Source organism: Myodes glareolus, chromosome X (genome assembly GCF_982192425.1).
Source record: "Myodes glareolus chromosome X, mMyoGla1.1, whole genome shotgun sequence".
NCBI lineage: Eukaryota > Metazoa > Chordata > Mammalia > Rodentia > Cricetidae > Myodes > Myodes glareolus.
Genome location: NC_142053.1, coordinates 48281030 through 48353118, shown reverse-complemented (window position 1 = coordinate 48353118; position 72089 = coordinate 48281030). Strand labels below are relative to the sequence as shown.

The following is a 72089-nucleotide window of genomic DNA, read 5'->3' as shown; positions in this document are numbered from 1 at the left end:
CCTTTGAGTTTCTCTTCTTGCTTAAATACCAAATTGCCCATAATCGTCGTACATGGTTCCCAGGACTCTCCGGCTGTGTGCCCTTTGAGTTCTATAATTCAGGCCTGTAGTTTTCCTTGAGAATTTTCTAGCCTACAGATAAAATCATACCTAAGGCTTAGTGATTTCTGCAGCGAATGTGAGAAGGACGAGGAGACGAAAATCTGAAAAATGGCAACCCCAGAGGTAATGCTAATGCCATCGCTGAGCGGCCGTGTGAACTAATACAGATGGTTTTGTGTCAGCTTTCACAAATGATGGGCAGCGAGGCATCCATGCAGATCCTCAGATTACCCTCTGTCCTAATCCATATACTGGAATGCAACCCAGGGGAACATTCCGGTGTTGCTTCTTGTACTAGATGAATGCCTAGTGCATGCTATACTGCTCTCCTGGTCCCTCTTTTCTCCGTAGGAGTGCTAAGGAATCCGTCGTTCTTACAGTTCTGCACACTCATCAGGTGAGTGAGCCTCTGTGCCATCTGCCCTTCATCCTGCCTCCTGTCTAAGAAGAGATGACTCCATCTTGGAAAGTGGCAGCCTAGGGTGGAAAAGGGATCAGAGACCTAGGAGGGAGGAGGGATAAGAAAGTACAGCAGACCAGAGAGGCCCAGATTTCGGAGTGAATTTAAACATGCTATCTACTGTCGTATCCAGGACTGGAGATTTTGAAGAGATGTGCAGTGCTGTGCGCTGTAACTTGTCCTCTGCTTTCTCAAGTTAAATTGCCCAGCCTCAGCCTCGAGTCTGTCTCCCACCATGTTTTTGTTATGCTCCACCTGCATGTGACCATCTCCCATAGCGTTCTGCCAGGTAGTGGGTGCTTTTATTTATCCACATAAAGACTAACTGACCGGTGATGTGTGAGACCTCGCACTGTCTTTGAAGCACTTCAGAGAAAATTGCTGGGATGGCTGGGGATGATAACTCAACGATACGCTATTGTCTCGCATGCTCAGTGTCATGGGTTTGACTCCCAGGACCACACAAAGTACTAATTAATGGAAAAAGAAAGCTATACCGGTGGGCTGGCTTGCACCTTGTACCCCAAGCACTTGGAAGGCAGAGGAAGGTGGATCGCCGTGATTTCTGAGTCGCCCTAGCCCAGTTCCAAGCCAGCCAGAGTTACACAGTGAGATACAATAGGACCAGAACTTCATTTATCTCCTGATACATTCAGTAGCTGGCTGTGTAGCTTTGGGGGAGTCCCCTTTTCTAATCTGTTCCGTGATTTGTAAATTGAGGTTTGAAGCTGGACAATGTTTGCTAAAAAAAAAAAAAAATGCATTACCATAATAATCAACACAACTGCTATTAGAAGGGGCAATCTCCCGTTTCCCTCGCCTAGGCATTGGGTTTTGACAGTGTCCCTCGCTAGCATATATCCTTATAGCAATCTTAACTTAAATCGCAGGCCCGGGTGCAAGCCTTCCATGTGTAAAATTTCCAGTCCTCACTCCACCTCCAGCCCATCTGTCCTTTCCTGGTGTCATAAAACTTTCTTGCACCGTAGCTCTGACGCCCCGCCCCATTGAAGGAGACCCAACCAAAGTCGGACCTTGAGAAAGGGCAGGGTTTCACAGACACCAGACACAGACCGAGGGAAAGATTGTTCGATGAGAGGCATGTTTGTATGCAAAACCGGAAATGGAGCACAGGTGCAAGCCTAGGCTCAAAAGTCAAGAAGAATGGTTCAGAGTGATCCGGGAACCAGCTACCTTGCTCCATGGTGCCCAGTTCTTTTCAAGCTTACACATACATGTGAGCACACACATATTCACACAGGCACTTGCATATACACACATGTTCAGCACATACATATAGCACTCACACACTGACTACAACATGCACAATGCACCAGGAAAACAGGCCTTAGGTATATGCATTTATCTACCTCGGAAAAGACAAACCCTAGCCCTCTGTGGATGTTATGAATAGTCTTTTCCCACCTGATTGCTCAATGGGCAGTTGCCTGGTGAGCCGTGGACAGCCAAGCCCTACGTGCCCTGTCTTGAAAACAGCAACTACTTCTACCCTCGAAGCCTGCATTCTGTAAGGCTAGAATTTCCTATGCTGAGCCAGGCATGATAGTTCACACCTAGAATCTCAGTGCTCAGAAGGCAAAGGGAGGAGGATCAGTTGAAAGGCAATCTCAGCTATATAATGCACTCAAGGCCGGCCTGGGTTATATGAGACCCTGTGTCCACTCTCCCTGACCCACTAGGAAAAAGAATGTCACCTTTCTCACAGATGCTTTGCTTGACTACCCTTTCTAAGATAGCATCTACCCATCATTATCTCTGGATACTGCTTAATTTTTCCTCAAAGTTCAAAAACTATTTTTGTGGTGACTTTTTAATTCTTCTCTTATATATTAAACCCTAACCACACTTTCCCCTCCCTCCACTCTTCCCAGTTCCCCAACACACACATACTTCCTTTCTCCCCAGATCCACTCCTCCTCTTTTTCCCTTCAGAAAAGAGAAGCCCCACCCCTCGAGGGCTATCAACAAAACAAGGCCTAACAAGTTCCAATACGACTAGCCGACTAGCCGGGCGGTGGTGGTAGCACACGCCTTTAATCCCAGAATTTGGGAGGCAGAGGCAGGCAGATCTCTGTGAGTTCAAGGCCAGCCTATTCTACAAGAGCTAGTTCCAGGATAGGCTCCAAAGCTACTGAGAAACCCTGTCTCAAACAACAACAGCAACAACAACAACAAAAAGACTAGGCAACTCCCCTCATATTAAGGCTAGACAAGGCAACCCTGTAGGAGGAAAAGGGTCTCAAGAGCAGGCAAAAGAGTCAGAGACAACCCCCACTCCCACTGTTAAGAGTTCCACCAAAACACCAAGCTATACTCAGTCATAACATATATGCAAAGAATCTAGGTCAGTCCCCTACAGGCTCCCTGATCTCTAAGAGCACCGATGAGTCCCAGCCAGTTGATTCTGAAGGCCAGGTTCTGGTGTCCCTGACCCTTTTGGTTCCTCTGATTCTTCCTCCCTTTCCTCGCAGGACTCCCCTAGCTCTGCCTAATGTTTGGTTGTGGGTCTCCGCATCTGCTCCCATCAGTTGCTGGATGCAGTCTCTCTGATGATGATTATGCTAGGCTCATTCCAGTCTACAAGTAGAGCAGAATATCTTCAGGAATCTCATTTACTTTTCTTTCTGCTGGTCACAAACAGTTTTTTGTTGGTGATGCTTTTGCTTTGGTTTGGGTTTTTGAGACGGGATTTCTCTGTGTGTATCCCTGACGGTTCTGGAACTCAGTCTGTAGACCAGGCCAGCCTCAGACTAACAGAGATCCACTTGCTTCTGCCTTCCAAGTGCTGGGATTAAAGGTGTGTGCCACCACTGTCTGGCACAAATACTGAATTTTAAATCATTTTCTTTTGAACTAATTGTAGTCACAGAGAGTTACAAAATTAATATAGAGACATCATATGTATTATATAGCCTGTTACTAATGATTACATCTTCTATAACTATAGAACATAATACTCAAATTAGGAAATCAATGGCTTATTCCTGCAATCCCAGCACTTCAAAAGTTCAGGCGCCAGTCAGTGTTAGCGGATGCCTTTAATCCCAGCACTTGGGAGACAGAGACAGGCAGATCTCTGAGTTCGAGGCCAGCTTGGTCTGCAAGAGCTAGTTCCAGGATAGGCTCCAAAGCTACTGAGAAACCCTGTCTCAAACAACAACAGCAACAACAACAACAAAAAGACTAGGCAACTCCCCTCATATTAAGGCTAGACAAGGCAACCCTGTAGGAGGAAAAGGGTCTCAAGAGCAGGCAAAAGAGTCAGAGACAACCCCCACTCCCACTGTTAAGAGTTCCACCAAAACACCAAGCTATACTCAGTCATAACATATATGCAAAGAATCTAGGTCAGTCCCCTACAGGCTCCCTGATCTCTAAGAGCACCGATGAGTCCCAGCCAGTTGATTCTGAAGGCCAGGTTCTGGTGTCCCTGACCCTTTTGGTTCCTCTGATTCTTCCTCCCTTTCCTCGCAGGACTCCCCTAGCTCTGCCTAATGTTTGGTTGTGGGTCTCCGCATCTGCTCCCATCAGTTGCTGGATGCAGTCTCTCTGATGATGATTATGCTAGGCTCATTCCAGTCTACAAGTAGAGCAGAATATCTTCAGGAATCTCATTTACTTTTCTTTCTGCTGGTCACAAACAGTTTTTTGTTGGTGATGCTTTTGCTTTGGTTTGGGTTTTTGAGACGGGATTTCTCTGTGTGTATCCCTGACGGTTCTGGAACTCAGTCTGTAGACCAGGCCAGCCTCAGACTAACAGAGATCCACTTGCTTCTGCCTTCCAAGTGCTGGGATTAAAGGTGTGTGCCACCACTGTCTGGCACAAATACTGAATTTTAAATCATTTTCTTTTGAACTAATTGTAGTCACAGAGAGTTACAAAATTAATATAGAGACATCATATGTATTATATAGCCTGTTACTAATGATTACATCTTCTATAACTATAGAACATAATACTCAAATTAGGAAATCAATGGCTTATTCCTGCAATCCCAGCACTTCAAAAGTTCAGGCGCCAGTCAGTGTTAGCGGATGCCTTTAATCCCAGCACTTGGGAGACAGAGACAGGCAGATCTCTGAGTTCGAGGCCAGCTTGGTCTGCAAGAGCTAGTTCTAGGACAGTCAGGGCTGTTACACAGAGAAACCCTGTCTCGAAAACAAAACAAAACAAAACAAAAAAACAAAAAAAAGTTGAGGAAAGAAACTTTGTGTGACAGGAAAAGCAGCATGACGTATTAGTCAGAGTTCTCTAGAAGAACAGAACTTATAGGACAGAACTTCAGTTCAGTCCACAAGGCTGGATGTCTCAGCTGGTCTTCGGTGTCTGCCCCAATGCCAGTGAAGAGATGGACTTGCTAGCAAGGCAAGAGCAAGCAGACGAAGAGAACAAGCTTCCTTCTCCCATGTCCTTTATACAGGCTGCCCGCAGAAGGCGTGACCCAGATTTAAGGTGGGTCTTAATTTCAAAAATTCCTCACAGGTGTAATCAGCCACTGGGGTTTAACGTCATTCAAGATGTAGTCACGTTAACAGCCAATAATAGTCATCACCCATAAGCCACATAGCAAGACCCTGCTCCAAAAAGAATAAACACACGTAACTTTTTTTTCAGGGTTACAGCACCGTTCCTATACATATCCACAGTTTCATGTGAATTTATCAGTGATATTACATCCACCAATGCAATGAAAATGCTGGAAAACTCTACAACAGAAAGATCCCTAATGATGCCTTTACATAGATACACCTTCTCCTCCCACTCCATCTGAAATCCCCGTTAAACACTAATCTATTCTCCATTTCTGTATCATTTCAACAATACCATGAAAACGGAACAATATGGCATAATATCTCATGGAACCATTGGGACTTAGCTTTGTTTCACTCAGCATATTGCCCTTGAGATTCATTCAAATTGTGTGCAGCCATATTTCGTTGCCTTTATTGTAGAATAGTATCCCATGGTGTGAGCGCACCAGTTTAGTTAATCATCCACCAGTGAAGGGCCTCTGGGTTACATCTAATTTGAGGCTATTATGAATAAAGCTGCTATAAACATTTGTGTTTCTTGTGAGCATAAGAACTCATTCCTCTGGGATAAATGCTCAAGAGCATGATTGCTGGGTCATATAGTAAGTGTGTGTTTAGTTTAAATAACTACCAGATTGTTTTTCCAAAGTGGCTTTATCATCTTACACTCTTTGGAAACATTATGTTAGCACATTCGTTACCCGTGTCCTTCATTAGAACGTCACCTCGAAAGGTTGGAGACTATGTTTTCTTACTGCTGCATCCCAAACACCTGGAACAGCATCTGGCACCAAAGAGGTATTAATAAGTACTGGTTGGAGGAAGGAAGCCCAGATTCCAGCCATCTAAACAACCTAGACTTGAACTACCAGACTGCTATGCAGAATGAGAATCTAACGTTCTCCCCCATATCCATCCTAACCTTCCTTCCGTTCCACCCACATCTGATGTCACAGCTTCTCCACCTCATGGTCCCTTTGTGATGGCCAGGCTGCTTTCCTCCTCCTCCTTGAGCATCTCTTAGTTCGTACTGCCCTTCTGGGTATTCTTCTTGTGTTGCCTGACATCTCTTCTAACAGTGTTCATTTCCTTTAAAACCTGGCTTGACTATGCCTGTCTTTCAAACAGAATTGCCTGACTAACCAGGATGAGAGCTTCTAACTCATTCACTCACCCATGGGACATTAATCAAATGTCTGCTATTCTGGCCACTTACATAGACTGGGAAATAGCTGTGCACAAAACAGACATGGCTCCTGCCCTCAAGTAGCCCACATTCTAGTTCTTGGTTTTGTTCTCTCCAAATCCTGGGAGCATAGGAGTTGGTTGACACGTAGTAGGAGCATGGAAGCAGTGTAGTAGTCAAAACCTTTGGAAACCAACCAGTCTTGGAAATCTCTTAGTTGAACCAGATGTTAACCCTGTATCTGCTTTATATTTGTAAAGTTTTCTCAGGGGAAAAGTCAAGTGGCAGCCAGAAAACTTAGGGAAGCAGCTTACCAACCAGTGCGAAAGAATACCTAAATATTCAGTATATTATATTACCAGTATAGCCAAATTTGTACATCCCAACTGAATGGCAGCCTTGCACACATGCATGTCCATTCCATCCTTCTTTAAGACTTTGTCTTCCTTGAAGACAAAATTGCCCAGGTCTTGGATTTTATTTGTGACCTCACAAGTCAATATCCTTGGTGCTTTCCTGGTTACTTGTGAACATGTGCAGGACATGAAATTTTGGATTGCCTGATACATGGTTCCCAACTGAGGTCAAGTAAGGAAGTGAGCATCCTGCTTTCTTATGCCAGCCCTCATAAAGACATACTAAGAGCGGGGCATATTGGTTCATGCATCCCAAGTGCTGGGAGCCTGAAGCAGAACAATCACTGTGAGTTTGAGATTATCCTTAGCTACATAGTTCTAGGCCAGTGTGGGCTACAGAGTAAAACACCAAGGTGAGGAGAAAGACAAATTCAAGTAGAGTTGAGATTGAAAGAAAGATTCCTAAAGGATGAAGCCAGGAGGGCATGATGCAGAGTGGGAAATGCTTCTCCTCTAGGGCCAATTAGCGAGTTTGAGTCCTGAGTCTGGAACCTATAAATGAGGTGGCATCGAGTAAGACACTTAACAGTCATGATTTTCAACTTCTCCTCCTGAAATAAAGAAAATAAAGTCCTCCAGGATGAGTTCTTTTCAGGATTTAAGATTCTAATCTATGTGAACTATTCTAGCAACTCTTCACCATGCACTAATTCAGTGTTCACAGCTGTATAGAACAATATGCAACTAATTCAATATTCAAAATATAACAATATTCAACTAAGAGAGTCTTCTCTTAGTTGTGACCATTTCTTGAAGGTCCCAGTATACACTCAATATTATACACCCATATCAAGCAGGAACTTAGCATTTTAGAGGTAGAAGGAGACTACCATCTCTTAATGGAATCTTGCCATGTTAAAGTTTGATTACCAAATCTTCCAGAAGACAGCTCTCTGTTAGGTCTAGGATGGAGCAGACAACTCACTATTTATAATGACATTCCATAGGTGATTCTCGTGATCAGTGGGAGTCAGCACTGGATCAGATAATCTCTAAGGCTCCTCCCTGCTCTGGCTGAGAATGGTCTAATGTCTGCTCCTTCATTTGGTGCCTGGGAATGGTTCTTGGCCCTGACTATTCATCAAAACCGTCAGAGAAGCTCTTGAAACCATTTCCATTCAAGTTTTAGTCATGACTAATTGAATTACAAGCTCTGGGGATGGGGTCTTGGTCTTGAACTTTTGAAAAGGCTCCTCCAAATGATTCTAGTCTCTTTCATTTGACATTTTCCTCTTAACAGAATAAATTATACTACAGAAGGCCATTATGGGAAGAGAGCACCATGCCTCCACCTATCCTGCATATATATCCACGCATTAAGGTTTTCTTTAATCTTTTGATGACCAACTATCTCCCCGTAACCGTTCGTTAATTATGATATCTGTAGACTTTATCACATGATATGTCCTCAACAAATGCTAAATTTCAAATAAAGTACTAGGTTGTGACCCCGAATAGCCTTGATAAAGCAAATAAAGCTAGTTACCTCCAAAGGAGGGTCAGATAAGAACAACCCAAAGAGCCAGAAGCCCTTCTGCTTAGAGCCATCTTCCCAGAAACAGCTCAAAATAATGAAAATGACTATAGAAATGGTTTTCCATGGAGTACTTTGGGATACTTAGCAATTCTAGTCCAGTGTTTTTGAGGTATGGTTCTTGGCAGATGCTTTCTGGATTCATGAATTAATTCATTATTAATTATAGCACTCAAACCAATATCTTTTATGTTGAGTCTACCATGCACTTGGTGCTAGAAGAGACACTGTGATGTTAAATACTATCTCTTAGAACCTGACTGAGCAGATAAACTGTGGCAGTTGATAAACCAAAATATTGAAGGAAATGCAGGATAGTGAGCGGCAGACCTGAGGAAGACTCCAGAACAAAGAATTGGAGTGTTTTTATTGTTGTTGTTTCCTTTTATTTTTTTTGAGATTTGTTGTTGTTGTTGTTGTTTCTGACATTAGAGTCTTACTTTGTAGCACAGGCTGACCTAAACCTTCCCGCTCTCCTTCCTGCCTTAGCTCCTAAGCACTAGAATTACAGGTGTGTGTCATGACACGCTGCTAGAGCTAGGTTTTAATAACGGGATAGTATTTAGCAGGTCAAAAGGAATATTAGCGTTTCCAAAAGGTAGGAATGAGGAGGAGGTAGTGTGAAGCAGGCCTAGAAGTGGAAACAAGCCCATTGTGTGCAGGAATCACCAAGTACCACTAGTGATGACATTGAAGATAGGAGGAATGAGGCTGGGTAAAATGTAGGGAAGCTGGCAAGTCAGGAGAGGATATATCCATCACTAGGTAGTCCTGAGTGCTGAAAGGCAGGCAGCCTGATTCCCATCTGGCCTAACCTGGATGGCCTTCCTTTATCCTAGAAGCCCACAGTAGTTGCCATGGGAATTGATTGTAAGTAGGCTCCGGTGTCAAAGACAATGAGGCAGCAGAAAGGCCAATCAGGAAGCCAGTAAAGCTTCAGGAAAGAGCCTGAGCTCCCTCTTGCAGGAATCAAAATGTAGCCTTCACCCACTGCTCTCAATGCCTCCTGCCCCCTGAGCCTCTGGTAGCCACCATTTTCGTCTCTACCCCTGGGACAGCAACCATTTTTGGATTCTGCAGCTGCATAGAAGCAATAAGTTGTGGCATAGTATTGCATAGATGATTGGAAAGATTTTGCCATAAAGAATGACAAGAGTGAGGTTTTGGTTACTCTGATCTGATCAGTGTGCATGTATACATGCATCAAGATACCGCATTGCACTCCTATATATGTATAACTACTATGCATCAAAAGAAAAAGTTACAAAACCGGAGCCCTATCTTGTCATGAAATAGTAACATTTGGCCCCTATATACTTGACTTCGACCAAAATATGAATGATCACAACCCTGAAATCTGTACTAATAGAGCCACCAAATTAAAAAATGTTCAGAGAATCAGCAGCTGCTGAATTCAGCCCGGAGGGAGAGGCAGGCTCTCTCTTCAATTCCTTATTCCACCTAGCTTCTGGCTTCATATTTTCTTCAAGGGGCTTGCAGTGGCCCCAGAGGTACTTAGCAATTCTGGTCCCGTGTTTCAAGCCAAAATTCATCTTAGCCAGAAAGGGTGCTTGTTGCAAAATTAGACTCCCAGATGCTGGGAGGAGAAATAGGGTCAGTGAAGAGCTCAGGTGTTTCATCTTTAAGGTACTCAATTAATCTGTGCTTAATGGGTTAGGGCATCTTCAGCAGTATAGATTCTTGGGCCCCACTCTCTCGGGGATTCTGATTTCAAAGTGGTATGGGCATGGGCCTAGGTTTTTGTATTTTAATAACTATTGTCCAGTGGTTCTTATTATTGCGCAAGTTGTAGAAATAGTGGGGGTGAACATGTTTGTAAAGAACTATATAGTAAATATTTTAGTATTTGTAAAATAAACACGGTAACCCCAAAGCAGCCACAGACGATACATAAGTGAAGATTATGACTTGGCTCCAATCAAAATTTATTTATAAATTTATGTAGTGGAGATTTGACCCAGACAGGTCTATCATTCACTGGACCCTAAAGCAGTGGCTTTCACATTTTGATGTTTTAAGTCAAAGTATTGTAAACTTTAGGCCCCACAGCTAAGCAGGTGATGTGGGACAGGAAGACCTTTGAGAGCCACTTTGTATCCGTCTGGAAGTCAGACCTCACCTGTATCTGAGCATCGGGCTAGACATGACTCTGTGACATCTAACAGAGAGCAGCTGGCAATGAGTGAGTCACCATCGGCAAAGGAGACTGAAGACTCAGAATAGGACGGAATCTTCGGGACCAAGATGACAAGGGTCAATGAGGAATGAGGCATCAACAAGCTGAAAATAGCTCTGAAACAGACACAGAGAAATGATTATAACCCCTGAAAACTCTGGCAACTCTGCGTCCTTTGTGGGTCTCCTCCTGTAAATACCTGAATCTTTTCCTTGTGGTAATATAAACGTTCTTAGGACTGGATGTAATTTAGATTTTTTTTGTAGGGACGGCAAAACTGTTGGCCTCTCCATATGTGTAGATACATAAAATAACGTGGTCCTCGTGCAAATCTGTTGCATAGGACAAAGGGAGAATGCGAGTCTGTGAATGAAATGTCAGGAGTTCCAACTTGAGCCTGCTGCAGGGAGGACAGTCAGGAAATAGAGTTCCGTCTCCTTGGCTATACTGAGGCAGCCCTAGCCTCCTTTCTCTGAGACTCTGTTTCACATATAAAACCGGATGGACTGTGTGACCCAGTCTGGTCCCGAAGATGCCTTGCTCCACTCTGTACCATGGAAAAAACTGATTGCAAGTGATTTTAGAGAAGGGGGGTAAATGGACAGCTATCGATCAAAGAACAAGCCCACCAGCTTCATGTTTGCTGCTCCTTAGTGAAAAACAGGTGCCTGAAAACTGAGTCAAGCAGAGTTGTCCAAACAGAGAAAGTTACAGATTTAGCTGGCCCATTCCCTTTGCTTCTGTCTATGCCTGAAGCCCCCACCCACCCACCCAGGATTTGAGCACCCAGATGTGCAACATACAAAGGCATTGATCTCATGAACAATCACTACTATAATCGCTTTCAGCATCCGTCTCCAGTCTCAATTTTATAGTTTCTGTTATCACCAAATTGCCCCTCATCCTTGTGCCTCAGGATGAGAAGTCTGAGATTCCTTAGCTGCAGTTTGGAACCATAGGAAGCTTTTAAAAAAATATTGGACACGAGACCCTGTCTCAAAACACACACGCATGCACACACGCGCACACACACACACACACTGATTTTTCTGGCCCTGGCGCACACACACATACACACACACACACACATACACACACACACACACACACTGATGTTCTGGCCCTGGCACACACACACACACACACACACACACACACACGCTGATGTTCTGTCTTTGACAAGCACGCACACACACACACACACACACACACACACACACTGACTGATATTGATATTCTGTCCCTGACACAGGGCCTGGGGTAGGGCCTGGATCTTGGAGGCTTTTAAAACCTCTTCTGAGCATCTCTTCCATTCGGCCAGAACCAAGCCCCAGTGCTGGATTTCCTGCTGGACCTGGTAGAGGAAGTGAATTTTTATGATCTGTGCTCTGTGGGAGATGTGATTGCTGACCCCATCGAACATAGCTAGGCCCAAAGCTGGCATGATGAGGACAATTTGGTTTTGATGTGTCTTTTTCTTAGGGCCCAGCCCTCCTGCGGCTGGTCCAGTAAAAGAATCCTAGCCACAGCGTAAATGGTATATAATAGCGTAATGCACTGCCTTAATGTGCAGCCGGCGTGGACCTTTGGGGTTTAATACAAAGGAATTCCTGATTGAAGGACTCACAAGCTTTATGGCAAGACCCATGGGAGAGGTCATTTAAAGTGCTCCCAAACCTGACATAGCCCTCAGTCCTCATCTCAGTAAATGACAACCCTGCTCTTCCTATGGACTTCTCTCTTTCTCGCTCCCCATATCTAACCCATCAATGTATAATCTTGGTTCAGTCTTCAAAATGCATCCAATATGTACCCACTTTGATCATTTCATTCCCATCATCCTAGCCCATGCCAGCATTACATTTTAAGTCTCTTGCTGCAATCACAAATAACTGCATTTAACCATACCTAACTGGTCTTCCCATTAGCCTCCTACACTCCATTTTCCTCACAGCAGCCAGAGGCATACACATACATCACATCCCATCTTCTTCAAACTCACTGGTGGAATGAAATCCAGAGTTCCCAGCATGACTTACAAGGTCCTGCATGACTCAGCTTTCAGCTGCCTCTTGGGGCACACCCCTCTGGTCCCCATTCCAGCACTGTAATCCTGTCCACCTCAATCCTATGCCTGCCTCAGGGCCCTTACCATTGCTTTCGCTCAGAAGCCTCTCTCTCCGAATAACCTCATAGCAATCTCTGCCTTGTTTCCCTTAGGTCTCTGATACATGTCACCTTCCCAGATAATGTCTTCCCTAACCAGAATATGTAAAATGCTTCCCCTCCCCTTGAATGTGTTTGTGTATGTGTACATGTGTGTTTGTATTCAATACATGTGTCCCCAAAGGAATAGAAAGCAATGTCTTGAGGAGATACTCATACCCATGTTCCCTATAGAACTGTTCACAATCTTTAAGATATGGGACCAATCTAAGTGTCTGCAGACAGACTAGGCAAAGAAATTGTGGTACATCTATATGACAAAATATTATTCTGATTTAAAGAAAGAAAACTGTCTGAAGGCCCTGGGTTCAGTCTTTCAGCATTGCAAGGAGAATCAAAAGCTTATACTGTCATTTCTTACATGGATGAACATGGAGGACATTGTGTTCCATGAAATAAGCCAGGCACAGAAAGCAAAGACCTCATGATCTCATTGATATATGAAATCCAAGAAATCCAAAAATAGGAGAACTACAAAAGCAGAGTAGAACAGTGGTTACGAAGAGCTGGGAGCAAGAGGAGGGAGAGAGTATGGGGAGATGCTGTTCAGAGTACAATGTAGAGAACATTCCTTATTTTAGATCTCGTGCAAAGTTAATAATAATGCAATTTCAGGTCTCAAAACTACTAAAATAACAATCCTGCTGTACCCATCCTCACCATTCTCTTGTGTAGACCTCTGTGCCCTGCTTTATTTTTTTCTTCCAGTAGTACCTCCTTCTCTGCAAGGATATTCCTAGCCCCCAAGTGTGTGCCTATAACATGCACAGTACAGAACCATTCATACTTTCCATGTATACAGAGAATAAGGTTTGATTTATAGATTAGGCATAGTAAAAGATTAACAACAATAACATTATGGAATAAAACAATTAAGAGACAAGTGTGGCATATACCTTTAATCCGAGCACTCGGGAGGCAGAGGCAGGTGAATCTCTGTGAGTTCCAGGACAGCCTGATCTACAGAGTGAGTTCCAGGACAGCCGGGGCTACCAGAGAAACTGTCTCAAAAAAATGGGAGAGGGGAGAGAGAGAACAATTATAACAATACACTGTAATAAATTTTATTTAAAATGTGCTAATTGTTTACTTCTGGAATGTTCCATCTTATACTGTTGAACTGAAGTTAATAATCAGTCACCGAAACTACTGGAAGCTGGGCATAATGGCACATGCCTACAATTCCAGAACTCGGATAGTGGGGTTAGGTCATCCTTGGCTACATAGTGAGTTCAAGGCCTGTCTGGGTTACATGATACCCTGTATCAAAAGAAAAAAACATAAAATTGCAGAAAGGAGAACTACAGCAGTTATGTGCTACATAAAAGATATTGATTAGCTAGACATAGTGCTACACATTTGCAATCCTAGCGCTTAGGAGGTGAAGACAAGAGTATCACAAGTTCAAAGCCAGCCTGGAATATATAGTGATAGTCTATCTTTAAAAACACAAACAAACAAACAAACATGTAATTAGCTCTTTGTTCATGATAGAGTAGACATACCATAAGACCATTAGGCCATGGAATTTGGTCAGTCATACTTATTCCTGTATCCCTCATCACCTAGAACATTGCCAGGCAAATGATAACTGCCCCTAAATTAATCAAATAAATAAGTAAGTAAATACCCCTAAAGAATGCCCTTCAGTGTGATTCTTGCATTTCCTGGTTGCTAGGCTGCCTGAAGCTCCACCGAAAACTAGAATCTGAAGAACACTTCCTTTGGTCTTTGCAGGGGATTGGGTTCAGGACAACCCCATAGATACCTAAATCCATGGATGCACAAGTCCTTTATATAAGTATATAATAACATAGTATTTGCATGGAACCTACCCATACCATCTAATATACTTCAAATCATCTCTAGATGACTTAAGATTCTGGATACACAGTAAATGCTATGTAAATAGTTGTTACACTGGGTTGTTTGGGAAATGAAGGCAAGAAAAAAAATGTCTGTACGTGCTCAGTACAGAGGGTTTGGTATTGTTGTTGTTTCATGTATTTTTAATATGATGCAAAGCTGTGGGTAACAAGGGCTGACTGTGGTTTACAGTGTGTGTTAATCATGCTTCCTGCTGAATTTTGGGAAAGTTTTCAAGAATAAGAGAGCCTGGCTGGTTCTTTGGGCATTTCTGTAGAACTGTGTAAACAAAGTGATACAACATTCAGAAGCAGAAAGCCAGGGGCACTGAGCTAAAGCGCTCCTATCTCTCTTCCCGAATAGTTCAGAGAGTGTGGATGAGTCATTTTGGAGGGCTGGGTTTCTTCTCTCGCAGATCTCAAAAACATTTGTTATAAGGCTCCTTTCTAGGGGCGTATCTGTGAGATGAATAAGATTATTTCTGTAAATCCTCTGGGAAGTGTGTATTCACACACAATAAAGTCTACCATTTAAGTCAATCTCATATTAAGAAAACCAAATATGTAAAAATTCAATGTATATGATTACTGGAGAGTTGGTTTTTTTTTTAACAAACCTCCTTAGGCTTAGAGCATTCATAATGGGATTCAGTTTATCCAAATTCAATTCATGCCCAGTTTTTATCCAACACACCAATCATTCAGGGAGACAATTAGCACATTGCCTCATAGCACATTACCTTCCACTTAATAGGCAATCAATACTTAGCTATTGACTCATGGATCAGTAAGGCAAAATATCTCTGTACTTGGACAGCTTATTTTTGAGACAGTGTGTCACAATGGTAGTCCAGGTTGGTCTCAAGCTCACGGTCCACATGCTCAGCTTCCTGAGTTCTTGGGATAACGAGTATGTACAACCACACTTGGCTGCACTGAGACATCTTAACTCTAACATTAGAAGGAATGAAGACCTCACCAGTCCTTTGTTCTTTTTCCAGTCTCCCAAATCTGCCTTCATCAGTGCTGCAAAGAAGGCCAAGCTGAGGTCCAATCCTGCAAAGGTCCGATTCTCTGAGCAGGTGGCAGTTGGAGAAACAGATGCAGTAAGTACAGCCTTGGCTTCCCTCCTCTCTCCTTGGCCAGAATCAACCTGGCTATTGAGGTCTCAATCAGGCCTTCTGGCAGTGGGCGCCTTTATGAAGGGGTTGGAGCAGAAGGATCGCGGTGCTCTGCGCGAGCGGGTACTGAGGAGAGAGGAGTGTGTAGCATCCAGAGAGGATAGAGAGGGAGGGAAAACAACATATTGATTCACTCTGGATCTTCATGGTGCTTAGAGAAATTTCTGTCCAGAGCACAAGAGCGTACACTCAGGGCAAGTGTTCCATAAACATCTTTTGGCTGCTTGATAGAAGCAGGGAGGAAGTGATGGTTTTGTGAAGACCCAGGGAACAAGTGGCTGGTGAAATTGAACTCTCTTCACATTTAAGTGGCCCTGCAATTCCACATCTTGACTGGAGAAGACTGTGCTGATGGGTAGCCGCCTACCAGAAATGACAGACTCTCCTTAAGTCCCTAAAGTTTTTCTAGGCACCAGAAGGGATCTGAAAGGAATACCTGCTCCCTGCCACTGGCTACCTTCTGGGGGACGGGATGGGGACAAGAGGTACAGACTTGAGACTATAGCACATCTCATGCTGTGTGCCATCATCTCAAATAGCAGCTAAGGTGGGCCAGCCCATGGCACGCAGCTGCCAATCGAGGGATTCATGGCCAGCCCGCGGGCTTCTTGTCGTTTTGTGGGGTGTGCATGCAGTGAGCCATCCAACCCAGATGTGCATCTGAAAATAAAAGGTAGGCAGAGAGCAGAAGTCAGTGTGTACAGCAGGTGGGAATTCTGTCCCAGAATCCCCCAGAAATCTGCAGAAGCTGGTGATGTCTCGGAGGGAGGAGAGACGGTTGCAGCTAGCAAGCACTGGTGTGCTTTTGGAGGCAGTGGTGAGATGGGCTTTCTGGAAGCCTGACTATGTATGCACTGAGACACAGCTGCAGTTGTTGAGAGACATAACAGCAGTCCCAGAATGGGCAGAAAAAGGACCAGGATGCCGGGCGTTTGTGTAGTTCTCAGAGGTAGCCCCACCCGGAAGAAAGATGAGGGGGCATGAGTAGCATCCATCTTCTCTTCCCCCCTGCCTCTCTTCTGCAAACCCAGCCCACACCGTCCTGTATTCCTGTGTGAGGAAGACTTGGACAACCAGAAGACGGTCTGGTTAACACTCAGGATCCATGTTAATCTCAAGAGAAATGGCTAAAGAGATGTGAGGCTTGATGATTGACACGGAGAGGAAACAGGATGAAGCCCTGTAGGTCAGAGCAAAACAGATTGCAAGGTCCAAGTCACTGATGAGGCACTGGTGTCCTGAACTGTTGACAATTCTGAAGGCATGAGCATTGAGTTTGCAAAACATGGACATTTGCAAAATATGGACGGGTGCAGCCTATCTCACCTCAAAACTCCAGTGAAGGCCGGGACAGTCAGCGAAGAACTCCTGCCTCCTGCACCTCTTGTCTCTTTTCCTTCCTTCCATTCTCCAAATTCCATGCCTCGCAGCTAGGCCACAGGCAGAATGAAGAAGCCACCTCCAGTTCAGCCATCGTAGTACACCCTCCCAGGGCAGCTAGAACCTATCCAGAGTTTACTTCCCTCTCAGATAGACGCCAAGCTTGGCTGGAGACTCTGTCTAGGAGAGAAAACACATCTGTCTTCCAACCCTCATGGTTGCTGCCTGTGTGCACCATAGCTGTCTGTTGAGACCTGGGGAGTCCAGGCCCAGGTGACTCCAGGCTGCCCCATCATCCCCTTCCCCTTGTGTTCCAAGGCTTTATTAAGCAGCCAGAACAAAAATAAATCCTGTGGGCGTTCCTTGCCAACTCTATTTTTAAGTAAAATCAATTAAGTAATTATCTAAGTCCAACCCAGTGTGCTAAATAAAACTTGCCACCGCTGAGCATCATCAGCCTGGGGAGCCGGGCCTCTGGGCCTGGCAGGAATGGGGCATTTCGGAATCAGAGAGGCCTGGACACCATCATCCTACTTTTCCAAATTGATATCCATAGCTTTCCTCCTTGATTTGACCCGATGCAAACATGCCTCCTGGCTCCCCATCACTGTCAGCTACACCCAAGCTCCGGAGGTCTTGCTTATTTGATACTTTGTCCACAACAGCGGCTGGATCTGAACTGTTCTACCCAGGCTTCTCTGATAATCCATACTAACTATCTTATTCAAAACTCAGAATCCAATTAGCCTTACATAGAAGCTTCACCTGCCTTATACCAGCTCATTTGCTTGAGGTTCTTAACATCCAGACATGCCAGGGGATGACAGGAAGAATGCAAGTCAGACCTGCGCTCGCTCTCTCTCTCTCTCTCTCTCTCTCTCTCTCTCTCTCTCCTTGCCCTCTTTGAAATAGAGTCTCACTGTGTAGCCTGGGTTGTCCTGGAACTCCCTATATAGACCAGGCTGACCTCCAACTCATAGAGATCTACCAGCCTGTACCTCTCAATCGCTTTACCGTCTCGGGACCTCTACTTTTGCTATAGCTCCCTGGGTGCTCAGCAACAGCTGAATGTGCAATGGAGGCTCTGTGGCTACCATTTAGTTAAAGAATCTGGCCATCTATACACAAGTACCCGTAGAATGGATGCTGCTGGTCCATGCTGTGTGCATCCTCCTGGTGAATCTAATCATTCAAGTAAGCACGTAGCAAGGACCTATCGTTCATTCATTTAGCAGTCACTTCTCCAACACCAACTATATGCCAGGCATGCTATTCATTGTTGGCACCACAAAGATGACTAGATGTGGTCTTTGTGCTCTGAGTTTATTGTTTGATTGTAGCAAGTGTTCTTTAAGTGTTCTTTAAATGGTGATGTGTGTCTGTAGTCTTAGTACTCAGAGGTTTAAAAAAAAGGAACTAGCCTTGGCCACATAGCCAGTTAGTCTGGGCTGTATAATAAGACCCTGTCTCAAAAATAAATAAATGAATGATTATCGTGTATGTTATCTCACACCTGTAATCTTAGCACTTTGAGGTTAGAAAAAGGAGAGCTGTGAGTTTGAGACCAGTCTGAACAACATAGGAAGACCTTGTCACAAAAGGGCTGTGTGTGTGTGTGTGTGTGTGTGTTGCTATAGGAAAACATGGGAAGATTAGATCCCATGAATATTGGACCAAGGCTTTACAAAATACTTATTTGAACTTGAATTTGAAGGTTGAACAGGGGTTTGTCAGGGAGAGAAAGAGGAAGCTAGAGAGAATTACCATTATTGAATTGAATTTCTGTTCATTGAGAAATTTACATTCACCATTTACAAATGAAGCCCTGTGCCCAGCAAACTTCTGCTAAGGAATTATAAGGTGTTCAGAAATGGGCTCTGCCAGTAGTTCTGAATCAGGATCAATGAAACCCACTTTTGAAGTGTTTGGGGGAATATTTGAGCGTGGTTTTGGTTTTCTGAATGATTTTTGTATGTGTGCTATGAGCACTTAGTGTCACAGGGAGAGAGACACTGAGAGCCCTGAAGGGAAGAAGGCAGCGAATGATGAATTGTTAGAGACATGGAGGTATGAGAGACATAAGGCTTCTAGCAATAATAAGACATGAATCCAGAGGGGTGGACAGGATCCAGGTCAAAAAGGACCTGAAGAACTAGGCATGGTGGCACCCACCTTTACTCCCAGTACTTGGGGAGCAGAAGCAGGTGGATCTCTGTGTTTTCTGGCCAGTTTGGTCTACCTGATGAGTTACAAACTAGCTGGGGCTGCATGGTAAGAACATGTCAAAGAAAAAGAAAGGGGGCCGCCTAAGGAGATAGCGAAGTGGCTCAGAGTACTCGCCTAGCATGGGCAAGGCTCTGTGCACCATTCCAAGCACCAGAGAATGGCAGAATAAAGGCAAAGATGGGCTTGTGAAGGGCCTGGTGGGAAAATAAGTATCTTGAGATAAACTAGGCCGTGTGAAGCAGTCCCAGAGAAGACTCTTCATGAGCCATTCATGCTGTGTGTGATGGTCTCTACTGATCCAGTGCTATGTAATGCTACTGAGCTTCAAACTGTAGCAGAATGCAAATACACCATGATAGAAAATGAGAAGCGGACTTTGGATAAGACTCAACGTCTTCTTGGGGATTTTGTTCTGATCTGCATATAGCATTATTATTGATCTTGTCTTTCCTCTGTCTCTTTGTTCTCACACCCCTTTGACTCCCTTGCCTTTCTCACCTTCTTTCCCTTCCTCGCCACAAACCCTACCCTCCTCCCTTTCCTGTGTGTCCACAGAAAATGATGAAGAAGGAAGCTCTCCTCCTCATCCCCAATGTCCTGAAGGTTTTTCTAGAAAATGGGCAGATCAAGTCATTCACATTTGATGGCCGGACCACTGTTAAGGTACATAGGGAGTCCCCTCACCTAGAGTAGCTGTTTGTGTCCCTTTGAGATTGCACACAGTGGTTTCACTGACTGCTGGGACTGGATTACCTTTGATCTGTGCTCTGAAGTGTGAGGTTGCAAAAATGTATAATCCTCAGCTGAGGCTGGCAGTAGAAAATTGCATGCCCAGCTGTGTGTTAAATATTGTAAAAAAATATGTGTGTGTATGCACATACGTGCACATGAATGCACATCTGCTTGTCAACTACTTTGTGTTCCATGCTACACTGGGTCCTTCAAGATTCTTAGGAGCTAAGCAATGTGAAGATCATTAAATCATTTATAAGGCCAACATGATTTATATTGATACAATAACACCTATGCAAGTTTACACACAGAAATAAACAAATGTGATCTCTTGGGAGATTAGCTTAGACCTATCTTGCTTTTTAAACAGCAACCAAAATCTTAGGCACTGAAGCAAGATTTGAGAAGTCCAGCCATAGCCCTTTGGCTATTCTTTTCACAGGAAGAGCAATTACTGAACTGTGATTCTTAACAGTTCAGCCAGGTGTCAAGAAGTCCTAGTGATTCTCTTAGTCCTGAAGAGTAGAGGTGGTGATGTAATTTTACCCTGAGGTTCAGTCTGCACTGGGACAGAAATATCTATCCCTGATTCTTCTGGACTCTCGCTGGGAGAAAGCCATTCCAGGGATGAATGTTCTTATACAACCAGTGCTTCCCAGATTGTTGGGCAGTCATGACACCTGCCCAGGAAAATTACCTTGCCACCCACAGCCATCCTGTGGCTCCCATGCAAGAGCCAAGATAACTTTACAAATAAAGAATCCATCAGGCATGGTGACACAAGCCTGTAAACCTATTACTCTGGAGACTAAATACAGAAAATACAGGTTCGAGGCCAGTCTGTGCTACAAGGAGAGACCTTCTGGGAAGGAAATAGAGGAGAGAGGAAGGGCCACCCTCAAGCAGAAAACTCTTGTTCAGAGGAACAAAGTGTTCAGAATGGCCTTCCCAGTGTTTTCCTACTGGAGTTTACAGATTGTTTGTGTATTGGTTTGAGGAATGTCTAGGAGTATTTTGGGATCATCCCAAGGTATGTCATGCTACTGGCATTTAATGTCTCAAGGTCAGAAATGTTCACTGTCCTCCAGGAGACAGAACAGTTCCTGAATGAATGATTAATTGTCCTACCCAAAGTTTCTTTGGAAAGCTTAGGCCTAGGTAGGTATCTCTAAGGAGCCTAAGACTCAAGTGTAATCCTTAGGAAGCTATGGAACCATCTGGGCTATGGAGTGTCTTGGAGATGTTGAGACAGAACTAGACCACCTAGATGCCAGAATCTTCCTTGGCATTTCTTCAGGTGTTAATATACTCATTGTAGATTTGTTAATTGCCCAGAGCACTGGTCAACCTCTCTTCCTCTTAGAGGTTTCGAGCACTCCCTACGTCGCACTGCCACTACCGGTGTGGCATCCAGGCAGGGCCAACCTTTGGCACTCGGGCTCACTCTGCGCTTCAGGAAAGGTGTATGGCTAGTCATTAGAACGCTGACAGCCTTCCAAGCCACTTGTGGCAAAGAGGTACCTGGATGAAGTGACAGTCTGGCATAGTGGCAGTTATACCTTTAACACCAGTTGACTACACGTGGCTTGGCTGTCCAAAATCTCAATGTAACTTAACTGCAAAGAAACCTGCATCTATCTGTACCAGGATTCTAGTGATGCTCAAGCCTCTGTGACTACGTGAATAGCACAAAGAAATCCTCTCAAATGCCCAGCCCTTTGCGGTCCTTTGCTCAAGTGACTGAGCATCTCACATAGAGAGGATACTTTGGCAGCCCTGTCCGTCAGGGAGTTCTGAACTCCCAAGCCCGCTTCCCTCCAGGTTTTGATGGTTAAGGCCTGCTGACTTTGTAAACGTACACACTGCCGTGTGTATGCTGAAGCCACAGCAAATAGATGGCAGACGCCTCAAAGCTGACATTTGGGCAACCCCCACCAATATGCTCTCAGACGCCCTAGTATTAAAAGTAGGGCAGCAGAGCAGACGGAGCTCAAAAGTAGTCAGATCTATGACTGTACTCCAGACACGTGGCATTGTTCCTCTTTGTGGACACATTTTTCAAGTTGCTAAATTGATCGTCTATAAAAGCTAGCTATGGCCAAAAATGAACATTTTGCCAGTAGCTCAAGCCATTTGATTTAGATTATGAATCCGGAAATAGTATACTTTTTAATCACAGAAATGTGGCTTTGGCTCTTGCTCATTCCTGAGAATTGACAGACAAACCCAAATGAAAATTCTGACTTAAGAGAGGGGAGAGGAGAACCAACATAGTGTTTGAACACCACAAGCACTCAGGGCATGCGTTCTCGAATAGAGGGAAAGACGGGATAGGAGGAGGGAGGGATGAGGTGACGGGACAGTAGGAGGAGGGAAACATCACTTACCAGGTGTCTGCCCAGAGGGATTGCAGGGACACATACATTCACCTCCTGAACCTTTGGTGCTCTCCAGGGCCCAAGCCACTGGACAACACACATAAGGCCCTTCACTGGTCCCAGAACTCAGTATCTGGGCCACCCAGAAGCCTTTTCCACAGGACTATTGTGCTTGATTTCCAATATTTTCTCATGTATTTTTTAATTCCCAGTATTTCCTCATGTAGTCATTACTTTGAGTAGCTTAGAGTCAGAAACGGTGCCCCCTCTCAGGGCTCTTTTCCTTCTACAGGATGTGATGGCGACCTTACAGGACCGTCTCTCCCTGAGATACATTGAGCATTTTGCTCTTGTCCTTGAGTACACTGGGCCGGAACAGAATCACAAGTTCCTGATTCTCCAGGACAAGCAGCCCCTGGCTTATGTAAGTCACCCCTTTATCCTGACTTTGTTGCTCCATGTAACCAGTGCTGGAAAAGAGCACTCATGGCAGTACTTAACTAGAAAATTCATCATGGTGTAGTCAATCAACTCTCAGAAGTCACAATTCTAACCTGAGGTGGAGTGTGTGTATGCATGTCTGTGTATATGTCTGTATGTAGGTATATATGCCTGTATCTGTATCATGTGTGAATATGTATATGTGTGTATGCAAGTGTATGTGTATGTACGCACATATGTGTGTATGTGTATGTATGTGCATATATGTATATGTGTTTATGTGTGTGTGTATGTGTACTGTTGTGAGTAGAACCAAAAGACTTGCACATCACTGTCCCTCTGAGTGACAGTCCTGCCTTACCTGAGGGGTTTACTATTCATCTCCAGAGAACCTTTGACAATGTCCTTTGTGACCTAACAAAGGCATTTGTCTTGGTCTCTATTGGCAACTCTCCTGGTTCCTGGAAACACTGCCTGCTAGATGCTTCTACTTTCTTTCTTTTTTTTTTTTTGACACTTCTACTTTCTAAGAAGAAACTTGACCTCTCAGATGAGGGCCGTGATACAAAAAGGTCAGAACTAGACTCAGTGGTAGTTGAGAATGAACTGCATGGGGTCAAGAATAGGTAGCATATCATCTCCATCGTCTTCCAAAGTAGAGGAGGACAAACTCGCTCATCCTTCTAGCCACACTGTACGGGAAAAGACTATTTAAAATAGGATTGTTATATGGGATGCCACCCATATAGAATCACCAGGAAGCATCAGAGAGGTGAGCAGGGCCAATCAGCATTCCCTGGTAGGGTGGAAAAGAGCTGAAGGGGGACAGTTAGGAAAAATAGCTTTTAGAAAGTGTATGGAAGCCAAACAAAACTCATAAAACCCAGCCCAGCAAGTCAGCATACTTCTGGAATCTAATACATAAAAAATTGAGGCAGGAGGATCTGGAAGGTCAGCCTGGACTACATAGAGTACTGTGGTAACTTGGGCTACAAAGCAGAGAAACGAGGCTGGTGATGAAGCTTGTTGGTACAATATTTAGCCAGCATATTTCAGACCCTTTTGATCCCTATTGCTGTAGAAGCTGGGGACAGTGATGTGCACCTGTAATCCTAACCCTTGGAGGTAGAGGCAGGAGGATCAGAAATTCAAAGTCATCCCTGATTAAACAACAAATTTGAGTGCAAGGCCAGCCTTAGATACAGAAGACACTGTCTCAAAACAAACAAATCAGATGCACACAGAAAAGAAAGCATTTTTCAAAAGAAACATTCACGTTTCCGCTCAAATACAATCCGGGTAGGAAGGGAAAGGTGGTATCTGCCTAGAGAGTTGAAGCACCTCCTATCCTAGCCAAGAAACTATCCTCTGAGTCAAATGGGCTGCTTGTGCCAAATGGAATTTCAAACTTCTTTATTATGAAAAATTTCCAGACATACACAATATATATGGACTAGCATATGATAAACCCTATTATCCATCTCCAGCTTCAACAATTACCATTATATTGCTAGCATGCTTCATTTGTATCTCCAAAAGAGGTTTCAGCTTTTGAATCAAACTCTCTAGGCATCAATTAGTCTGTTAGATGCTAAGCCTGTCTGCAAGAAGAATCTGATACATTCTCAGGAGCCCGCTTTCCCTAACTCCCGTCTTAGCACTTAGACTCAGTTCATTTTAGGGGCAATCAAACAACAGGGTCTTGCTATGTATCCCACACTACCCTCAAACTTAAGATGATCTTCCTGCCTCAGCCTCCCAAGTACTAGGTTTATAGGCATGAGCTACTTCATAGACCTCATTCTTGATAAAGACTTTGTCCTTAAAAAGTGATTAAAATATTCTAGTCACAGCCAGGCATGGTGGCGCATGACTTTAATCTTAGTACTCAGGAAGCAGAGGAAGGGAGATCTGGATGAGTTCAAAGCCAGCCTGTCTACACAGCAAATCCCAGGCCAACCAGGTCTACAAAGCGAGTCCCTGTCTCAAAAAATAAGCTTCATTGATAAATTAACAATATAAAAACAGGGTAGTTATGAAACTATACTATAGGAAGAGCTATGAATTCTTTATTTCCTGAATTTTCTATGTTGGACTGAGGTTGTCCACGGACAACTAAAACCAGGGAAAGTAAAACCCAGGATGAGAGAGGAATACTCAAAATGAATTTGCCTGGCAGGAAGCAAGAGTGGGAAACAACAGCCTAGCTTATCCTTAAGTGTGTTAAGAAGCCACCAAGTTGCCTGCCCCGTCACAGTCATTGATTCTATGTTTTCTTCTCCACCCTCTCCTCCTGGGGTTTCAGGTGGTACAGCGGACACACTATCATGGAATGAAATGCCTCTTCCGAATAAGCTTCTTTCCCAAAGACCCCGTGGAGCTGCTGCGTCGGGATCCTGCTGCTTTCGAGTACCTATACATCCAGGTAGAGTCTGGCTTGGGGACACAAAGATAGACCAGTGGAGAAACAAGCAGGCAGACTGTTCTGCCATCACAATGGAGTTGCTATGTAAGTTCAACCTTCAGCTTGCTCTGAAGGCCCGTTCCTTTCTTGTTCCTGTTGTAGTTTATTGTCAAGTTGGCTGATTTGAATTTGACTGTCAAAGTACTGTCTACTTGTCCACCCAGAGTCCATCAGTTTTCAGAAACAAGCAACCCAAGGAACTCTGGTGCTTCCACAGAATCCCAAGGTTTTACAAGCTCTTTTGGTTCCGTGAACTGTCAACCACCAATACCTAGGTTCGGTGAGGAGGTGGTTCTGATCTCACTACATCCAGAAATATTTATTGAGCCCATACCCTGGGTCCTGACAGAGGGGCAGAAAGGATAGACTTCACTCACCAGAGTTCATATATTCATAGATAGAACCACAACAAGCTTCAGTGTCATTAATGACACCCAGGGAGCAGTCTGCCAGCCCTGCCTGAGAGAAAGACAGTGAAGGCTTCACAGAGGAGAAGAGCTGTATACACTCTTAGCTGTGTAGAATGAGTGGATGTTTGCTACATAGTAAGATGGAAAAGAGGAGTCATATCCCAAACAAGAGCCCTTGCATTTTCAACGGCATACTGACGAGAAAAAGTGCAAGTGATTTATTGCAACTTCAGTACAGGATGTAATGTGCAAGAAGCAATAGAAAATGAAATTGGAGAGCTGGGAACCAGATAGCAAATGCTTGGTAGGCCATGGAGAGCAGACTTGATTCTGGAAGCTGGGCAGTGCTTCTCAGAATGTGGACTCTGAACCAACAGCATCATTAACTGAAAACTTGTTAGAGATGTAAATTCTTGGGCCTTATTCCAATGATTTGTTTTAGCAAGCTCAATGAGATTAAAACAAAACAAAATGAAACAACAGAGTCTCACGTAGCTCAGGCGGACCCCAAATGAACTATGTACCTTAAGGATAACCTGAGCCTCTGATTCTCCTGCCATCACCTTCCAGGTGCTGGACTTATAGACAGGCATCATCAACCACATCCAGGTCTCCATGAGCATTTAATACCCTCCACCTCTTGCCAAAGCTTTGGAGACAGTGGAACCACTTCAGAACAGTGGTTCCTTAACCCTACTTGAACATCGGAACTGTCTGGGAGGGGGCTGGCAAAATGGCTCGGTGGTTAAGAGCACTGGCTGCTCTTTGAGGAAAACTGGATTCAATTCCTAGTACCCACATGGGTTCACAACCATCTGTAACACCACTTCCAGCGGACCTAAGGCCTAGGCATGTATATGGTATACAGACAATTACATAGACAAACACACACACACATAAAATATGTGTTTTTTAAACATATAATTTTTAAAAATGAACTATCCGAAAGGCATTTTTACAATTATCTAGGAAAAAAAAAATATTCTGCCTCACCCCAAGTCTGGGAGTTTGTGTTTTTCTAATTATCTCAACTTATTCTAGAGTGCATTCAAGGTAAAGAAATCCTGCTGAGGAGTGGGTAAGAGTGCCAAAAGGAGAGTCACCTGGTCATTAGCCAAAGGAAAAGTGATGTCCAAAATCAGGCTTGTGAATGATGAGGTATTTGGAGTGGGATTCCAGGGAGATATAAGGGTTTGGATTGGCTGAGTATTGGTAGAGATGGTATCAGTCCTCACACTGGCGAGTAAAGAGTGTCGTGAGCTTGGAGACAGGATAAGTTCATTTTAGGCCATGTTGGCTTTTAGGTGCCCACAGGATATATGCAGCCCTTGTTGAGAAAAAGAGAAAAGAAACAAAAAAACCAAACTTCTCTGTTTCCGAGGGTGACACCTGGGACTACAATGAGAGATGCTGTGGTTGTCCTTTCTGCCCTTTCTGACAACCTAAAATGCTAGGAACATTTCTCAGCCTCGTGTTCCTCTGCCAAACCTCTAGGGGGACAATGGGTTGTGTGGTTTTTAGTTTAGTTCTCATTTTGTTTGTCCTGAATTTCTTCACTCAAACTTCTGAGGATTGCCTGGGTTCTCATATTTTGGAATTTGATGATAAGATCGTGCCCAGCATATTTCTCCACTTTGGGATAATATGAACTTCATCTGGATGATTCCTTTTTTAAAAAAAATCAGTTTTTTGATTTTTTGTTTTTTTAAAAAACTGAAGTCTAATTGGCACATAACAAACTGCACATGTGCAAAGTGAATACTACAATAAATTGTCACCCACAGCCACCACCACAATCAAAATATTGAACATATTCAATATTCACTGACATTTCCTTGGGCTCCTTTGTGATTCATCCCACAGGCAACCTCTGACTGGCTTTCTGTCACTATAGATTTGTTTTCCTTTCCAAGAGTTTATGTAAATTGAACCATACAATACATATATTTATTTCGAACTGGCTAGTTTTCCTCAGGTTTGTTTGGGTTTTTGTTTTGTTTTGTTTTGTTGTTGGTTTGGTTTGGTTTGGATTTTCAAGACAGGGTCTCTCTGTGTAGCTTTGTAGCCTGTCCTGGAAGTCACTCTGTAAACCAGGCTGGCCTTGAACTCACAAAGATCCACCTGCCTCTGCCCCCCAAGTGCTGGGATTAAAGGCATGCACCACCACAGCCCAGCCATTTTTCTTGTTGAGTAGTATTCACAGAACCAGAATTGGTTACACATGTTGATGGATATTTGGGGTATTTCCAGATTTGTGCAATTACAAATGAAACTGCTGTGAGTATTCATGTCCAAGTCTGCACATAGATGTGAGCTTTCTTTGCTCTTGAGTAAATAACTAATAAATGGATAGTTTGATTGTTTTCTAAAAGAAATTCTAATGCTATTTTCCAAAGTCGTTGTACCCTCTAACACTCTTATCCATCACGTATTACAATTTGAGCTTCCCCAGTCTTATCGACTGATGGTGTAGTGAGCCTTTTTTTTTTACCCTAGTCATTCTAATATTGTATAGCACTGTCTCTTTAAGGCTTCCATTTCCATTTTCCTAGTCACTAGTGGTGTTGGATAATTTTTTATGTGTTCACTGTTGTGCATCTTCTGTGATAAAATGTCTGTCCAAATCATCTGCCTGCCTTTTTATTGGGTTATTTGTTTTCTTATTATCAAGTTTTGAGAGTTCTTTATGTATTCTGGAAACAAGTCATTTGTTGGATATGTTATTTGCAATTATTTCCTCCCAGTCTGTGTCTGGCCTTTTTGGTCTCTAAACAGTGTCTTTCACAGAGCAGATGTTTGAATTTTGATGAAGTCCAGTTTGGTAATCTTTTCTTTTACAGATAACATTTCTGGTCTCCTATCTAAGATATATCTGTCTATCCAATGTATCTGTGTGTATTCGTGCATGTGTGTGCATATGTGTGTGTGTGCATGTTGGCATATAGATATAGATACACATTTGTTGAGGTTCCACTCATTGAAAACCCTATCCTTTCCTCACTGAATTGTCTTCATACTTTTATTACAGAGCAGTCTGTGTAAGTAATAAAACATCTAGATCTAGTGGGAAAGCAGTTGTCAGTGTATCTGTAGTCTATTTCTGAACCTCTATTCCATTCTATTGATCTCCCAGTCTTTCCCTATGCCAACCACACACTATTGATAACTAGAGCTTTATAATAAGTCTTAAAATCAAGTAGTGTTTGTCCCTGACTTTGTTCTTCCTTTGAAAAATCGTTTTTATTCTAGGTCCTCTGCATTTTTTCATAGGAATTATAGAATCAGCCTGTCAATTTCTACTAAAAATCCTACCATGATTCAGATTGGAATTGTGCAGAATCTGTAGATTGATTAAGGGAGAATTGATATGTTAACAATACTGAGTCTTCCAGCCCATGAGCAAAGTATTTTTACATTGATTGAGGTCTTTCATTTTCTTCAGCGGTGTTTTATAAGGTTTTGATGTATGATTTTTTTCACATATTTTGTCACATTTATCCCTAATTATTTCTTATTTTGATGCCATAATAAATGACTTTCATCTTTATTGCTGCTGCTGCTGTTTTGAGACATAGTCTAATTCTATAACTCAGGCTGGTCTGGAGCTGTGTAGTCCAGGCTAGTACTGAACTAGTGAGCCATCTTCCTACCTTGGCCTCGAAAGTACCGAGAGTATAGGTATGAGCCCCCATACCCAGCAATGATTTAGATTTGTAATTCAATTTCCAATTGTCCATTGGTATCATATAGAAATACATTTTTACAGTGATTTTTTTATGCCTTGCAACTTTGCTGTAGTCAACAAATAGTTTTAATGGGTTTTTGTAGATTCTACTGAATTTTCTGTATAGATAAACATTAAGTGTTCATTTTCTTCTCACTCCCCCCACTTTTGATACAGTCTTGATCTATAGACGAGGTCAGCCTAAAACTCACTGTGTAGCCCAGGCTGACCTTCCAATTCTCATGCCTCAGCCTCCAGAGTGAATTTATTCACAGTCATGAGCCACCACTCTTGGCTGAAGTATCCTTTTTCTGTCCTTTTCCTTTGCTAGAGTAATACCACTGTGACTCCCTAGTCCCAAGGCCCATTGTGGTACAACCTCAACCAAAGGACAACTGTTCAAATGAAGGTGGAGTCATTGCTAGCTGGGGTGCTGGCCCTTAGAGTTTGGAAGGTTATCATATACTTGACTATCACCTACAAGGTATTCCCCTAAGGCAGCAAAATGTTTTTTGTCCTTTGGATCTCAAGGAACAGAATGTCTGCTCCATCCTTGCAAACTATCTCTCACCCTGGGCTTCTAGAACAGAGCCCCACAGAGAGCCCCTCCCGCTGTCTTTCTTTCCTTGTTCTCACCTGGACTATTAGAAGCGTCTAGTATGGCTAGTAGTTGAGTACAGAACCCCCACCCCTGAAGGGTAGGATTTCTCTTATAACAGAAGAAAGAAAGGGAATGAACCAGGTCTCACTTGCACAGTAACCTGGAGTTTTCTGCCCACTGTGTCTTTCTGTTGTGTGACCTGCCACTGAGAAGAGCATCTAATATTTGCTGAAACAAGCACATAGTGTCTCTGTGACCCAAGGCTCCCCTGTTGTCTCTTCCCCAAGGGCAGTAGCCCTCTCTTTCACTTGACTCATTATGTCTTGCTGGTGGCGTGATTCTTTTCTGGGATCCAAGGGCATAGCTGGGGAGTAGAGAAAGAAAGAAGCGATGTCTCCTTTAACTGATGGGTTCGGTCTGCCCTCTCTCACAGAGTCGTAATGATGTTATCCGAGAACGCTTTGGAATGGACCCCAAGCCAGAGATGCTTTTGGGCCTTGCTGCCCTCCACATCTATATCACTGTCTCAGCTACTCGGCCTAGTCAGAAGATCACACTCAAGAACGTGGAGTGAGTTGTGAAAGGGCCCTCCTGGAGGGGACAAATTGCTGTCCATAAGAAGGTGCAGTTGTTGAGCTGTGCTCTGCTTTTCAAGGTCATAGCCATCCTACGGGGGTAAGAACTTGAATTCCTGATGCCTAACCCCCCATGCTTTCGAGCTATGGTTTCTACCGGGTACTCGAGGCCAGCGGCCACAGTTTGCCTGTCCTTCCCCTTCTTTCTCTTTTTCCTAGTCTCCGTTTCTCCATCTCTGCCTCTCAGAGTTACTCAGATTCTTTCTGACCATCTCCCTCCCTCGTTCCCACTTTGTCTCTCTCACTAATGTCTTGTTTTTCTTCTGTTTTTAGGAAGGAGTGGGGCCTGGAACCCTTTCTTCCCCCCTCCCTCCTGCAGGGCATCAAAGAGAAGAACCTTCGGAAGTCTCTCTCTCAACAACTGAAGGCCCACCAAATGCACCCTCCTAGCAGCACCAAGGTACCCAGAGGAGGCCATCGGGCGCCACATTTAAACACTAGAGGCCTCAGAGGGGTCCTGAGTGGTACCCTGGGGGTTTCGACCACTCTTCTTATTCAGGTGCACACTGAGCCATTCCTTCTTGGACGCACACCCCATCATTCTTCCTGACTTGGGTGCACGTCTAGACTGACCAGGTGTGAGGCAGCTATGGAAAGGAATTTGCTCCAAACTCAGACATTGCTCAGATACGCTTAGCGACCTTCACTGCAAGCCTCTGTGTCCTCAAAACAAAGGAGCTATAAAGACAGTCATTCTTGGGGTCTTTCGCCAATTAGTCCTGGTGGAGCACCTGTCTGTGAAAGGCATTGGCTCCTAAGAGAGGCACAGAGTTTCCGTGAGAGTGACTGCTCTGTCCCTCACGAGATTTCTAATCTGTCAGTCCTAAAACAGAGAATCTTAGGAGATGAAGGTCCAACACAGAGCTGGGCTGTCTTCTGAATACTAGGAGGCAGCAGTCTCTACCTCGAAGAGGCTTCACTCCCCACCTCCCCTGGCCCTGCTGGGCCTTCTTAGGCTGCTAAGATGCCATCTGCTTGTGCTTCCTGCCCAAGAGGCTGGAGGATGGTGACAAATACTAGAATCAGCATGCAGATGTAGACAGGAGACACAATCACCCCATATATGCCACCCATCCCAGATTTCTTGAATTACCAACTAGCTTCCCTTTTAAGATGCAAATTTCCCCAGAGAGCTAAGCCATTCCCACCTTACTGTGCATGCTTAATCAGATTGGGTTTTTTTTTCTTGGCTGAGAGCACCAGTGCTCACCACCATCTCCACAGCAAAGATTTTTTTTTCTATGCACCCCAGTGCTCTGCTGAAGAAAGCCTGGCTTTAGGCCTTGACTCAGGCACAGTCAAGTAGGGAAATAAAACCATAATTCCCAACACAAAGCAGCAGGCACTGGTACTCGACAAGTATTCAGGAGAGACAGATGCCAAGCCCAGGCTAGGAGAGGGAGAACTGGTATATTTAGTGCCAGAGCTGAGACGTGAAGGATAGATAGGAGCTTGTCTAGATGAATTGCTAGAAGCAGCACTAAGAGGAAGACTTCCCTCCACCAGGAGATCTCTCTCTCTAGAAGCCGGCCAGGTGAGTCATGGTAGCAGGGGAAAGGACATAAACGGCTCAGCCTATGCAAAGCTACAGAATATGAGCCACACAGCTGGTGGAGGTAGAGACCGGAGGGTGGCAGGAGCCAGTTCTTTCTGGGAGGGCTTTCTGTGCCGCAGGAAGGGGCTACACACAATCCTATAGACAGCAGGGAACCATGGAGGAGTTGAAGCAGGAAACCAGCGTGCTTAAATTTCCTGTGTTTCAGGATGCTACCACTAACCAACACTAGGTGTATGTAACTGAGGGGACGAAGCTGAGTGCCCAAAGTCCTGATATAGGAAGGAATGTCAAAGCAACAGTATAGGGCAAAAGAAATAGGTAGATCCATTCAGGAGAAAGTCAGGGGGTAAAATAGATATGATCTGGTGACTGATGGCCCTCAGATGAGAGTCTTGTGTCCTTCACAGGTTTCTAGCTCAGTTGCCCCCAGACATGCTGACAGAGACCTGGAAGCCCAGATGAAGAACAAGCTTGGGGCTTGGGGATATTCAGTATGAAAGCACCAAGTGGTACCCCATGATTGCATGTGGTAGTATCAGTGAGACTCTAAGGATCTGAAGGATCTTAGGAGAGATTGCATAGATTAAGTGGATGTCAGAGTTTGCAGAGAGGGGCTTGAATTACTGCAAAACCAACAGATTCGAATGCTACTTTAGATATTGGAACCAAGAGGTCCGAGGAGTGCTCAGGGAGGTAGGTGGAACGCTGAAGGTGAGAGCCATCCAAGCCGAAACTTCCTTCCAGCTTTATCCAGGCCTTTGTCATTTCCATGGAGTAGGCTGATGGCTAGCACCTGCCATAAGGCCTTGAGCCTCCACTTGGAGATTGTGGGCTTGTTTCTCTCTGTTCCTCTGGATCCTTATTTCAAGGTGGGTTGTTTCCACAGGGCTCCGCAGTTCAAGCAAAGCTCCAGTACCTTCGAATTCTGAATGAACTTCCGACCTTCACTGGTGTTTTATTCAACACTGTAGGACTGGTCAGTGGGACTAAGGAATTGGGGGAGGGACAAAGCATGGGGCCAGGGGGAGGGAACCAGCCCTTTATTGGAGGGACAAAATCAGTTAGCTTTCATATTCAAAGCATCCACTGCATCCATGGGTTCAACAAACCTGCAGCTCAAAAGTAGTCTAAGGGAAAACTAATGTGTTGGTACTGAGCATGTGTAGACATTTTTCTTGTCATTATTCTCCAGACATAATAGTATAACAACTATTGACACAATATTGGCACTATGTTAGGTATTGTAAGTAATTTTGAGATGATTTAAAGCATACATTAGGATCAGATGTGACAGTGCATGATTGTAATTCCAGCACTCTAGAGGCTGAAGAACAAGGATCACAAGTTCAAGATTGAGGCCATCCCTGCATATATAAGACCCTTTCTCAGAAGTACACAAAAATATCCATGTAGACGATGTACATATGTTATGTCCTTTTATGTAGGAACTAAGCACCCATGGATTTTGGTATCTACAACAGAGTTCTGAAAGCAGTCCCCTATAGATAATGGGGGCCAACTACATCTACTTTCAATGCCCCTTATCAATCCTTTTGTTCCCCCTCCCTATATTCCAGGGTTTGACAACCCATGTCTGTAGAGGGCCAGATAGAAAATATGCTTGCCTTTTGCTGGTAGATCAAACGAATCTCTGTAGCAGTCAGTCAGCACTGCTGTGTTAGCATGAAAACAGCCACAGTGTGTTAACAAATGGGTGTTACACCCTGCCAATAACTATTTAGAGACACAGAAATTTGAATTTCAAAGAATTTCCATGTGTCAAAAATATGGCTCTTTTGACTCCTTTCCAGCTTTTAAAAATGTTCTAAGTTTTTATTTTTCACCATTGAGGTGTTTGAAACAGGTGACGGGCCATATTTGGCCTAGGGGACAGAGTTTGCCAACCCCTACTCTGTTTGTTTGCCTCTGCATGTACACACTCCCATAGTCCCCTAGCCCCGGTTTCCCAAGTCTCCATACTGCCCCCTGACTACTCGGGACTTGCACTGCACAGTGATGCTCTGGGCCAAGGCTCAGCTGGCACCGTCCCTAAGACTGCTCCAGTCCAGTTGCCTCTGGTAGAAGGAAATTCAAATCATTTTACTGATTGGCTTCTGGTGCTTGTCATGCCCTGTGGAAGACGCTGTCATGCTAGCATGGCACACTGGAGAAAATCTGCTTATCAAAGTGCCTGTAGGCAGACATAAGCGGTTCCCGGAGTGGTGTTAATAGCAGGGAGTGGGTCAGCAGAAGGTTCAGGTTTGATGACTTCAAGGAGTCTGTCCGCCCCATTTAAGGGAATCCAGTCTGTCAGACCTCGGAGCAGCCATTTATACAGTGGGATTTGTAGACCACTGAAAGCCCCTGGCCCCTCCCTTCACCCACACACACCCTCAAATCTCTCTTCTACCAGCCTGACATTGCTCAAATGCCTATTGGTCATTCCTTTGAGTTAAGGCTGCTGGAGTACCTACTAAAGGGTAAATCTAGGGAGTCCTTCATTAAGCACCTAAACAACCATGAATGCCTTAGGCAAAGTTATTTTTTCACTATGGCTTTGGCATTGGGTGAGAAGTGCAAGTTGGTGGAGGGTGGGTAAAAGCCAGATATAATGCTGCCTAGTCAGGCAAAAGCACTGGGTAAGAGTTTTGGATGGCTTTCAGCAACTGGGAAAAGTACCTTGGTACTTGATAAGGCAAAGTTCTCCAAAAGCACCAGAAAGAACATACTTCGCCAACTTCATAATTTTGTTAGAGCTGCTCCCTTAACTTACTGCGTAGCTAAGGCTGAGGATCTAGGATCCTGTACCAGGGAGGTTCCAGACTGTTTTCCTCTCAAGGTTGCGTTTTTAACCCTGGCACTGAGTCTCGGGTATTTCTCCTCCCTTCCCCTCCTCCTCACGAACCCCAGCAGAACAACATAATACATATTTTCTCTTCCTCACCGCCTCTTCTCCCTGGACCTTCTCTCCACTTCTGTCTGTGAATGCTGTCTGCCTGGCACACTTGGGTACTAGGACGAGAAGCAGTCGGCCACCACTCTCCTGGTGGGACCCCGTCATGGCATCAGCCATGTTATTGACCTCAAGACCAACCTCACCACTGTGCTGTCCGAGTTCAGCAAAATCAGCAAGATCCAGCTGTTTCGGGAGAACCAGGGCGTGGCCCGAGTGGAGACCAGCATCATGGATGCCAAGGTGAGCGCGTCTTTGAGGTGCCGCTTCTTTACAGAGCAGCCCTGAGGGACAAGGAAAGAGTTAGAGCATGTGAAATGAGGCTCAGAGATTCTGAAATGACTTCTCCATAGAACTCTTTGTCTTTATCTTTCTCTTCTCCATCTTGTAGGACTTAGATCATCTAAGATGGTTTGCCAGCACGCCTTGGCTACTGTTCTATTGCTGTCATTAAGATAGCACGACCAAGAAACCTTATAAAACAACACATTTACTTGTCACTTACAGTTTCTGAGGGTTAGAGTCCATGACCGTCATGGCATGGAGCATGGCGACAGACAGGCAGGCAGGGCACTGGCCCAGTAACTGAGTGCTTACATCTTGAGACACAAGTAGAAGGCAGAGAGAGCTAACTGGGAATGGCATGGACTTTTGAAACTTCAAAACCCACCCCTAGTGACACACCTCCTCCAAGAAGGTCATACTATCTAATCCTTCCCAAACAGCACTATCAGTTGGAGATGTCCAGGTTTTCAAACATATGAACCTATGGAGACCATTTTCATTGCAACTACCACGCGGCACTATGTAGGGCTAGGAAGTGTTGGGTTAACCTGAGTCAGTTCTCCACAGAGAACAGGACCCCCGGGAGCCCCTAACCCATCGTTTCACAATTATTCTTGTCATGGCACACACAAAAATTTGAATTTATGGGTATCATGGTGGCTTGTAATCCCAGTATTCAGAAAGCTGAGGCAGGAGCCTTACTGCCTACATGGTGATTACAAGTTCAGCCTAGGCTACACAGTTAACTTCTATCTCAAATATTAAAAAAAACAATAAAATTCATACAGCTGCGTATGGTGTTGCGACCCTGTCTGTATTCATAGCCACTTGGTAGGCTGAGAGGAAGATTAAATTTCACAGCATGCTTTGGCCACACAGGGAATGAGTCCTTGTCTCAAAAATATGCGTGTGTGTTCAGTGTGTACAGATGTGCATGCACATGCAAGTGGAGGCCAGAAGTGTCTTCCTCGGGTGCTCTAGGCCTTACTTTTTGAGACAGGCCCATTTTTGTCTCGACTGGCTAGACTAGCTGAGCAGCAAGACCCAAAGATCCTCCTAGATTCTCCTCCTCAGCACTTGGATTGCAGGTGCATTGCTATCACACCCTGTTTGTTTACATGGATGCTAGGGTTGGTACCTAGGTTCTCATGCTTGCATTTTGCTCACTGAGCCATCTTCCCAGCCGTTGGCGGGAAACGGGAACTCACAGCTGGTGAGGAAACTCAGTAATCGAGCACTTGATTAGCATGGGCAAGACCCTAGATCCCATCCCTAGCACTGCAAAATGTAAACAAAGGACATCGCACTCACGGAACTTCAAGCTAAATGGGATAGCCTTAGAGGGAGACTCTGGCCCTGTCTGCCTGCCTCAGAGATTAAAGGAATGAATGACTTAACCCATCTCTGCCCATCCCACCTGTATATTGGTTGGGGAACATCTACTTTGAGCTACACAAGAGGTGTGTCTGTGCATGGACAGTGGCTCTGGGGAGTGGGGAACAGTCAGAGCCAACGTGCCATCTCATCTCCCAGAGTCCAGCTCTCCTAGAACCTCAGAACCTTCCCGGTAGATCAACACCTTCAGACTGGCAAGCAGCTGTCACAGAAGTCTGGCATCAACGACCAGCCACCCCCTCCACAGTTCTCCTGTTTGAATACAGTGACCAGTGTGGGCAGGGGGCAGGCCTTCCTGCCAGCTGGCAGAGGCTCTCTCGGTGGGAGGTACAGCTTTCCCTTCTTAAAGGATTTCCCAGAAGGACGTGTAGTTAACAGATTAAGCAGTGGAGTGTTTTGCTGTTTCTAAAAGAACCAATTTATTTATTTTTGTGTTTGTAAAACACAGGAAGCTTTAATATGCTAATCGTTCCACCTGTGATTCAGGGGATTCTCCTTGGTTTGGGGACCCGCCTGGTGCTGATGTTTAATTGGATTGTGGCCACTTTCCCAACCATTTGGTTGCTATTCTCCTCAGATGTTGTCGGGTAAAAAGCCAAATGAACCGGTAAGGGAAGGGGAAAAAAGGACAAGACACACACGGGAAGTGTGGGTCACAGAGATACAGACGGGGTTCAAAGCAGAGAAACAGCTTTCAGCTTTTGTTTTTCAACCTTCAATAATTCAAGAGTGAGTTTTCCACATCAGGAGCACAATAGATATTCCATGAGAGGTTTTAAACAATAAAGACACCAGGCCCCGACTCTGAAAACTGATGTCCCCCACCTTTTGGAGACAGGGTTTCTCTGTGTAACCCTGGCTGTCCTGGAACTCACTCTATAGACCAGGCTGGCCTCAAACTCACAAGAGATCTGGCTACCTCTTGCCTCCTAAGTGCTAGGATTAAAGATGTGCACTACCACACTGCCTGGCTAAAACTGTTGATTTCATTGGTTAGAAGAACTACCTGGGTATGAGGATTTATTTAATTTTTTATTTTCTCCAAATGGATATTGTAATACAATGAATTAGAGTGAGCCTAGGTTGAAGACCTACTTATATGATCAGAAGTCTGGGAGGAAAGAGGCTGAGCTGGGGTCAGTATGTTTCTCCCGAGTGAGGAGCACAGTGCTTATTTCTGAAAGTGATCCACCCACAGTGGTGAGCATGAATGAACACTTCAGAAAAACTATGCTTTTATCAGGGTGACTACAGTCACCAGCATGCGTGACCTTCCTTGACACAGCATGAGAACCCCTACACAACTCTGGAATCAGATGAAGTTCACCCTCTCGGGGAAGCCACACACACACACACACACACACACACACACACACACAAAATACAAAACTAAAATACATCTCTTTCTAAAAAAGCAGGATGAAGTAAATGTCATAGATAAATGTGGTATGGAATATGAAATGAAAAGAACGAGAAGGAGTTAACCAGAACTAGCTTCCTCGAGAGGGTGTTTTGAGCTGGATCTTGAAGTGATAGGCATGAATTAGCAGAGAGGAGTGGGATGTGTTCAAAGGCAAGGAGCAAGCACGGAAATAAGCAAGCCATATGTGCAGGTCGATAAGCATAGTCGCTTGGCTGGAGAGGAAAATAAGGAGAGAAGAGATTGGAGAGATTAGGGGCGGGCAGAACAAGTCTGTTAAAAGCCTCCCAGGCCAGTTTGAGGAATTTAGATTCAATGTGGTTGATTAGTAAGAATGTACTCTTGGTCCTTGAACAGAGGGGTAACAGAATGAAAGCTGATTTGGACCAGCATGAAAGAAGGGCGGAAGCCAGACAATTGTGAAGCCAAGGAGCAGATGTGCAACATGTGATGTATTAAGATGGGCATGGCTGGCCCCTCCTGTGTTGTACACAATGCATGCGTTTTCTTTCTTTTTCTTTTTCAGTTTTTCGAGACAAGGTTTCTCTGTAGCTTTGGAGCCTGTCCTAGAACTCACTCTATAGACCAGGCTGAACTTGAACTCACAGAGATCCACCTGCCTCTGCCTCCCGAGTGCTAGAATTAAAGGTGTGTGCCACCACTGCCCAGCAATGCATGTGTTTTTTTTATTCCTCCCCTTATTGCCTATTGCACAAATCCAATGTGCACTAAATAGCAGTGTTAGGTGTAAAGGACTCTAGCAGGTCATGAGTGAGATGTTGTAAGGAGGCTGCTAGTTAGTTCCTGGCTACTTAGCCCCAAAATAATCACACAGAAACTATATTATTTAAATCACTGCTTGACCCATTAGCTCTAGCTTCTTATTGGCTAACTCTTACATCTTAATTTAACCCATCTCCATTAATCTGTGCATCACCACAAGGTCGTGGCCTACCAGCAAAGTTTCTGCACGTCTGTCTCCAGCGGTGGCGGTTCCATGGCTTCTCTCTGACTCCGCCCTTCTTTCTCCCAGCTTTCAGTTTAGGTCCCTCCTTCCTGCCTACCTAAGTTCTGCCCTATCAACAGGCCAAGGCAGTTTCTTTATTCATTAACCAATAAAAGCAACATATAGACAGAAGGACTTCCCACATCAGTGAGAGGACACTACCATTGGGGATAAATACATTGTGTTTGTCGTGTTGATGGGACATTAAAAGGTACTTTAGGAGTGAACGGTGACCAATAGTCAGGTGGATGATGAGTGCTCAGAGGTGTAACCAAGCGATAAGTGGTTCAGGTATACCCCATTAAGAGCAACAGATAAAATGCGAAAGAAAACTTCAGAATTATCCACTTGGTGTCATAATTGTTATAGTCTGTAATAGGATTTACCATGTACAATAGGTAGAATAATCCTCTCCTAAATATGTTTATTCCATAATCCTCAGAACCTGTGAATATGCTATGACAGGGAGGAATAAAAAGGGCAGACACAATTAAGATTGCTAATCAACTGACCTTAAAATAGGGAGATTAGCATGAATTATTCAACTAAGACTAATGTAGTCAATAGAGTCAGTCTACGTGGAACAGAGATTCTGGAAGTGAATTTAGAGAGAGGGCTGTGACGAGAGAATTCAGCTCACCCTTGCTAGCCTTCATTAGGGAAGAGACCAAGGACCAAGGAGTGTGGTAACTTCCAGGATCAGGGAAGGCAAGGAATAGATTCAACTCCAGACCACAAAAGGGACACGGTCTTGCACTTGATTTTTAACCCAGTAAAACTTGTATCAAAACTCTGACCTCCCAGACTGTAAGGAATAAATGTGTATTACTTAAACCACTAAATTTGAAGTTGTGTGTTACAGTGAAAATAAAAAAAAATTAATGCTATGAGATTTTTCACATAACAAGTACTTATATATTACATTTTTCTTTCCTTTCCTTCCTTTATTTTACTTTTGAGACAGGGTTTCATGTATTTCAAGCTGGCTTTAAACTTCCCACATAGCTGAGATAATAAGATGACCATGAACTCATGATTTTCCCGCCTCTACTTCCCAAGCACTGTATGTGCCACCACATGCAGTTGTTTTTACTCTTTGGATTCCACCACTCAGTTCCCAAATAAATACATAGAGACTTATTCTTACTTATGAATGCCTGGCCTTAGCTTGGCTTGTTTCTAGCCAAGTTTTCTAACCTAAATTATCCCATTTCTCTTTAACTATGTTTTGTCTCTGGGATTTTTACCTTTCTTTATTCTATAGATCTTTCTTTCCTTCGCACTCCGTAGCTGACTGTGTGGCTGGGTGGCTGACCCCTGGCATCCTCCTCTCCTCCTCCTGTTCTTGCTCCTCACTCTTCTCATCCCTAGATTTCTCCTCCTATTTATTCTCTGCCTGCCAGCCCCACCTATTTCTCTCTCCTACCTAGCTATGGGCCATTAAGCTCTTTATTAGATCAATCAGATATTTTAGACAGGCAAAGTAACGTAACTTTACAGAGTTAAACAAATGCAACATAAAAGAGTGAAACACATCCATGCATCGTTAACGAAGGCAGCAGAAGCCAATGTAACACACCTCTACACAGTTAAAATATATTCCCCAACAACCACACCCAGGGTTTTATAAATGGGAAGGCAAGCTGTGAATGCACTCTACTAACTGAGCTACATTCCTAGTTCTCATATGCTATAATAAAGAGACTATTGACTGACAAGCATACCATTTGCAGCCAGCTTTTGGTACCAAAAAACATCAGTGACGTCTGCTCTGTGGGCTACTAATCCATACTCTATGAAATGGGTACAGCAACATTTTAATCTCTTTCCACATGAACATGAAAGATGAATGACACATCATACTAATAGCTTTGTTGGAGTATAGATCCCACAGAAATCAACACATGCATTGATTAGAGTTAAAAAAAACTGATTGCAATTGTGCAGGATGATGAATGCCTAGAATCGTATCCCATGGGACTACAGTTAGAGAAGTTTGTGAGTCACCCTATGGCTGCTGGGAATTGAACTCAGGACCTCTGGAAGAGTAGCCAGTGCTCTTAACTGCTAAGCCATCTCTCCACACCTCAATGTATCTCTTACCCCAATACTACTTTCTTTTTTAAAAAAATTTGGGTTTCGATGTTTTATTTTTATTAAAGCTAAGTGTCCTTGAAATACAGTTTATAGATTTTTGGCCTATTTGAAAGAACTGGCTAGCCCTGAAAAATAGAGATTTTTTTTTTTTTTGGTTTTTCAAGAGAAGGTTTCTCTGTAGCTTTGGAGCCTATCCTGGAGCTAGCTCTTGTAGACCAGGTTGGCCTCAAACTCACTGCCTCTGCCTCCCAAGTGCTGAGATTAAAGGCATGTGCCACTACCGCCCAGTCCAATGCAACTTTCATGACTTCTTTTTGTGTGTGGCCCTACTGAGTTTAAATACTGTTTGATTTCATGGGTATGTGTGCTTGAGAGCATGTTTGCGTACCACACGAGTAGAGCAGGAACCAGTGGATGTTGGAATAAGGTGTTGAATCTCCTGGAACTGGAGTTACAGACAGTGGTTAGCCATCTTGTCAGTGCTGGGAACTGAACCGAGGTCATGTCTTCTGAAAAAGCAATGCTTGTTGAGACCATCTGTAGTGCTCCCCATTTCTCCCTGAGTTTAATTACAAGTTTCTTGCTCAATGTGGGTGGGAGGTTATTTTCTGGAGCAGGAGTAATTTATCCATAGCTACACTACTGAAGAAAATGACATTCCTCCCCCAGTAGCTATTAATTGCCAGGAGTCCCAGAAGGAAGGATGGGTCCTCAGCGCTTAGGAGGCTCGAGCAAGGGGATCGGAAGTTTAAGGCCAGCCTGGGTTATATAGGGAGGACCTAGCTCAAAAAGAAGTGGGGAAGGTAAGTGAGACAGCTCAGAGGGTAAAGAGGCCATCTACCAAGTCCTGAGAACCTGAGTTTAATCCCCAGATCCTATACAATGAAAGAAGAGAACCAACCCCTATAAGCTATCCTCTGAATTCCACACCCATGCCCTGGTACGCAGAGAGAGGCATACATACAGAACAAATACATGTAAGATAACCAAACAGGAGAGAATCTGGCTGTAAGATAAGCACACCACTACACATGGAATCTTCCATTTCAGCTGCTTGAATTTCCTAAGTAGAGGACATGGAAGTTAGCAACCAAACTGAGTCCATTTCTTCATAGATAGCCCACTCTGGCCTGAGAATGTTCTGGGAGGGTTTGCTGTCTCAGCCATGACTGTTGTAAGTTAGGATTTTCATTGCCATGAAGAGACACCATGACCACAGTGACTCTTATAAAGAAAACATTTAATTGGGGTGGCTGGCTTACAGTTTTAGAGGTTCAGTCCATTATCATCATGACAGGGAGCATGGCAGTGTGCAGGCAGAGGCGGTGCTGCTGACATCTTGACTTGCAAGCAACAGGAAGTCAACTGAGACACGGGTGGGTATCCTGAGGAAGTCTCAAAGCCCACCCTCACAGTGACACACTTCCTCCAACTAGGCCATACCCACTCCCAACAAAGCCACACCTCCTAATGGTGCCACTCCCTGTGAGCATACATAAATGTCAATTACATTCAAACTACCACAATGACTAGCCATAAGAATCATGCCCAAAGATTTTCAGTTTTGTTTCTGAAACAGGTTCTCATATAATCCACACAGGCCTCAAAGAATGACCTTGAACTTCTGATCTCACCTCCTCTACCTTCCCAAATGAAGGGATCACAGGCGCCCTTCTCCCCAACACCCGACTCATGTGTAAAGATTTAAAATCACTGTCTACTCCGGCTGTCCCTCCCAGATCATTTAAAGCAGCAGTTCTAGGGGTGGGTGCAGGAATAGCTAAGTCTTTCTAGACTCCTGAGTGATTCTAATGTACAGCTGGCCTGAAAACCATTGCTTTCAAGCAATATTCGGCCTCGCCTCAAAATTGTCTGGCTATGCCCAATTAGCCTTCCCCAGTGTTATGGAGGCAAGAACTCAAATGGACTGGTCCCCTGGGACTCCCAGACCCCCATCTGGTAACCTTGCCTCTCCGGGATGCTTCCCATCCTTTTTCTCTTGTCAGAGATGCTGGAGTGAGCCAATTCTATACCAGGGCATCCCAGGAAGGAGATACAGCTGGAGCATGTCAAATTAATCCCTGCTGTAGCTTCTCCTGCCTGGCTTGCGCTTTAAACTCCATTCTCCTTATCTTATTTTCCACTTGAAGATGGCCTGGGTGTATTTAGTTACAGTTTTCACTCAGCTTACTTGTTCATAGTAGAGAGAACATGAGGCAGTGTTCACATATTGTTCTTCAAGAGACAACAGACTGAAACAGACACCACAGGACCATTACCTACTCCGCTGCTACAGAAGCTCATAAGGTTGGAAAGGAACCATCAAAGGAATGTCCCGTGGGATCTCTGGCCCAGCATGCGTCCCGTTCTCCTCCTTGAGCTTTATTGCTTTAGTGTTTTCTGTATGGGCAAGTGTTACATGAGGCATCATGATCATTAAAATCCTATTTAAGGTAAATGGGTGGTTTTGAACTTTTATAAGAAACCTACCCAAGCTCTCTCTGTTCGCCTTCCCTTCATTTGATTTGCACCCCTGTTGGCAAAAAGTTCATCTGGGTTCCTTTCACAAGCCATGTTTAGCCTATGTTGGGGTCCAACTGGCTACCAGGAAAGGCTACTAATGTGATGGGCTGTGCTGTCCTGAGCCACCTCTTGATGTGCTTGGCCTTCTCAGAGCACAGGACTTTGCCTTCTTGCTGTTTTATCGATGATACAGGACTACATGGGTGTACGGGGAAACTGAAGGGAAATCAGTTAAGCCAGCCAGTCAGTCAGACTCCAGTCAGTAATTCTGTCTGTAGCCAGACAAGCAGCCAATCAGGTAGCTAAACAATCCAAATGTGAGACTGTCTGGCATTCTGGCTTCCCTGCAGCCAGTTTGTCAGCCAGGGTTCAAGTGAGTCAGACTGCTCCTCAAGCAGCCAGCCCATCAATCTGTCCATCCATCAGTCAACCACTCAGCCTGAGCAGTGGGCAAATAGCCCTGTATTCAATTTGTCAGCCAATGCCATGTCCCTAAAGGAGCTTCTTTTGGCTTCTGAGACCGAATGTCACATATATACACGTTCATGCCCATGCACACACCTGCTCCCAGACAGTCTATGTTCCCTTCATACATCTCATCACACCTTGTGACCACATTTGGCTCTAAGATTATTTGGTGCATGACTTATTGCCAGCTACATTGTGAGCTTCACAAAGGCAAGGAGCTGGTTGTTCTGTTCTGGAATGAGTGACTGCAGCTGTCAGATGAGCTTGCTCTTCAGGAGGGAGCCCGTCACTGTGTCACAGCTTGCTGGGTGGGCATGATGGAGCACATGAGTATTTTAGCTAGAGGGAGCAGCACAGGCGAAAGTGCGGAAGGGATGAGCTAGCTTGGCAGATAAATTAATGTATATATTAATAATATATATATTAATAAAGATAAAGTATATGCAAGGCGAGGCGTGGTGACATGAGAAAAGGACATAAACCAAGAAGAGACACATGTGGTTGAAGATACAGGGTAGACCCAAATCCTGCAGGGTCTTGAACGCTCTTGTAAGGTAGCTGGGTTTCATCACTATTGACAGGGCTCGGTTATAGTAAGAGTTGTGCATTAGAAAGATCCCTTCAGTAGCGATAGAGAAGTGAAGTAGGAAGGCACTGGAGGAATAAAAGCCAGTTAGGGTGTTACTGGAGGTCCTTAAGTTATTGTCCAGATTATGAGATGTCACAATTTGAATGGCAAAACATACCCAGGTGAGGTATAAATGCACACAGCTGAAGCAGCTTGGGACCAGAGACACAAGGACCCCCAGGCTGAGAGCCCCTGCCCCAAATCTCAGCATCATCACATAGCTTGAGAAGGAAGGAGAAGTCAGTGGGTTTCTAAAATAAAGCCAGAGCAATGGAAGTGTCCATAGTGTTCAGGAATGCCCTGAGTCACACCTAGTGAATCTTGAGTTCTCCCAGTAATGATGGCAGCAACTGTCAGCATCCAAACCTCTGTGTGTCTTTCCACTATAAATGACAGGGTGAGGCTAGAAGGCATATCTGACTCCCCTGCCCCATTCTACCCTCTTAGCTGTCTGTGTTACGTAGGGCTGACCAATCTGTTGTGACTGAGGAGTTTCCATTACCGGGAAGTACAACTATCACCAGTGTCCTTAGCTAATAATGACTGGATAACCTTTAATCTGTGGCTACTCTCTTAGTGGAGAAAAGAGCCATTGCTCCTCAATGTGTATCGACTGTTCCCTTTGCCTTCCCATGGTAATTCGTGAATTTAATAGACTCATCATTAGTCATTAATTCGTTCTTTCAGTGACACTCCAAATGCCTTACTGTAACATATACTGGAACTGGATATTCAAACACTACTTAATGAATCAAGCTGGGGTGCAGGGGCACTCTGGAGGCTGAGGCCAGAGGATTGCTGCAGTGTGGGACCAATACGGGCTACAGAATACAGGCCAACCTAGGCTTCAGGATGAGACCTTGTCTCAAAAAGGTATTTGCCTTAGAGCACTATATATGTTTTGAGAGAGGAAAGGGGCTCAAGGGGAAATAAAATGAAACACTGACTCAAGAATCTCAACACAGGTCAAAGCTGACCCACCATGGGGAAGACTCAAGGATTGCAGACGAAGCTTGGAGCCTACACAGGGAAAATGCTACACAAGAAAAGCTAGCTGAAGAGCAATACAGACAGGGCTGGGGAGATGCCTCAGTGGTTGAAGGCACTCGCTGCTCTTCTAGAGGACCTGAGTTCATTTCCCGGCAGCCATACCAGGCAGCCCACAATCACCTGTAATTTCAGCTCCAGAGGACCTGTCGCCTCTTGTGCCTTCCTTGGCACCTGCACGAATGAGTGTATACTACCATGCAGACATATTGACATAAATAAAAGTAGATCTTTCAAAAGAGAGAGACCATTGCAAAGATGGTCAGGGATCACAGAACCAGAAGACAGTGTCACCTCACAGAAACAGAGACCACAAACAAATGTCCAAAGCAGAAGATAATCACTGTTGACAAAAGCATCAAGGTTAATGAGAAGCTGGAGGGAAGGATTATGAATGCCAGGCCAGCCTGGGCTGCAGAGTGAAATCTTGTCTCAAAAGCAAACCAAATAAAACCGGTGTCTCAAACAAACAAAAAGTAGCAAGTTACAAGGTGTGTTGAATAGATCAAACTGTGCCCTGGAAGCTGTCTTTAACCCAACTCTTGCCTCTACAAATATTCAATATAACACAGGATGTTCCTTCTTAATTCTTCTGGGCCTTTATTTTGTGGTGCTGGAAATCAAACCTAGGGGCTTACTTGTGTTAGGCAAACAGTCTACTACTGAGCCGTACCCCCAGTTTGAAACAGGGTTTATTGCAGCCCAGGCTGACCTCAAACTCACTAGGCATCCAAAGGTGACCTTGAACTCCTGATCTTCCAGGCTTCACCTCCAAACACTAGGATGAAGGGCATTGCTACACCTCACCCGACTTTCTATTAGTTCTTAATAATGCCCTCTAGTAATCCCGAAAGGTCATGGCTACTCGGAGCCCATGACTCCCTCCTCAGCCACTCTCACTTTGATTTGATCCAACTTATTCACGTGACACCTTTAAAATGATAGAACAAATTTAAAGGTTTTATAAAAATGCACTGCTGCTTTGTTTATCACTGTCAGGAATCTCTGAAACCATTAAGGACTTAACTCCAGGATCAATTAGCAGAATGTGATAATATTTCCCATTGTAGGTTTAAAAACAGCAACAAATGGGGCCAGGGGAGTAGTTCAATTGTAAAGTCTTTGCTCAGAATGCACAAGGTCCTAGATTTCATCTCTAACATTGAAAAAAAATAACAAGAACACTGTCGTTATGAAATTTTCTGTAAGAAAAAAAACAGATCTTTGAGGTCAAATGAATCTGAAATACTAAAATCTTTGATGTTTCATGGAATATATTGGTTAATATATCATACGATCTTAGAATTTCCATAGCAAAATTTATCTGCAGTGCTTGTTTAACCTACCACCCTTAACTCCAGACCAAGGGGCTCTTTTAATAAACACCAATAAACAGTCACATGCCTTAATCCTAGGCAGAGTTCGAGGCTAGTCAGGTCTACAGAGTGAGTTCCAAGACAGCCAGGGTTACACAGAGAAACCGTGTCTAAAAAAAAAAAAACAAAAGAAAAAAAAAGAAAAGAAGGAAGGAAGGAAGGGAAGACGACCAACAAAGACAAGAGGATTGCTATGAGTCCGAGGCCAGCCTGGGCTACAAAAGTGGATTCCAGACTAGCCAGAGCTACAGAGTGAAAAATGTATATCCAAGAAAAGAAAAGAAAAGCCAGGGGACATTTCCACGCTACTTTGGAAAATAAATAGAGAGGAGATCAGGAAGGCCCAAGCAGGACTTGGAGCAGAAAGGTTTTGTTCCTAAAGTCACAGAACTCCTATGGGCTGGATGGTGTCAGGGCACATGGAGAGGAGCCAAGGTGCTTACATTCCAGGATATTCCAGGCCATCCCTCAGCCTAGCCTAGATTCCCAGTTTCACCCCCACTCTCCCAGCTGGCCCACACATCTGCTGAGCTCTGACAAACGCAAATACAGCCACACAGCAGTCACGTGGTGTTATATAATTCTAGTGTTTTTCAGTAAAGGTGGTTCATTAAATGTGTGAGCGAAGGTTTCTTTAATGCTGACGCCTGGAGAAGCCATTACTACAAAGGAATGTTCGTGACAGAAGAAACTGCCTAGCCATGGATCTCGAGGAGGGTTTGGAATACGCTTCCTGTAACTACTCCGTGTCTTTTCTTTGCTGCTGTCCTCCCAGAATTGCACCTGCCTCTCTCTCGCCTCTCTCTCGCCTCTCTCCTGCCTTTCCATGTCCTTATGTTTTGAACCATCTCTTCCACAGCCTCTGGTGCTGTTGATGGAGTGGCCTGAAGCCACCAACTTTGCCTGCCTGATTGCGGGGTACTGCCGCCTTCTGCTGGATTCCAGGAAGATGGTCTTCTCCAGGCCTGCCAGCCAGCCTCTTCCACCTCCTATGGTAAAGGCAGGTAGGGCTCCGCATTAGTTTTTTGGCTTTGGCTTTGATTTTTGGATTTTGGTTTTTGGTGTGTCTGAGGCCCTCCAGACTCTGAAGTCAGAGAGGGGGGCTTCCACTGCCCTAGTGTTCAGCATGTGCCAACAGTGCCAGCCTGCTTAGCAACAGCCAGAAATATAGCACACACACATACTACTGACACACCTCACTGGCACACACATATAACACTCACATGTACCTATTCCACAAAGGATGCCTGTAACGACACACTGTGATTGAGTCTGTGGATGTATGTAAGATGAAAGGAGCAATAACATGATAGAGTCAATCAAAAAAATTGCACTGGAGGACTAGAGAGACGGCTCGGTGGTTAAAAGCACTTGCGGCTCCTCCAGAAGGCCCAGGATCAATTCCAGCACCCATGTGGCAGCTCACATTTGTCTGAAACTCCAGTTTCAGGGTATTTGACTTTCTCACACAGACATAAAAGCAGGCAAAATACCAATGTATATAATTTAAAAATATTTTTTTTAAAAAAAAAGAATTGCACTGGCCAGGTATGATAACACATATGTGTAGTGGTCCATGATTGTAATGCCAGCTACTGAGGAGGCAGAGGCAGAAAGAGTTCAAGGCCAGCCAAGGCTACATTTAAAGAAAAAAGCTTTCTCAAAAAGGATTATATTGACTCTAAGGTAGAGCTTTCGTAATCTAGGAGAGATCTGTGCCTCTTCTGGCTTCACTGAAGTAAGGTTGAAAATGAAAATAACACCTTCCTTTTTGTTCATCATATTGCGGACTGACAGAAGTATCTGCAAGATGAAATCACTGAAGGCTGGGAGTAGGAGAGACTGGGCATGCCCAAAAGAAGTCTTGGAAATAGAAGGGGAGGTCCATAAAGAACAAATGCAGCTTCTAAGCAGAAGGCGTCCCAGTTAGGCAACCCAGTGTGGCTACTTCTCAGAGATGTTCTGGTGATGGTACAGAGAGGCCTTGAAACAACAAAGCTGTCCAGCCCAGGTGCTCCCGCCCAAAGCAGGTGGGAGGAGCAGAGGGTGACAGAGAGCTGGGTCCTCCATGTGTTAGAGCTCAGACTGGCTCACCTATGCGCAGTAAGTCTTCGTGGCCCAAGCATCACTGTCAGAACGTAAGTGGCACCCAGGACTCACCCTTGCCATAAACTGGACACTGTATCCATTCACCCTTGCAGCTTGACCGTTATTAAACCTTCAAGACTTTCTTGGTTTGGGGTCACTGCTCCTGCTGGATATCATGGTATCAGAGAATAGAAACACACTCCTGGCAGGTGACCCAGCTTCTGGAGGGCTGACGCTCGCCCATTTTAAACATTGTTCTTTAGCACAAACAAGTCTATCGCATGCGTAGCAGGGTCCGGCTTTCAATCTCATATCACTGTTCACAGCGGTTGAAAGGCAGCTCATCACATGCAGATTTGGGAAAGGATTGCTGGTCCCAAAGAAACTGCTGTCCACATAGTAGATGAAAGGAACTGAATTGGAGCAGGAAGAAACTGGGGGCGAGCGTTTGCATGGCCCCAGACGACTAGCTCAAAGAAGTGTCGGGGCTCCTCAAGCTTCTACACAGATGGTCAGATGTTGGGGAAAAAACATTGTTCGCATTCTCATTGTCCCCTGTGGTCCTCTTCTGGCTAATCACATCCGAGCAAATTGTACCTCTTACTGAGCAGGAGGGGAAGGGAGAAAGGAAAGGATAAGGCAGAAGGATGAACCTGGGGTCAGTCAAGGTCGGACTAGGTAGAATGGTGAAAACGGTCCAGGTTTCCACTTTGAGAGGGCAGTAGGCATGGTTATGCAGTCCCGCTCTGTGGGACAATTATCTGCCATGCCATCAGCACCCTAGCTAATGCTGGTTGCCAATATCTCCCTTACTATGGAGATTGTGGCACCAGGGCCAGGACACAGGCTGCACGTGTCCCTTCGGCCTCACTGAGCACCTTCCATGTGTCTTCCCCATTGCTCTGTCAAAGTCGGGTCTGCTTTCCTGGATTCTCTTGGAGATAGGCATGACTTTCCCACCCCATCTCCAAGCCTGCAATTACTGAGAGGCTCCTTGCACAGCTGCGGAGTGGCAGAAGGTCAGGACTTCCCTAGCAAATGGGCCTGTGTCTCCATTAGGAGCCGCTGTGGTGCCGCGGCTCTATCATGCTGCTCTTAGGATGGAAAGAGGTAGCTCAGAGGCAGAAGCAGATAGAAAAGCTCTGTTCCTCTTTCTTCGGACCAGAAAGATATGAACTTGTGCTGGATAGCACCTCCATGGAGACTGGGCAGGCGTTTGGAGCCAGTTTCTTGACCTTCTTCTGAATAGCTAGGTGCCAGGTTGACAGCAGGAACTGACAGTGTGTTCTTGCTAGGTGACCCTCCTGGCTTGACCCAAATTCAGCAAATGCCAGGCTGATTCTGCACATCTTTTCTTGGGCCCTCTGAGAAGAGAAGAGTACCACTGAGGAGGCTTCAGCTCAAGTTGCAGTGGATTCATATAGTTCCTTCTTGGCCTTGGAGACCTTTAGGATGACCTTCCAAAGCTGAGGCGGTTTTCTTCCATGAGCTCACACTTACATTCTAGAACAGAAGTGCCAGTGCCCGTCATGGTCCTTTATCAAAGGCTGTAGTGGAGAGGCATCTAGCCACGCCCAGTGGTACAGGCACATAGTCCCAGCTTCTTTGAAGGTTGAGGCACAAAGATTGCGAGTTCAAGGTCTGCCTCAACACCAGGGCTAGGGAAAGAAGAGATGTTCTCACAGCTCCAGCTGGGCTTTCCCCAAGCACCAAGGTCAAAAATCCCCTCAGGCCATGGTCTCTGTGGAAAGGAGAAAAAGTCTGGCCTCACAGAAGTTGTTGACTCCTAACTAGCCAAGCCCAGGACTCAGTCTACCAGGCCAAAAGAATGCTGTTAACCCTGTAACGGGGGCAGGGAGCACCGCTTCTTTGCAAACCTGGAAGAAATGGGAGAATGGGAAGGTGGTGGGGAAGGAATCCGCTCCCTCACAGCACTTGACCAAAGCAAACATTTCACTTATTCGCTAAACATATGTTTCTCAAAGACCCACCATGACAGACATTGGGAATACAGCTGGACATAGCAGTTGTGATCCTTTCGGTGGTTGCCTTCACATAGCTTACAGTCTAGTGGGGAAAATATGGACAGATGGTTCAGGTATGATGACAATACAGAAGTAGCTTGTCATTTACATCGAGCAAACGCAGCAGTCCTAATAGCACCTGCATTTGACAGCCAAAGACCCACTGAAGTGGCAAAAAAAAATTCCAGAAGCAGGGCCAGCAAGGTGGCTCAGTACAGGCACACGCCAAAAAGATTGAAGACCTAAGTTCAATCCCCAGGACCCACATGGTGGAAGGAGAGAGCCAACTCCCACCATGCCCATGATGCTACCCATGCACCTATATAAATACATACATGATGCACACAGACAGCTTCCATCTCTTCCCAGTCCTGAGGTCCCTGTTTCTGCTGGGTAACCTAAGAAAATAAGGCTTTGGAAATCCCATTTAGGATCTCGGTTAAAGAAACCCACTCTACATTTTCTAACATGTTTAAAAACAGTTTACTGTGCTGCACTGAATAGTCTTATTTTATATATACATATGTATGTCTATGTGTATATGTATATGCAGACATTATCAGTTTTCATGTACATATAAGCCAGCAAGCTGAGTGTGGTGATTCATGTGTGTAATCACAACACCCAGGAGGGTGGTGTAGGAGGATTACAAATTCAAAACCAGCCTAGGCTACAAAATGAGATCCTGCCCCCACTCCACCTTCCAAAAAACATCCAGAAACATTCATAGAAAGTTAGAGTGAACATGGTACTCTTTTCTTTTCTTTTTTGATGGGTCAGAAAGACCATGAGATTCTTGCAAAGCTTCTATGTCATGAGTATGACCAATGAGCACGACACTATAAAAATACACCAGGGCCAAGTCTACAAAGCTGCTTGAGTCAATCTTGTGTTGGCTGTATGTATAATGTAAATATGAGCATGTCTCACGTATATATTATATATTCACAGCATATATATTTTAGCATAATTCTAGTCAGTTCTCTGCCCTGTTCTTTGCAAGCAATTTTGAGTTGACCTTGTGAGTGACCGAGTACAGACGGGTAAACTAGGGCACCTCCACCCCCCTGCTTAGGAAAAGCTGATGAGCAATTCAGATAGATTTACAAGGTGAGAGGCAAGCTGTCCCAGCCATCAACCAAATGCACCTGACTTTACCCCAGTACTTCTAACCTGCCTAGAGGAGACTCAGGATTCTCTAGGCACATTCTCTCCTGGAAGTCATAATACCAGTGGTGGGCTAGATATCACCTGACCTTGGCAGTATGGTACGGGGAAGTATTTCTTCCTTCAGGGAAGCCAACCACCTTTAGATCTAGTCTTTATCTAAGAGAGAAGAGTTGTCACTTGTTTATTCGCTATAACCATGGGAGCCACCTCTGATAGCAGCGCGTTGCCAGGTGGCTACCCTGATGGCTCAGTTGTCTCCTAGGTAGTTATCGTCTGGAGCATTTCTAGTCCTGCAGATGATGCCGTCAGGTAGAGACACATCATAAACCAAGGCGCTTATTGCCCTTCTGCACTTCCTTAACTCTCAGAGGCCTGGATGGAGGATGGATCATCAAGTACTAATTCCTCAACTGATCCAGGGTTTCCTGCCTCAGCCAGTAAGACATGAATGAAGCCCACACAGTGTGATTACACTGAATCTGTATAAAGGTGAACAACATGGTCTATGGAAAACTCCTAGCATATAAAGGCAGAGAGACTTGGGTTCCAAGCCCTTCTCTGTCGTACCTTCACTGTATAAACATGGACAAATCCCATAAACAGCCTCAGTTTACCTGTCATTAAAATGGGGGAATGATAATCATATAGACACTACACACCTTCTGAGAGATCTGACAAGATAATGTGAGATAAACTACATAAAGTCCTTTCACAATGCAAAGCACTTTTAAAAAATCTTTTCTTAAGAGTTCAAAGTTCATCATGTGCCAAGTCACCACGTTTTTGATTTTGTTTTTTTTTTTAACTTTCGTTTTTAAAGATTCCTTGGTAGGTAAAGAAGTGGGGAAGATCCGGGGAAAAAGTTGGGGAAGGAGTATGACACCACATCCAGATCTATGGAGGAGTCAGGCTTTTGTTTGTTTGGTTTTTGTTGCTGTTTTTGAGCAATGATCTCACTATATTATCCTGGCTGGTCTGGAACTCACTATATAGACCAGGCTATTCTTGAACTCACAAAGATCCGTTCATCTCTATTCTAAGTGCTGGCATTAAAGGCATGTGCCACCATGCCTGGATGAGACGTTTTAATTTTACAAGCAGAATTATTCATATATAATCTCCAAGCCATAAAAATGTTTCATTTAAAATTTATAGATCCATTTGTTTTGAGACAGGGTCTCACTACGTATCCCTGGATTGCATGGAACTCGCTATGTAGAACAGCCTGACCTCAAACTCACAAAAATTTGTTGCCTCTCCTTCCCCGGTGCGAGATTAAAGGCCTGTGCCAACATGCCTGGGTACAGTCCCATTTTTAGTATATTTAATATAGCCAGGCAGCAGTGGCACACGCCTTTAATCCTAGCACTCAGAAGGCAGAGGCAGTAGATCTTTGTGAGTTCGAGGCCAGTCTGCTCTACAAAGCGAGTTCTAGGACAGCTTAGAGCTATTACACAGAGATATATATAAAATTAGCCTAGATATATACATATATAAATATAGTATATATTATATTAATGTAATGTTTATTTAGCATATTTATAGGGTTATACAACCATCTAGTTTTAGAACATTTTTATCACTTGAGCTGGGTCTGATAGCACAATTCTGTAATCACATCTACTGGTTAGGCTGAGTATGGAGTATCAAGGACTACACGGGCTATAAAGTGAGTTCAAGGCCAACCTGAGTAAGTTGGTGTTAGCTTGTCTCAAAATGAAAAGTAAAAAGAGCATGCATAATGCAACAGGTTCAACCCCAAGTACAAAAAAAAATTTCACCACTCCTAAAGAGAAAAAAAAATGCAGGAACATAACAGTCGCTCCACATATTGTGTCCTGTCTGCTACCCACACCAAGCAGCCACTGCTCTGAAGCTTTGTCTCTATAATGTTGCTTATTCTGAGTGTTTTACATAAATGGAATCATATAATAGTCTTTTGTGCTTTGCTTTTTACACTTAGCATAGTATTTTCAAGGGTTATTCATGTTATATCATACAGCTATACATTGTTCCCTTTTCATTATATAATATGCTGATATAGAATACATATTATTTATTGGTTCATTAGTTGATAGACATTTTGGTTGCTTTTACCTTTTAACTATTATAAATAATGATGTTGGACATTCATGCCCAACTTTTTGTGAGGATGTAGGTTTTTATTTCTCTTCATTATAAGCCTAGGTGCAGAGCATACAGTCAAATGATAACTATGTTGAATTATTAGAGGAACTGCTTATTTTTCAAAATGACTCAATCGTTTCACAATCCTACCAATAATAGTAGAGAAGTATAACTTCATCGGATCTTCACCAATATTTGTTATTACTTGTCTTGTTACATCCATCATAGTGGATAGAAGAGACAGCTACTGATGTTTATTTGCAGTTCATGAATGGTCAATGATATTGAGCATCTTTCATGGGCTCATTGGCCTTCAGTATGTCTTCTTTGGTGAAATATCCATTCAAAACTTTTGTACATTTTTAAGTTGAATCATTGGTCATAAATAAGATAGTTTGTGTATGCACATTTAATTCTATTGCACTGACTGTCAATATTACATTATCTTGATTATTATTGCTTTGTACCAAATTTGAAATCATTATCTTCATTCTTTTTTCTCCTTTTTCAAGATTGCTTTAGTTTATTCTGTGTACTTTGCGATTCAATGTGACTCTTATAATTGACTTGTCAATTTTCTACAAAGTCAGCTGGGATTCTGATAAGGATTATGTTGAGTCAGTAGATCAGTTTGAGAAGTATTGCCATCTTAAGTTGACAGTGGTACGATATGAGGCATGCTAGTACATGAATGTAGAATTTTTCTACTTATTTGTCTAATTTGTTTCACTAATGTCTTACAAACTTCAGTATACAGTCTTGCTATTCTTTTTAAAAATTTATACCTAGTGTTTGATATTCATTATGTCTAGTAAGTCATTTTAATTATTCTTTTGAGTTCAAAGTTTCACAGAACTGTGGGCTCAAAAGTAATTTTCTTATATTAATATGGGTTTATAAATAGTATATTTCTAGGTTCATCATGGTGACAGACACCTTTAATACTAGTACTGAGGAGGCAGAAGCAGGCAAATCTGCGTGCGTTCAAGGCTAGTTTGGTCTACACGGCAAGTTCCAGACCATCCAGGGATGTACAAAGTTACCCTGTCTCAAAAGAAAGTATGTTTTTAAATAATGATTTAACACTATTTATAGCACACTATAAGAAACTGACAAGTGTAACTGAAAGCTTATCTCCCACCCACCAGTTTCTGAATAACCATTCTGAGGCTTAATATTAATAACAAACTGTTTGACCTGTTAGTTCAGGCTTATTATTAACTAGCTCTTACAACTTGAATTAACCCGTTTCTATTATTCTATATTTTACCATAAGGCTCATGGCTTGTTACCTCACATCTTGCTTCTCCTGACTCCGCCTTCTTTCTCTCTCTGTCTCTGCTTAGATTTCATGCTTGGCTATATTCTGTCCTGCCATGGGCAAAAGCAGCTTCTTTATTAACTATGGTAATAAAACACATTCACAGCACACAGAGGGGCATCCCACATCAGGCAACAATAACATCAATAATTCTGGGATGATGTGGCAGAGGCCACAGTGGGCACATGGGGGCTTAAGAGTCAGACAGAGGTGAAATCCTAAACCAAGCAAGTCGAGGCATGCAAGCCAATGAGCTCAACACTTGAAAGACAGAAGCAGAAGAGCCAGGAGTTTCAAGGCCATTCCCTGCTACACAGCAAGTTCATGGTTGGCCTGAGCTACCCAAGACCTTATCTCAAAGCAAAGAAATGACCAAACACAAAATAAGGGAAATCTTGCTCCACTAAGGTCACCTCATAGTGTAGACCAAATTTCCTGACTTAGGTCCTTTCCTCACCTACAAAAGCCCAAAACCCTTCTCCATCTTCCCTATCCACTGGTTTGTGACGTCTGTGATTATAGCAGTTATGTGCAATATTTAAGAATTTATCAGACATTTTCAAATATTTTACTTTTCAAAAAACATTTTTTCATGTCAGACATGGTAGTGTATAACTATAATCCCAGCACTCAGGGGACAGGGCAGGAGAAATATCTCAGTTAAAGGACAACCTGGTCTAAATCGTGAGGTCCAGGACAGCCAGGACCATGGAGAAAGACCCTGTCTCAACAAAAAATATTTTTAGTTAACATACAAAATAATAGTTCTCATTACATCGTTTTCACGTGTATATATTGTTACAATTTTCTCAATCACTCTCCCCACTCTCTTCCCATATCCCCCCTCATCTTTCACTCATTCCCTTTATTCCAGGTCAGTCAGAAATACATAGTGGACCCTGTTACCCCCAACGGTGATGGGGAAAAGGAGTGATGATATCTATTAACTACTTATCATGAAAGCACAAGGACCTGAATTTGATTCCCAGTTCCCATGCACAGTGGCATGCAACTATAATCCCAGCACTGGGGAGGTGAAGGCAGGAGGCTGTGGGACAAGGTGGCCAGTGAGTCTAGCTAAATTAATGAGCTTCGGGTTCTGTGAGAGACCTTATCTTAAAAACTAGATAGTTGGCAAGATGGCTCAGTTGGTAAAGGTACCTGCCACCAAGTCTGACAACTTGAGTTCCATTCCTGGAACCCACAGGATGAAAGGAGAGAATCAACTTCTGCAAATTGCCCTTTGACCCCCAGAAGCACATTGTGGCATGCATGCGTATGAGTAAGTGTGTTTAATGTGCGCATGAACACACACACACACACAAGCATCCATATGCAACACAATGTGAGAGGATGTAATTTAAAATACTTTTGAATGAAAAAATAAGTGTAAAATAGGAGGAGAGAAGTTGAGAAATACGCCTAACATTGACCTCTGGCCTTCATTTGCACAAGTACATACATACATACACACACACACACACACACACACACACACACACACACACACCAAGGGTTAAAATGTAGCTCAATTGATAGAGTGCTTGCTTCACATACATAAAACCCTGACTTCAATCCCCAGCACCACATTAACTGGGTATGATGATATGTAACTATAACATCTATAACATCAGCTTCCATGAAGCAGAGAAAAGAGGATCAGAAGTTCAAGAACAGCCCTGGAAACAAAAGACCCTGTCTCAAAAAAACAAAACAAATTCCACTGTGTACATGTATCACGTTTTTTCCTTTTTTTTTCTTCCCCCTCCCCCTTTGAGAACAGAGCCTTATATATTCTAAAATTTCCTTGAACTTGCTAGATAGCCAAAGATGACAGGATTATCTTCAACTCCTGATCCCCCTGCCTCCAGCTCCCAAATGCTGTGATTATAGGCATGTGTCACTTTAACCAGTTTTCTTCTTTTTTAAAATGTGATGCAGGCAATCAGACCCAGGGTTGGGTGCAGGCAAAGCAACTACACTACCAGCTGAGCTATATCCCAAGTCTCTGGAAAAGCTTTGTTTGTTTGTTTGTTTGTTTGAGACAGGGTTTGTCTATGTAACCCTGGCTGTCCTAGAACTCACTCTGTAGACCAGACTGGTCTTGAACTCACAGAGATCCACCTGCCTCTGTCTCTCACCCAAGTGCTGGGATTAAAGGCCACCACAGCCCGTCAAGGGCTTTTTTAACAAATAACATTTACTATGTTGAAGAAATTTCCTTGGAGTCTAGTTTGTTGAGTTTTACCCCTATAAGGCTCTTGTGTTTTTCAAATGTTTTTGTACCTTTCAAAATGAACATGTATATTTTATTCTCTATTATCATGCTATATTGCATGAATTAATCATGGATTTTTCAGGGCTCAAGAGATTGGCCAGTGGTTAAGAGCACCACTGGCTACTCTTCTAGAGAATTCAAGTTTGATTCTCAGCAGCTATCTGACATCTCACATCTCTCTGTAACTCTAGTCCCAGGGGATCTAATACTCTTTTCTGGCTTTCATGGGCACCAGGCACTCAAGTGATATACAGACATTATGCACGCAAAATACCCATACACATAAAATAAATTTTTAAAATAATTGATTTTTCATGTCAAAACGACTTTGCATTGATGCAGTAAATACCCACTAGTATGCAATTACTGCTAAGTAATTCTTTTTATGTGTTTCTGGGTTCCATTTGCTGGTATTTTGTTGATGGATTTTGTGTCTATATTTGTAGACATTTTGCTTGTAAGATACAGTGGTCTGCAGTTTAATTGTGATGTCTTTATTTGGTTTTTGTATTAAGATAATACTAGCCTCAGAATGAGCTGAGGGGTATTCTGGTCTCCTTTTACTTTTCTCCCTGTTTTATTTTGAAGACAGTGCCTCGCTATAGCCAAGACTGGCCCAGGGCTCACTATATAGCTTAGGCTGTCCTCTGCCTGGTTCATGGTGATCTTTCTGCCTCAGTCTCTCCAGTGCTGGATGGTGAAAGCAAAAGGACAAGAGTTCAAGGCCAGTTTCAGAAACATAGTATTCTTAAGACTCTAACGACTTGAATTGCATGTACTTCTTTCAATTCAGACCAGTTTTACCATCATGTATTTGGGACTCAATTGCTGGGTGCCTGTATGATGTTTCTGTTCTAGCTATACGTGTTAGTGAAAGGTAACACTGATACATTCATCTGGCCTTGATCTGGAGTTTGGAAAGCATTCAAAGTTTGAAAAGCATTTAATGTTTGGTTTTCCAATACCATGGCCACCATGATGATTAGCTATACAAATTCTGAAGTCTCTCCAACCTGGACTCAATCTCAGGTTGCCACTTACAACCCTTGTGACTTTAAGTCTGTTCCTTCCTTTTTAAAATGGGGATATTGATACCTGCCTCACTGGTTTAGGAAAACAGAATGGGATTACATGTAATTTATCATGTCTTCATTAGTTAGTTTGTTTTTGTTTGTTTGAGACAGGGTCATCTGAATCCCAAACTGGTTTCAAACTCACTATGTAGCCGAGGACTTCCTTAAACTCCTAATCATTCTACCTATACTTCCCAAGATCTAGAATTACAGGCATGTGCCATCAAGGCCAGCTTTGTGATGGCTTTTCACCTGTCTGCGGCTAGCAGAGCAGGCTCGCATCGTCTGAGTGTAGCCTCGTAGATGATGTGAGATGAGTTCCCAAAACAGTGTGATAGAGAACCCACTCAGAGATAGAATTTGCTGTGGATAGGGCTCATATGCACATACCTGCTATCAAGAGCATGAATACAGGACAGTAATAAGCTTTAAGGATTATAGAAATCGAGTCCCATGCTCATTCCACATACAACACCCCACCATACTCTCTTACACACTACAAATTCTGATGGACTCCTGGCATAGGCATTTTTGAAATGCAAGTTCTCGGGACTTGTACTAGCCAGAGACGGGGTTTTTCTGTAGCTTTGGAGCCTGTCCTGGAGTTAGCTCTTGTAGTTCAGACTGGCCTCGAACTCATGGAGATCTGCCTGCCTCTGCCTCCTGAGTGCTGGGATTAAAGGTGTGAGCCACCACCGCCGGCTTAATTTTGATTTTTTGTTTGTTTGTTTGTCTCCTTGGTTTTTGAGACACAGTCTCATACCATAGCCCAGGCTGCTGCTTACCGTGGAGCCTAGGGTTGCCTCAAACACATGGCAGTCCTTCTCCATCAGTCTTCTAAGTGTGAGCTACCATGCTCAGCTTGTACTAGCCAGTTTAACACCTTCTCAGCAAACACAGTAGCTTCTCATATCAATTTCTTGGACTAGAAGAGATCCAAGATAACAGGAGAGCGAGCTCCAGAGTGTTGGCAGTAGGTATGGGTTCACAAAGGGATGGGGGCAGTGACAGAAACAGGAACAGATCTTAACATAAACATAAAGCAAACCTCATCTCCTTAGGAATGTTTCCAGCGGACTCTCAAACAGCCAGATCCATGGAAGAATCCTGTGGTATCTGACCTCAAAGCATGCTTTTTCCCTTTTCAGAGCTGATGAGACTTTTGCTTCCCTGGACATCACATTTTATTCACTCTGCTTTCAGTATCAGCAGTGACATGATCCATCTGATCCCCTCTCCCTAATCTCTAGCAGTCTGCTCTCTCTCTCCTCTCCCTCCTCTCTCCTCTCTCCTCTCTTCTCTCTCTCTCTCTTCTCTCTCTCTCTCTCTCTCTCTTTCTCTCTCTCAATGCCCAAGGGGCTCAGATACCATCCTCAGCAGCAGGCTCAACCACGCATTTTTTTTTTGTTTTAGATCACATGCACAGCTCCCACCGCCCTATCACTGGGGGCCACCTGGGGAAAAAGGAGAGTAGTTATGTGGGCAGCGTGGGCACCAGCCCTAGGAAGTCGAGCCGATGCACGACCCCGCCTGCCGACTCCGAGCTTGTCAGCTTCTGCTACCTCCACATGCGGGAACAAAGGAAGGAGCAAGAAAGCAGGACAGATGTCAACGAGAACCTAATCTTCTTTGAAGAAACCAGACCCCGGACCAAATCAGACCCCACATCCAAAAGCTCTGGCCAAGGTTATGAGGTGATTCCCGATGACTTTGATGCAACCAGCCTAGACCATGAGCCTTGTGCCAGCAGGGCCCGGTCCTACACTTTGGACAATTCCCTTGGGGCTGAAGCCCTGAATTTCTACTGTGACTCTTGCAAAGTCAAACTCCAGGAGCAGCTGGGGCCTCGAAAAGGTGGGAGGCCTGGATCCTCTCGGGACAATATGGTAGACTTAATGTCCCTCCCACCACCAGGAAGTGAGGAAGAAGAGGAAGAAGAAGATGAGACAACTTCTCTGTTGCCTGCCATTGCAGCTCCACCCCCTGGTTTCCGAGACAACAGCTCTGATGAGGATGATCCCAAGCGCAGGGCGGCTCAAAGTCAGGAGCAAGGACGTCACCTGCGTGGGCTCCTGTATGATGAGATTCCAGTGACGCTGATTGACAGTGTACAGACCCGGACAGTACGAGATCATGCCCAGGAGCTGGATGATGCTCTGGTGTCTACTCTGCAGGCCCTAGAAGCCCTGGCTGCTTCAGAGGATGGACCCCATCCTCCACCCCCACAGACTGCAGGTAATAGCCCAGTCTTCCTTCCTCTTGACTTTTCCTCCTTCTGGTCCAGGACTGTCCAGTAGTCAGCACTGCTTCTTTTCAAATAGTTGTTTGAGTGACAATGGCATATCAAAGGCAATGAATTGGCAGCGATAGCTTAGGTCTAAGAAAAAGGAAGCTACAGAGAAGAGATGCGGTTCTAGTTAGAACTCTGTCCCTCATGACCGCATATCTCTAGACAGTTATTGCACGTGGAACCCACAACAGCTATAGATCAAGGCCAGGGTTAAGGAGCAGGAATATAGAAGAGACCCAGAAACAGACAAAGAACAACAGCATGCTCCAAAAGACCAATTAATTTCCAAAATGACCTGTGATCAGGACAGCCAAGAGCCATCTCTACTCAGGGCTGGGGTCTTCAGCCTGTCTGAGAACATGAACTCTGAGGCACAGGCAGTGCGACCCATGGCAAGGCACTTACTCTCGTCTGTGTGTCACCATGGCAATTGCTTCACACAGCCTGAAGATTAAATGACATCACTCAGACAGAACACTTGGTTGTACCACCTCACACACAGTGAGGGATCCGTAATCAGTAGCTATCTGTTAACTATTAATTGGTAGGAGAACCATGCTACATGCTTGTTATTCTCTATTAGAGATGCATGCAAATCCATCTCCTGAAAGGCACACATATGTACACACGCACATGCACACGCACACGCACACACACACACCCCTTTTTTATAACCTTATATTTGGGTAGCCTCCTGAATGTTTGTCCCCAACCCAGGCTGGCATTACTCTTCACACCTCATCAGGTGCTCCAAAACTGGTTTCCAGGTCCAAGGCCCACATGGCTGCCAGAGGGAGAAGCTTGGCTAAACGGCCTCAGCTGCAAGAACTGTAGACAGTCCTGGCCAGATGAGGAGGAGCCGAACAGCACCTCTCTTTGCCAACTCTCTTCAGGACAATTAACAGAAATTTCCTAGCTGTTGAATCTAAAAACAGCATTGATTGGCATGTTGTTTTACATGTTAATTTACCACCAAACTGCCAAGATCTTCTTTTTTGGTGTTCCTTTTTTTGGATTCCAACCTTTCACACCCCCTTCTCACATCTTGTTCTGCTTTGTGCGCGCTCTTCTTGGCTCCTCCCCCTCAGCTCTATGGTTTTCTCTGGCTTGACTGGGTTTCCCCCGGCGTGAAATACTGCTGCTACCTACCACTTCTCCAGGAAAACTCAAGATATGGTTGGAAAAAGACCTTGATACTAGTAAATGTGACAAGTCTCATTCTTGTTCCTCCAGGTCTGATTGTGCTGGCCACAATCACTCCTGAATCATCGCTGGACTCGGGCCATGAAACCAACTCTTCGGAGCTCACAGATATGTCGGAGATGATGTCGGCCATGAAGCAGCATCAGAACGCCACCTACTTCCTGGCCCAGCACCTCAACAAGGACAGCCTCCTTGCCCGAAAGGACCTGCCCTTCAGAATCCAGAGCTGCTCAGCTCAGGCTGTTCTCACCGCCCCTTATGCCCTTGGGCCCCCAGATCCCAACCCATCCCTCCAGCCAGCTGTCACTGGCCAGAGTCCTGGACCCCCTGGTGCCCGGAGAAAGCTGCCTCAGTCAGAAGCCCAGGTGCAGGGAGAGAGAACATACTCCCTGGCCGTGCACCCAGCACTGTCCCCACAACTTAGTGAGCAGAAGAATCTGAGCCTTCTTCCCCCAGTTCCTGAGGACAAAGGACCAGGCCACACTAGGGCAGGCCTAGAGATGTCACTGAGGGCAGCCACACCATCCCTCGGTGAAGAGCAGGTCTCAGAGCTAAGGGAAAACTTGCCCAAGGAAGTCAGGTTGAGCCCTAAGCTTATTCTGGATCCAAAAGGCAATGTGACCCCAGCCATCATCTCGGCTGCCCTACAGCAGGTAGTACACAGTAAGAGTCTAACTACTCCTGGCACAGCCTTGGCCACACCCTCCAACAGCGGGGAGAGAAGGCTAGAGGCTGGCATGGGGAGGCCTGAGGTCACCATGGGCAGGCCAGAAGTTAGCCTGATGAGCAGCAATGCCAACAAGAATCTGAAGTTTAAAATGAGCCCCGGTGCCCTGGAGACCACACGGAATTCTCAGCAGCAGCTGGGCGCAGAGGTCTCTGCCAGCTCCAGAGCGCCCACCAGCAGCCGGGCTGACAACCTCCACCTTTCCCCACAAGAAGACAGGTTTCCTGTTCAAAGTTTCCCTCCTAAGAGCTATCTATCCAGAGCGAGTCGAGACTCGGTGGGCAAGCAAGCTACCGGGGAGGTGGTAGGCAAGCTTGGGCCAGAGGGTGCTAAGCCTCCCCCTAACAAGCAGAGCACAGTCTCTGGCCATGGGGAGAAAGGGCAGCTGGAGAGCATATCCAGAAGCAGCAAGTTTGAGGAGACCAGCCTGGTCCCCCGGGCTGGCTATCCCATGGCTCTGCAGAGCCCAAGCTGCCAGGCTCGAAGCCACAGCCCTAGCTGCCAGATTCGAAGCCACAGTCCCAGCAGCCTGTCCCGTGGCCCCAGCCCCAGCTACCATCCTAGAGGCCAGAGCCCTCTGAGGCCTCTGGCCACCAGCCGTCAGGTCAGCACCATGCCCTCTAGGAAGCTTGAAACAACCCTGGATGGAGCCCACGCAGCCTCTGAAGGCCCCACAAAGCCTAAGTCATCCCGAGGTCCTTTCCGACTGCGCAACTTATTCTCTGCCACCTTCCCGACCCGCCAGAAGAAGGAAACAGATGAGCGACAGGCCCAGCTGCAGAAGGTAAAGCAGTATGAATTGGAGTTCCTTGAGGAACTTCTAAAGCCACCAAGCCAGGGGGAGCTTCCAGGCACAGAGTACCTGCAACCCCCAGCACCTGGCCGCTGCAGCTGCCAGCTGCGCAGTAGCCCTGTGCAGCAGGGACCTGGCATGTCTCGTGAACAGAGGCGCAGCTGTGACTGCAAGCGCATCTGCCGAGGAGGACGGCCTCAAGCTGCCCAGACCCCAGTGCCTGCTGGCCTTCGGGAGAGGGAGAGGGTCCCGCCTACCCAGAGGCAGCCAGAGGCTGGCCCAGGCTTGAGTTTTGGTAGTCCCATCAATGACCAGCGCATCCGTTCTACCAGTCTGGAGTCCCGTGAGTGCCGGTCAGACCCTGAGAGTGGTGTTTCTTGCCTGAGCACCTGTGCCTCGGGGGGTGAGTGTTTGGGAGACCCCAACTACAGGAAACTGATGCGCCGCTACAGTATCAGCGAGCTGGACCAGGGTGACAGGGCCTCCCTGACCTCAGATGTCTACCCGCATCCCCCCTTGGGAATGCTGCCTAGAGAGGTCAAGGAGATAGAGACCGGCCTCCCGCTAGTCTTGGGTCCAAAAGGCACTAAGTGTGCAGAGTCACCAACTCTTGGAGAGCCCTCCTACGTCCAAGTGGCCCCTGAGAGCAAAGGCCCCAGGCAGATGGCTGTGTTTTCACTGCCAGAGGAGGTATACCGGAGGCCAGCCGATCTAGATGAGGACAGTGAGACCAGCAAGTGCTGTTCTATCCGCTACTGCTTCTATTACCGCAAGTGCAACATGGCAGACGATGCCAGCGATGGCAAGGACGAGCTCTCCTATTCCATTCCCATGAAGATTCTGCCTGGCATGAAGTTGGACGAGCAGGTGGTACCTGTGGTGAGCAGAACCCTGCAGGTCCTGGATGCCGCCACCTGCAGCAGCAGCCCCGAGGCCTCCCACACCCAGGAAATCGACCTTCGGGTTTCCACCTTTGAGGGGAGCCTGGCTAAAATCAATGCGCTACGGGCCCACGCCTATGGCCTCCCTGACGGCTTCCTAGCAGCCCGCCTGGACACCAATGAGCTGCTGACAGTCTTGCGGCAGTGTGTGGCCAGCCCCGAGGCACGTGCCCCCAAGCCCTATGTCTCTCAGATTTCTGAGTACAAGCTTGAGCTAGCTCTCAAGTTCAAGGAGCTCCGGGCCTCCTGCCGCCGAGTAGCCAATGTGGACAAGAGCCCCACTCACATGCTGGCGGCCATCACAGGCAGCTTCCAGGTGCTGAGCAGCCTCATTGAGACCTTTGTGCGGCTGGTGTTCATCGTGCGCTCGGAGGCCCAGCGCCAGGAACTGCTGGCCAAAGTAGAAGAGGTCGTGAGGAATTACACCTTCCTGCTGCGTGCAGCTGAGGAGTCCACAGCCAGGAACCTTAACCAGCAGCAGCAGCAGCAGCAGCAGCAGCAACAACAACAACAGCAGCAGCAGCAGCAATCGCTGCCACCACTGTCGCTGCCAGCAGCCACAGGGCACCCACCAGACTCCCCATCATCGACTGTTATGAGCACATTCACACACTCCTTAAAAACCCTTATTAAGTAGGGCACTTGCCTAGGCTTGTCCCCTCCCCACCCATTGGTCCCAGGTTTGAGCTTTGTGGTCTTTGCATCTCGTGGTAAGTGTGTGTGTGTGTTGGGCCAGTCAGGGTCCAAGAGCCTAACCGTCTCTGAGGAGTGAAAACTCCCTGGACAAAGGCTCTCTATTAAGGGCTGCAGGCTTAGCTGCTGCCCTGGGTGTCCTCACCCCTTCCTGGCCTCTGGGCGTCACTGTGAGGGCAAAGGCCCCTCGCCATTACACGCCCACCACAGAGTTGTATTTTATCTCTTCTCTGGGGCTGGTAGGTGACGTCAGGTTCACCTCCTGCTCTGAGTTGGGCACCAGGGGAGCCAGAACCTGGAGCTCCTCCTAGCATCTGCTGCCTCGCAGAGGGCAGTGACAATAGCAGTAGGTCACAGCGCCAAGCCAAGGAGAGAGGGCGCTCGTTCCAGATGCTCCCACCCACCATGGGCTCCTTTGCACCTGGCAGGAGCCACTTCAAAGGCCAGCGCCCAGGTAGGAGATGTGCAGAATACAGCCACGATGGGCTGTCAGTGGCTGGCACAACAGGCTGGCAGCCTTGGGAGCCCTTGCCCCCAGGTTCAATAGCTCTATACCAGCCATCCCCAAAGTGCCCTGCCCCACACTGATGGGCAGGACAGCTCAGTTCATTAGGGAGCAAGCCTCTGAGATCACCTCACTTGTTTTGGGTAAGGTACCTGGTGAAAATGTCTGCTCTGGGGAGGCCCAGCGCAGGTGTCCGAGCCTGCCTGGCTCAGCCCAGCAGCCCTGTGCAGGAGCTGTTGCCTGAGGTGTGTGGCTCCTCTTTCAACATCTCTATCAGATAGACTGTCCTTAGGAGTTTGACGTAGCTACAGATTGGGATGGGAGGGTGGGGGGAGGGGGGAGGGGTGGGGGTGTTGATGACTATATCTTAAACTTCTGGAAGCTAGCGTGATATGTTAATCCTGAGTATATGCTTTTGGCTGTGTATTGACCCTGTGGATTTGTGTCTCTAAGAAAAGAAGCTGAGCGCCTTACCCGGTGCACCTGCACCTCTCCCTCTCTGGAACCATCTGGAAGGGAATTCACAGTTTAGTATCCTCCTTGACACTCATCTATTGCCGCTGCTTCCACTACCACCAACACCACCACCACCGTCACCGCTGCCACCGCTGCCGCCGCTGCTGCCATCACCCACCCCACCCCGCCCCAGCCCTTCTGGGAGTGAAGACACGGAGTCCCTATGGTTATCCTACTGTAGGGGGCAAAGAAAGCCAATGTTTCTTCTGTATAGATTGCTTCTTGTCCACTTCTCCATCACTGCTTGTTTCCCACACCCTCCCACCCAGTGTCGGTCTCTCTTTCATCACTGTGTGAGAGGCCTATGTGAAATCTCTCGTTCTTATGTGAGTTTTATAAGATGTACACTGTGCCGAACCCCTGCCTATCCTTGGTAATCCCAGCGCAATAAAGCCTCCTGAGTGGCAAGGTCTCCCTTCTACAGAAGCCAGCCTCCCTTCCCTGTCTCTCCTCCCACAGGACCAAGATGTTTAATGGGCCAGAGAGGCAGCCAGTGGGGAACCCTTTCCCGCCCGACCACTGCCAGCAGAGTTCTGGCATGGTCTTCCTCTTCTCCCAACTTCTTGATCCTACCTACACCTTGGCCACTCAGATCCTGCCTCTGTCATTTCATCGCTGTCATTCACCTCTCCCTCAGCCTCATGGAGAGGGAACATTTTCTAATGTCTGTATATAGTATATATACTACATAAATATATAAATTATATATATTACACTAATTTATGTCTTGTTTTTCCAACAAGAATGATTAAATCGATTCATCTTATGATCCCAATAAGTCTTTGGAGTGCCTTTCTGTGTGTGTGTCCTTGTCTCCTTGAACTGTTGATTGCGAGCAGTCCTTGCTTCCCCCTGCACCTTTGTCCCCTGGTACATGGGCTCAGTTGGGTGATGAGAGCGAAGGATCCCACTCCTCCCATGCACAGTGGATCCTTGTTTCTCTTGGAAAACACCTGATGGCCACAAATGTAAGATGTTTCCCACTTTCTATCTGTCATGAAACCTCTGGTTTACCTGGCCCCACAGCTATGACCTCAAAAATGAAGGATTTTGGCTAAACAAAAGCACAATGTACTCCATTCCTAGTGGATCAAAGAGTCTGGGAGTTAGAGGACCAGTTCTGAGGCCAGCTCTGGTTTTCTGGCTTTAGGATGGGGAAATCTCCTGCAACAGGCTCTGGATGATTTTGCAGTGGGAGGTGGGGTTGGTTTAGATAGGATAGAAGTATCAGAATCCTGCCAGGCGGTATTGGCGCACACCTTTAATCCCAGCACTTGGGAGGCAGAGGCAGGTGGAACTCTGTGAGTTTGAGGCCAGCCTGGTCTACAGAGCAAGTACCAGTACCAGGACAGACCCCAAAGCTACACAGGGAAACCTTGTCTCAAAAAACAAACAAAAACAAAACAAGAGAACTCAGCAGGGCAGTGGTGGCACACGCCTTTAATTCCTGCACTCACGAGTTCGAGGCCAGTCTGGTCTACGAGAACTAGTTCCAGGACAGGCTCCAAAGCTACAGAGAAACCCTGTCTCGAAAAGCCGAGAGAGAGAGAGAGAGAGAGAGAGAGAGAGAGAGAGAGAGAACTCTTTATTTCCTCTTGTCCTCTTCATTTCTTCCATTAAACAAACACGGGTTCCCAGTAACTCTGGGGTGCCTTTGCACAAATGACAAATGCAGGCAGGTTATCCTGCTGCACACCTACCCATGACGAGGTAGAAAAACCTCCTTCTGAGTGATGATAACCCCAAGGACACATGACCTGGTGATTTCAGCTCCATTCAGTTCCATTACCTTGTTGACATCACATACAGTGGCCCTGAGGAGTCACACACACATACACACACACACACACACACACACACACACACACACACACACAAAGATTTACATTTGTTGTGTCTGCAGAGGTCCTGGCTAAGGCTTGGAAGCAAAGAACTGAGAGAGAAGGAGCTGGAGGCAGCACAGTCTGCTTGGGCCACTCTGCAGATTCTCCAATGCATATGTGGGAGAAATCATGGACGCTGATAGCAGGGCTCTTCTGGATGCTGCCTCTTAGACACCAAGGTTTGCATTTAGAGGAACACTCGTATACCGTGAAAGTAGATGACACCCAAAATGAGTGTCAGGCCCTGCACCAATCACACCGCCAGGGCCCGGTGATCTTACTCGGTTCTATATTTGGATCTTTGCACACATAGAACTAGCACATAGTAGGTGTTCATAAAGGTCTGCTGTGTAAATGGATGTCAGATTAGATGGCTATCACCAAAGAGCCCCTTCAATCTTCTGTACTATGTGAAAAGGACAAATTCTCAGTAGTCCAGGGTAGTGCAGTGAGACATGGCTGTGTAGTCTGGCATCCTATTAGAAGAAGAGCTGGGGGTTGGAGTTGTGGTTTAGCTGGTAGAGTATGTGCTAGCATGCACAAAGAAAGCCCCAGGTGTGGTGAATCACCAGCACTGCATACAAACTGGGCAGTGGGGCTAGAGGGAGGGCTCAGCAGTTAGAAGTACATGCTGCTCTTCCAGGGGACTGAAGTATAATTCCCAGCACCCATGTCAGGTGACTTTTAATCTGACACCTTCTTCTTGCCTCTGTGGACACTCTTGTATGGGTGTGTGTGTGACACGGGGGGGGGGGAGAGACAGAGAGAGAGAGAGAGAGAGAGAGAGAGAGAGAGAAGCAAAAATGAATCATTTTTAAAAACTTGGTGTGGTGGTGTTAATCTCAACTCAACACTTAGGAAGTTCATGGACATCCTGGGAAAATAGTTGTGTGCTAGGCTTGGATTATATAAGACCTTGTCTCCGAGAGAGATAGAAAAGAGAGAGGAGAGAAGCTGGAAACCAGGCATGGTGGAACATGCTTGTAATCCCAGCACTCAGGAAACTGGGACCCCAAATTTGAGGCTAGCCTAGTTTAAATGGTGAGTTCTAGGCCAACCAGGGCTATATAGCCAACCCTCTTTGAAAATAAAATGACACAGGTTTTGACGCTGTAACCCAGTGACCCATCAGTTCAGCTGAATTTAACCAAGTTCTTCCCCCAACTTCTGAAACTCTCCTGAGGTGACTGCTGTCTCACTTTCTGTGGACTCAGGGCCATTCCCTGCAGGGAGGAGCTTGGAGCACTGGGAGAGGTCATAATCCCACCAGCATCTTCCTGGTCCTCTTCAGTTGGAGCGGGGACCTGGGACTGATGTTACCCAATGGCCCAAAGCAACTCCTTTAGAACCTGACTCCTGCCTTTCTGACTGCAGCCAATTAAGTAAAAATGCATTCAGACAGTTGGCATGGGCCCAGAGGGCTGGTGGGGGCTGGCACAGTCACACTTTTTTCAAGCTGTTGTCAAGACATTGTGGATAATAGGCAATTTAATCAGCTATGAATTGAAAAGACCTGCCTCAGCCAGATTTTTTGCTGCCAAAAGGATAGGAGAGAATCATTTGCCAGCACTGGAAAACTTAGGATCAAATTTCTTCTAGCAGTCAATGGGATGGGAATAATAACTCTATCCCCTTCCCAGTCCTGTAGCCTGAAAGCCAGACTGGGGCCGAGCATCTGAAACAAGGAGAACGTCCTCCCTGGAACAGGAGAAAAGTGAGTTTTGAGGGTTCGGCTCTGGGTCCAAAAGGTCTCTCAGGTGGACAGCTCCGTCCTGCTGCAAACCACAATTAGGTGGAAATAATGCAGGTGTGCCTCTCATAAGGACAGACTGCTCATTTTACTGGTACCTGTGCTGCCAGTGGCTCCTGAAGGCACCCACATTTCCATGTACCAAGTTCCCAGTGAAGACATGCCCTAGGTGTAGACCTATAGTTTTCAGTCAGACCCTAGGGGTGAGCTCCCATGCGGCTTCCTTGCTCTCTTGTCTATGATGCTCTAGGTGTTGATGGCTTATTTTTATTTCCTTCTTCAACACACAAACACACACACACACTTGAGGAACAATAAGATGCCTCACTGGGTGAAGGCATTTGCTGTCAGACCTGGTAAACTGATCCCTGAGACTTATCTAGTGGAAAGGGAGAACTGAATCCTGCAAGGTTTCCTTCCATGTCCACATACACCATGACACAGGAGTTCCCACAAGTATACAGAGGGGGGGGGAGAAAGAGAGAGAGAGAGAGAGAGAGAGAATTAATAAAAATTATCCCTGCCATTAAATTGGAAGGAAAAAAAAACCCCTGTGTCTGAACATTTGCCATATGCTAGGCACCCGCCTAAGCACTGCACATGCATGACCCCTTTTTATCTTCACAACACTCCCGTGAGAGAGGTGATAATCATCTATCTATCTATCTCCCTTGCTCAGAGAAGAAAATTGAAGCCCACAGAGGTTTAGTCGCTATCTCAAGGTCTCACAGATGGTACAAAGATAGTCATTTTTCTACCCAGCCCATGCTTTCAACTGCTGTTCCTCAGTGCTCAGCCTGGCCCCACATTTGAAGCATCCCCATGGATACACGGGCATGAATGCGGCCACACTCATTGGAAAATGGCATGTAATTATTGCTCGCCGTCTAGGCAACCGCAGCAGGTGTGGATAACCAGCGAGTGCGAAATGCAGGGTGCCGGGAGCCAGCCTGGCCCTGGCCTCACTCTACCAGCCTGTGCTTGTGCCAGTTGCCTTCCAAGGAGCCAAGGGTGTTGCAAGCTTATGGAAACGGTCATTTGTGAGTATAGCAGTTGCGTCTTCCAAAGCCACACAAAATGGCATGTGAGTTTCCAGGTAGTTCCCTAACCTCTTCCATCTGCCCATTGTTATGGGGCCACTTATGATCCTCAGCCTGGGCTCCGAGTGTCTGAGGGTATGTGACAGTATGCTGGCTGACATATCCAAGCACCATAGTTAGTGTGGCTCATATTCCTGAC

General features: G+C 45.2%; 1 protein-coding gene across 1 annotated transcript; it reads left to right on the top strand.

Annotated features, from left to right (window-relative positions):
• Positions 1 to 15545: 15545 nt before the first annotated feature.
• Frmpd3 (FERM and PDZ domain containing 3) lies at positions 15546 to 67012 on the top strand. The gene is made up of 11 exons (XM_085684995.2): positions 15546 to 15646; positions 19883 to 19990; positions 22730 to 22861; positions 25184 to 25303; positions 30511 to 30647; positions 30986 to 31112; positions 33157 to 33246; positions 35287 to 35466; positions 48328 to 48472; positions 60963 to 61784; positions 63073 to 67012. Exons 2-11 carry the CDS (start codon positions 19886 to 19888, stop codon positions 66138 to 66140), a joined length of 4926 nt encoding a protein of 1641 aa, XP_085541121.1. The 5' UTR covers positions 15546 to 15646; positions 19883 to 19885; the 3' UTR covers positions 66141 to 67012.
• Positions 67013 to 72089: the final 5077 nt, after the last annotated feature.

Bases quoted from the DNA above. Each gene is read 5' to 3' on its own strand.
- Frmpd3 (XM_085684995.2), top strand. From the start codon at position 19,886: ATGATGAAGAAGGAAGCTCTCCTCCTCATCCCCAATGTCCTGAAGGTT. The intron at 19,991-22,729 runs GTACATAGGGAG...TTCCTTCTACAG, and splicing joins ATGGCCGGACCACTGTTAAG to GATGTGATGGCGACCTTACA. The intron at 25,304-30,510 runs GTAGAGTCTGGC...CCTCTCTCACAG, and splicing joins TCGAGTACCTATACATCCAG to AGTCGTAATGATGTTATCCG.